This window comes from Eulemur rufifrons, chromosome 6 (assembly GCF_041146395.1).
Source record: "Eulemur rufifrons isolate Redbay chromosome 6, OSU_ERuf_1, whole genome shotgun sequence".
Classification (NCBI taxonomy): domain Eukaryota; kingdom Metazoa; phylum Chordata; class Mammalia; order Primates; family Lemuridae; genus Eulemur; species Eulemur rufifrons.
Window position 1 is genome coordinate 94345702 of NC_090988.1, and position 71929 is coordinate 94417630.

General features: G+C 37.3%; 5 protein-coding genes across 5 annotated transcripts in view; all 5 read left to right on the forward strand.

Moving 5' to 3' along the window:
• The window catches only part of OOSP4A (oocyte secreted protein family member 4A), an 11702-nt gene extending 6174 nt beyond the window's left edge, over positions 1 to 5528 (forward strand). The window contains exon 5 of the mRNA XM_069470641.1: positions 5426 to 5528. Coding sequence (XP_069326742.1) covers positions 5426 to 5528 — 103 coding nt within the window. The remainder of the gene's footprint in view (positions 1 to 5425) is intronic.
• A 156-nt stretch (positions 5529 to 5684) lies between these two features.
• Positions 5685 to 16535, forward strand: OOSP4B (oocyte secreted protein family member 4B). The gene is made up of 5 exons (XM_069470642.1): positions 5685 to 5706; positions 9558 to 9739; positions 10328 to 10425; positions 15480 to 15629; positions 16520 to 16535. Exons 1-5 carry the CDS (start codon positions 5685 to 5687, stop codon positions 16533 to 16535), a joined length of 468 nt encoding a protein of 155 aa, XP_069326743.1.
• Positions 16536 to 24130: 7595 nt separating this feature from the next.
• OOSP2 (oocyte secreted protein 2) lies at positions 24131 to 29915 on the forward strand. The gene is made up of 4 exons (XM_069470643.1): positions 24131 to 24206; positions 26813 to 26991; positions 27981 to 28084; positions 29786 to 29915. Exons 1-4 carry the CDS (start codon positions 24131 to 24133, stop codon positions 29913 to 29915), a joined length of 489 nt encoding a protein of 162 aa, XP_069326744.1.
• Positions 29916 to 40369: 10454 nt separating this feature from the next.
• On the forward strand, positions 40370 to 52850 carry MS4A3 (membrane spanning 4-domains A3). Its single transcript, XM_069470644.1, has 8 exons — positions 40370 to 40525; positions 41673 to 41810; positions 44246 to 44302; positions 46644 to 46802; positions 48091 to 48192; positions 48726 to 48805; positions 49693 to 49840; positions 52590 to 52850. The coding sequence occupies exons 1-8, from the start codon at positions 40370 to 40372 to the stop codon at positions 52848 to 52850; spliced, it is 1101 nt and encodes a 366-aa protein (XP_069326745.1).
• Positions 52851 to 53268: 418 nt separating this feature from the next.
• On the forward strand, positions 53269 to 59128 carry MS4A2 (membrane spanning 4-domains A2). Its single transcript, XM_069470645.1, has 7 exons — positions 53269 to 53330; positions 54195 to 54309; positions 54812 to 54946; positions 56979 to 57035; positions 57568 to 57726; positions 58084 to 58182; positions 59030 to 59128. The coding sequence occupies exons 1-7, from the start codon at positions 53269 to 53271 to the stop codon at positions 59126 to 59128; spliced, it is 726 nt and encodes a 241-aa protein (XP_069326746.1).
• The last annotated feature ends 12801 nt before the right edge of the window (positions 59129 to 71929 follow it).

Consider the following 71929-nt stretch of genomic DNA (forward strand, 5'->3'; position numbering starts at 1 on the left):
TTTAAATTTGAAATAAAGATGCTTTTTAAAAATAACATTTTGCAATTCTCAATAGTTATTTCTATTTTTTTTAAAGAAAATTTAAGTCCTGATTCACAGAGCATTATAAAAATGAGGCAATTGCATTTTGTCAATAGGCTTACCTGTCATGATCTGTTCTGGGTGGTAATTGAGTAGTTAGTATACAGTAATCCCCCCTTATTCAGAATTCACTTTCCATAGTTTGTTACCCGCAGTTAACTATGGTCCAAATATTTTAAAATACCTAGAGATACACATTCACATAAGTTTTATTATACTATATTGTTATTAATTGTTCTATTTTTATTAGTGGTAATTTCTTACTGTGCCTAATTTATAAATTTAACTGTATCATAGATGTGTATATCTAGTGTATACATGTATACTAGTATACATAATATATGTAGGGTTGGTACTAACTATGGTTATAAGAATCCACTCGGGGTCTTGGAACATATTCCCTGTAGATGAAGGAGGGGACTACTATATTGTAATCAATTTTCAAATTTATCCCCATTTTACTTCCTTCTAATGGTATGTGCAAAGTAAGATGAAATAAAAACTTTCTAACTGGTTCAGAAATTTCTGTTCTCTACTTCTATCCTTTCTGTATTTTTTTTCCTTCTATATCACATTCCTTTTCTGTATGGTGGTAATTTCAAGTTGGTTTGAGGATTTAGGCTCATCCATCTTACTCAGATAAAAAGGCTAGGATTTATAGAGAAAACTCCAGTGTGTTTCTATATAATTTGATTCCTTCAAACCAAAAGTGAATCATTCTTGTCCAAATACCTTTACTTTAAAAGCAGTGGTTTAACTGGCATCATTCGAAAAAGAAATGAAAAGGAGTTTTTTAAACTAAAAATAGAATTATCATATGATCCAGCCACCCCCTTTCTGGGTATATATACAAAGGAATTGAAATCAGTGTGGTGAAGAGATAACTGCATGCCCATGTTCATTGCGGCACTATTCACAATAGCCAAGTTATGGAATCAACTTAAGTGTCTGTCAACAGATGAATGGATAAAGAAAATGTATATATATACACAATGGAACATTGTTCAGTTATAACAAAGAAGGACATTTTGTCATTTGTGACAACATAGATAAGCTGGATAATATTATGTTAAGTGAAATAAGCCAGGCACAAAAAGACAAATACTGCGTGAACTCATGTATAAATGGAACCTAAAAAAATTCAAACTCATACAAGTGGAGTAAAATGATGGTTAACAGAAGTGGGAGTAGGGGGCTGGGAGGAGAGATGGAGAGATGTTGAAAAGCTACAAGTTTCAGCTAAATAGGAGGAATAAGTTTTTGAGTTCTTTTATACAGCATAGTGACTATGGTTAATAATTATGTATTTCTTACAAAATAGTCACTATGCTGTATAAAAGAACTCAAAAACTTATTCCTCCTATTTAGCTGAAACTTGTAGCTTTTCAACATCTCTCCATCTCTCCTCCCAGCCCCCTACTCCCACTTCTGTTAACCATCATTTTACTCCACTTGTATGAGTTTGAATTTTTTTAGGTTCCATTTATACATGAGTTCACGCAGTATTTGTCTTTTTGTGCCTGGCTTATTTCACTTAACATAATATTATCCAGCTTATTACTTTTCAACATAGTATTGGAAGTCCTTGCGAGAGCTATCAGGCAAGAGAGCAGAATCAAGGGAGTCCAAATAGGGAAGGAAGAGATCAAACTCTCACTTTTTGCTGATGATATGATGTTATATCTGGAAAACCCCCAGGATTCAACCAAGAGACTCCTGGAATTGATTAACGAATACAGCAAAGTCTCAGGCTACAAAATTAATATACACAAATCAGAGGCATTTATATATGCCAATAACAGTCAATCGGAAAACCAAATTAAAGACTCAATACCCTTCAAAATAGCAACAAAGAAAATAAAATATCTAGGTATATATCTAACTAAAGAGGTAAAGGACCTCTATAAGGAAAACTATGAAACACTGAGAAAAGAAATAGCAGAACTTGCAAATAGATGGAAAAATATACCATGCTCGTGGATCGGAAGAATCAACATTGTTAAAATGTCTATACTACCCAAAGTGATCTACAGATTCAATGCAATCCCTATTAAATTACCAACATCATTCTTTACAGACATAGAGAAAATAATTATACACTTTGTATGGAATCAAAGAAGACCCCGTATAGCAAAAGCAATTTTAAGCAACAAAAACAAAATGGGAGGTATTAATTTGCCAGACTTCAAACAATACTACAAGGCCGTGGTTCTTAAAACAGCCTGGTATTGGCACAAGTGCAGGGACACAGACCAGTGGAACACAACAGAAAATCCAAATATAGAACCATCCTCATATAGTCACCTAATTTTTGACAAAGCGGGAAAGAATATACCCTGGGGACAAGAATCCCTATTCAACAAATGGTGCTGGGAGAATTGGTTAGCCACTTGTAGAAGACTGAAACAGGACCCACAGCTTTCACCTCTCACAAAAATCAAATCACGGTGGATAACAGACTTAAACCTTAGGCGTGATACAATCAGAATTCTAGAAGAAAATGTAGGAAAGACTCTTACAGACATTGGCCTAGGCAAAGAATTTATGAAGAAGACCCCCAAGGCAATCACAGCAGCAACAAAAATAAATGAATGGGACATGATTAAATTAAAAAGCTTCTGCACAGCCAAAGAAACAGTCCAGAGAATAAACAGACCACCTACAGAATGGGAAAACATTTTTGCATACTACACATCAGATAAAGGACTGATAACAAGAATCTATTTAGAACTCAGGAAAATCAGCAAGAAAAAATCAAGCAACCCTATCAAAAAGTGGGCAAAGGACATGAATAGAAATTTTTCAAAAGAAGATATAAAAATGGCTAACAAACATATGAAAAAGTGTTCAACATCTCTAATCATCAGGGAAATGCAAATCAAAACCACAATGAGATATCACTTAACCCCAGTGAGAATGGCCTTTATCAAAAAAACCCAAAACAACACATGTTGGCGTGGGTGTGGAGAGACAGGAACACTAATACACTGCTGGTGGGACTGCAAACTAGTGCAACCTCTGTGGAAAGCATTATGGAGGTATCTTAAACAGATTCAAGTAGACCTGCCATTTGACCCAGCAATCCCATTACTGGGCATATACCCAAAGGAAAAAAGGTCATTCTGTAACAAAGGCACGTGTACCCAAATGTTTATAGCAGCACAATTCACAATAGCAAAGATGTGGAAACAACCCAAATACCCAGCAATACATGATTGGATTAGTAAACTGTGGTATATGTATACCATGGAATACTACTCAGCTATAAGGAATGATGAAGATACGACATCTCTATGGTTCTCCTGGAGAGAGTTGGAACCCATTATATTAAGTGAAGTATCCCAAGAATGGAAAAACAAGCATCACATGTACTCACCAGAAAATTGGTTTCCTTGATCATCACCTAAATACAAATCTGGAAACGACACCAATTGGACATCAGACTGAGGTGGGGGGTGGGGGAGGGGATGGGGGTATGCCTACACAATGAGTGCATTGCGCACCGTTTGGGGAGTGGTAACACTTGAAGGTGCTGACTCGGGAAAGGGGGGGTGGGGAAAAAATATGAAACTATTGTTTTTAACTTGCACTGTTCACTTAATAATTTATCATGAATATTTCCCATATTATTTCATATCATTGTACAAGAAATAATGTATACATTATGAGGACATACTGTATCTAACAAGAAAAAAAAAAAAAAGATAATACCCAATGTTGATGAGTTTTAAAAGTACAAATGTATAACGCATTAATGTGAGGGCACATGGAATGTGAACATGTGGCTAATCAGAAACTTGGATCACCTTCTTCCAGTTTTGTGAGCTACTCCAAGATTATGTATACATACATGCAAAAGAGATAATGTACAACTGTTAATTAAAGACTGGAATACTCATGTCAAAATAATTAGAACAGTTATTTGGAAGACAGACTTTTAAATAAATGGGTTAGATTATTTTAATACTCAGATGGATCTTCATATGATCAAATATATCTTCTTCTAGTCACAACAATTGATGCCAAGTAGATTTAAAACCTAAATGCAATGAGCAAAATTGTAAAACTTTTAGAAGAGAATACTGGAAAATATTTTCATGAATTTCAGATTAGTAAAGATTTACTAAAAGAGACATAAAGTACACCAACTCTAAGGAAAAGATTGATTTATTAGATTTACTAGACTCCATGAATATTTAGTTCTTCTGTTTACCATCATTAAATGAATACACCAACAAGAAATTAACAAGATTACCTACTGTATTTTTTGGTTCTCTAGAGAAACAGAACCAATACATGCATATACACACATGCATACACACATATACACACACATACACATATATACATACACACATATACACACATATATAATAAGGAATTGGCTCATGTGATTATGGGGTCTCAGAAGTCCCAAGATCCACAGCCAGTAAGCTAGAGATCCAAGAGGGCCAGTGGTGTAATTCCAGTCCAAGCCCACAGGCCTAAGAACCAGGAGAGCTGATGGTATAAATTCTAGGCTAAATCCAAGTCAGGGGAAGAAGACGACCAATGTTCCAGCTGAAGAAGTCAGACAGAGAAAGTGAATTCTCCCTGACTCAGCCTTTTCACTCTAGTCAGGTCTTTCAAAAGATTTGATGAGTGTCATCCACATCGGCAAAGGCGGTCTGCTTTGCTCAGTCTACCGAACCAGATGCTAATCTCACTAAGAAACGCCCTCGCGGGCACACGCAGAATAATGTTCAACCAAATATTTGGGCACCTTGTAGCGCAATCAAATTGACATTTAAATCTCTTCTACCACCTACAGAATGGTGGAAGATATTCACAATACATATAAACTAAAAGATTCATATTCAGAATATATAAAAGGATTTTACAGATTGATTTTAAAAACAAAGACAACTAAATAGAAAATTGGAAAAATTATTTCACAAGAAAGGGCATCTGAATGGTAAACACACATATGAAAAGGTGCTCAAACTCATTAGTAGTTCAGGAAATTTAAAACTGAACCACATGAGAGAATGGTGGAGCACCAATTATAAATGCATCACCTATTTTAGCCTCCTGATACTTGTTAAATCCTAAAGCTCTTGTTCCTTATAATTTAATAAGAATTTTGTAGGTATGTAGGACTTCACCTAGAGACATCCATATACCTGGAGAGGTACAACAGTATTAGTAACTTAATTTACACCATTATTTACCCAAATCATTTTAAAAAGTAAGTGGTCAGGTGGCCCGGACTAAGGCTATGCTAAGAGAAATGCCTCTCCAGTTTAATATGCATATGAGGTATTTGGTAATCTTGTTGAAATGCAATTAATGATTGATTCTGTAGATCTGAAGTGAAACCTGATATTTTGCATCTAACTAGCTCCCAGGCTGCCTATGGCGCAGGTGAGGTTATACTACTACTGCTGCTTGATGGACCATACTTTTGAGAAGAAAGATGCTAAGGGATTTCCCTGTGCTACCCCAGCAGAGGGTAATTGCAGGCAGCTGAATGTGGTCAAAGGTTTATAAAGGAAACCCAAGGCTGCCCGGGCTCCTTGCCATTTCCTGTTCCTCGTGGGTCTTGCCTCTTGGGGTCTGGCATGATGAAGACTTCTGTGCTCTTAGGCGGCTCCTTCCTCCTTTCTTTGTTGTTTTGGAATTCTTCTGGATTCTACTCAAGTATGAATAAGAAATATCTTTGGGGCATGGTGATTTAAAGTGATAAGATTATTTTATAAAATATTGCTGTGTAAAGAGCTGTGTTTTTTGGTTGTTTTTTTTTTTTTTTTTTCTCCCTGATTATAAACCAACAGGTAGGGCTGCCTGTTTCCAATTATGCTCAGTTAGGAAAAAAATTAGGATGTCATCCACATAATCTTTTGTGTGGTTTAAGCTGTATTCAAGGTATTTTTATTTATTTTTTTACAAACCAATTTGAGGGTTCTTCAGGTTTAGTCTATCTTATGTCATCATCCCTCTTCTAACAACTAGACTCATGTTCCTTAAATAATTGGGGCTCATATGATCAGAGAAACCCAGGAAAAGGAATGGCTACCATAAAGATCTTCGGGTTTCTGGGAATGGAGGGTGCAGGCTCTCTTGGCCTTTCTGTGGTGCTTGACAGATAGAATGAAAACCATACAGACAGTGAGCAGCTGGATTTGGGTGGGTTCTAATTACTTCCTCTATATGGGGAACAATTGAACCCCAACTCTGGTACTTGTTAGCGTATAACTTGGGCGAGTTACTTTAAGTCTCTGAAAACACTCAAATCTAAGTGTTGGTATCACCATGTGATAGTTGAGACGATCTCTCTGGTTTGGCTCAACCTGAGGTCAGTTGTGTCTAATGCTGGGGTGAGAGGTTTGCCAAAGAAGGCAGCCTACGGACTTTCTCCTGTGTGTGTAACTGCGCGTTGTTTCTCTTCCACCTTTATGTTAAAATACTGGGTCTCCACTGGGAGGGCACTTTTGCCCCCAAGGGGACGTTTGGTGATGTGTAGAGGCATTTTTGGTTGTCACAACTAGGGTTGTTACTGGTTTCTAGAGGATAGTGGTCAAGAAAGCTGCTACACGTTCTACAATATGCAGCCAACAATAGAATCTGGCCCCAGATGCAGATAGGGCAGAGGTGAGAAACCCAGCCTTACAGCGTTTGCCTTCTGATGAGAAGTACTTTAAGGCACATGCTGTGAGACCCCTTTTCTAAGCAAAACTAGTGCCAGACCTGAAACCAGCTGGAACCACTGCTGTTCCACATCATCTTGATTCCTCCTTCCAGTGGGTCTCAGAGTAAAGACTTGTAGGAGAATACTCAATATCAGATATCAAATCTATGATGACATTTTTCAAAATCAGACTTTGCTTCTCTGGGGCAGGTCAATCTGTTATTCCCCAAGCCCTGTCTGTCACACTTGAGTCTGATCATTCCTTTTGAGATTTCAGTGCCCTAATGTGTTTTTTATGTGGGTCTAACTTTCTCTATTACCATCTCATGAGACCAAAATCGGGATTTATGGTTGAGGGTGGGACTAAGAATTGAGTATACTTTAGTCACAGTAGACTGACTAGTCTGGGGAAACTTAGGGAGTGAAACGAGTTAAGCACCTGGTTCCTGCTTTGAGAGCACTGCCAATCTGCTTTCTGTTGACTGCTGCGGTAGCTCTGGTGTATCATAAAGCTTGGTGCACACACGAGGCCTGCAGTCCTTACGCTGGAAAGCATTAGTGGTATGAAAATTGAGTGAATGGCTGTGTGAAAGAAATCTGGCCTCCCGTCTATCTTTTCTCTTGACATGTTTTCACCTGCTTTTGTTATAGTCACAAGTCATTTGCAGCTGTCAATGTTGGTGCCCTTTAGACCAGCTGTTCTCAAACCGTGTATATACAAGTCATTTGGGGGCCTTATTAAAAATCAAACTGATTCGATAGGTTAGAGATGAGATCTGGAATTCAGTAGTTCTAATGAGCACTTAAGTGATGCTGATGTTGCTTATTCATGGACTAGGCTTTGATTAATAAGGCCTTTGACAAATTAATTACATTAAAAGAATGGAGGATTCTCGATGAATAGTGAATAATTTACTGATGAAATCTGAGTCAGGCATTCATTGTTATTCTGACTCTCACCTTTTCACTCCTACATATCTTTCTAAGACATAGATCTTCATGTCATTAAAGAAGATACCGTTTAGACTCCAGCAATGACTGAGTTGACGTAGGTCACTGATATGACTTGGTATTGGCGCCAACTACATTATATACCAGACTTGAGATCCTTCTCAAAGAATTTAATGGTTTGAACATTTCATTTCTTATCTGGGAAATGAACATTACCTGTCCTATCTCACTCAGAATTTCTTTAGACTCAATACCAAGAATATATGCATTGACACTTGACATAGGAATTGGTGCATAAACAGAAATTTTTACTTATTTAATTTAGTGAGAATAAATGTAGGAATCTCAAATAGGGAAAGGTTGTGGTCTGACGTATTCACCCATGATCAACCTGCCTCTGAAAGGTTTGCTTTTTAAGATAAATGTGTCCATCCTTGTGCTGCCTAGGGTACAGTCCCTTTCTTAATCTGAATAAAAGGGAATTGACAGTAATTATAATTCCTGTTTTGACAAGGACCATGGATATTGTACCATAAGCCTGTTATGAGGTAAAAGAATGGCAGATTTGTTTCATTTTCACCCCGAACTTCACTTCTACAGCCATCATTACCATATTTACTATCTGTATCTGTCCAATCTCTTAAATGAGCAACTTGTACTGTTAATCTTTCTAGCAAAAATGTTTTCCCAAAATGTGAGACCCATGTCATACTCATTTTTCTGTTCTCTTTTAGCCATCGCAATAAGCAATAGTGTCAAGTTGTTCACTTCAGGTTTCTAGGTCAAATATTTTACCAAAGACAGAAGTCTACAGATCCTTGGATATTGTAGGTGTCCTGAGATCAAAACCTAGGTTGATGTCTCATGTGGTTGGGCAAGTCACTTATTTAATTAAAATCCATTTGGCAGAACAACATAGCTGGGGACAAACAAATGAAGATGTAATTTTTAGGGAGAGATGGCAAAGTGTGCCTTTTTTTTTTTTTTCACTTGTAAAAATGTTATTGGTGTATAGCCTCAGCTTCTTTGGTTTAATGTGAGAAGATTGAACCCTGTGTACACTGGCTTTTTATATAGTATTAAAATTCTGATCCAGATTTAGCTTAGCTCATTGATACTGAGAATGGATGGAGATATGTCTATAGGAAAGAAATTTGTGGTGGTAGTCTCTTAGATAAAGACCTTTAAGTTGCTTCTACCTTAACAAACATTAATTGAGCATTCAAGTTCTAGGCAGAGATTCAAGATATTTATATGCCTTATCTCATTTAATCATCACAAACCCCTAAAAGGTAGGTAATAATTATTCTAAATATGAGTAGATGGTTGCAAAGAAATTAAATAGCCAATTTATCTCTCGATAAGTTTTTTTTTTCTTATTTATTTATTTAAATTTCAGCATATTATTGGGGTACAAAAGTTTAGGTTATGTATATTGCCCATGCTCCACCCCCCTGAGTCAGAGCTTCAAGTGTGTCTGTGTAAAACACAACAGCACAGTAGTCATGATCCTCAAGCAGCTACTGAGTACTTGAAATGTGGCTAATCTGAATTGTGCTACAAATACAAGGTGCATACTGGTTTCAGAAAATCAGTATGAAAAAGGAATGTAAAATCTCAATTTGTGTCTTATTACATGTTATGATCATATCAATGATCACATTTGGAATATTTCAGACTAAATAAAATACATTTTAAATTACACCTGCTTAGTTTAGAATATGGCTACTCGAAAATGGAAAGCTACCTATGTGGCTCACATATTTCTGCCAGACAGCACGGATGCAGAATGTGTTATGTCTTGAGATAAAGTGTGCTAACACATCTATGGATTTTTTTTTTTTTTTTTTTTTTTTAGCAATAACTACAACGTGTTCTGAAGATTGGCTGTTAGTCAGAATGAAAAGAAGGCCGTATGATAATGAAACGGAAATTAGAATTGGTGACATATCCCTGGGAGATAACTGTCCTGTAACAAGACTGCTGTTAGAGAGCTACGAGTTTTCTTATCCTGTCGTTTATTGTGGGATCAAGAAAATTGTATGTGCCGTGATTTTTTTTCCTAAAAACTTGTACTGCGTTTTTTCAGGGCTACATAGCATTAAGTTTCTTCCTAATTAAAAATTTCAAGCACATTCTTCTCTTTTGCAGCGATCAGTTCTCAGGGGCCAGTTGCTTATCTACTTAATGGGAACATTTCAAATAAGGGGTTTTGAAAAGGTCCAAAGTCATCACCTCTACCTTCTCAATTTCAATACCCGCACCTGCTGTCAGACTTCAGTATTTTAGAACATTGTGTGTGGATATGTGCAAATGGGAGGCTATTTTGGAAAGGGCAAATATAAATTAAAACTGTTCCAGAGACACAAGTTAGCCCCTGTCCCCGCTCTGGTGGTCGAGATGGGGGCAAAGAAGTTAAAGGACCAGAGGGAAAGGGGGAATAAAGTATTTCTCATTCAGATCTACTGTTTCATTTCTGTTAAATTGCAATCTTCAGATTTTTCTAAAACTGACAGAATCAATTAATAATTTTGAACCACCAAAATAATTTTTTTTAACTTTCTTTTTTTTTTTTTCCACCAAAATAATTTTAATCGCTTCTAGTTTTAAAGCTCTTGTTCATTTCAGGTGGTCGAAGGGAATGATATTGTTATATTGTCTGAGATCAATTATACACCAGTGTTGGACGTCATCTATGAATTTCCGGTGATTTGCTTTGTGAAGAGGTATGTGTAGCCAGCTACTCCCCTTACCTGTTCTTAAATTTATTCTTTTGCTGATAGGTGTTTCTGTTAAAAAAAAAAAATGCAGCTATTAAAAAATGCCCTAGAGGATGCCTATGGCACAACTAAAATTTTTAAAATTTAATCTTTAAGAAAATTTTCAAATGTACAGAAGAAAGAATCTTACAGTGAACACCTATATATCTAATACCTACATTCTACCATTTTTTACAAACTTTATCACACATCCACTTCCCCATCCATCAATTTTTGGTTGCCCTTTCAATTGAAGGTGTAAGTACGTTCCTCCTAAGTACTTCAGCGTGCATATCATGCATTAAGGATCAATATTTATTTAAGTTTTCTCTTGAGAAAAATTTACATGCAACTAAATATATAAATGTCACAAAGTATGTGCATTTTCAGCTCAGCTTTGTTTTTAATTATGAGTACATAACAGTTGTATATCTTTATAGGGTACATGTGATGTTTTGATACAGGCATACAATGTGAATTAATCAAATCAGGCTAATTGGGGTGCCCATCACCTCAGGACTTTATCATTTCTTTGTGTTAGGGACATTCTGTTCTACTCTTAGTTATATTAAAGTATACCCTGACCTATTGTTGATTACAGCCACTTTGTTATGCTATCAAGTATTGTTCATTCTGTCTAACTATATTTTTACACCCATTAACCATCCACAATTTATCTCCCCTTCTCCACTACCCTTCCCAGCCTCTGGTAACTATCATTGTGCTCTCTGTCTCCATGAGATAAATTGCTTTTAATATTTAGCTCCCCCATATTAGTGAGAACATACAATATTTGCCTTTCTGTGCTTGACTTATTTCACTTAACACAATGTTCTCCAGTTCCATACATGTTGTTACAAAGGATTTCATTCTTTTTTGTGGCTATATAATACTCCATTGTGTATATATACCACAATTTCTTTATCCATTCATCAATTGATAGACATTTAGGTTGATTCCAAATCTTGGCTACTGTGAATATGCAGCAATAAACATGGCAGTGCAGATACCTTTTCAATATATTGAATTCCCCTCCTTTGGATATATACCCAGCAGTGGGATTGCTGGGTCATGTGGTAGTTCTATTTTTAGTTTTCTGAGGAACTTCCATACTGTTCTCCATAGTGGTTACGCTAATTTACATTCCCACCAATGGTATATGAGGGTTCCCCTTTCTCCACATCTTCACCAGCATTCATCATTGCCTATATTTTTGATAAGAACCATTTTAACTGGAGTGAGATGATACCTCATTGTAAGTTTGATTTGTATTTCTCTAATGACTAATGTTGAGCATTTTCTTCATATAACTATTGGCCATTTGTATGTAGTCTTTTTTTTTTTTTTTTTTTTTTTTTTTTGAGACAGAGTCTCACTCTGTTGCCCAGGCTAGAGTGAGTGCCATAGCGTTAGCCTAGCTCACAGCAACCTCAAACTCCTGAGCTCAAGCGATCCTCCTGTCTCAGCCTCCCGAGTAGCTGGGACTACAGGCATGCACCACCATGCCCGGCTAATTTTTTTCTATATATATTTTTAGCTGTCCATATAATTTCTTTCTATTTTTAGTAGAGATGGGGTCTCGCTCTTGCTCAGGCTGGTCTCGAACTCCTGAGCTCAAACGATCCGCCCACCTCGGCCTCCCAGAGTGCTAGGATTACAGGCGTGAGCCACCGCGCCCGGCCTGTATGTAGTCTTTTGAGAAATGTCCATTTAGATCCTTTGCTCATTTTTAATTGGATTATTTGACTTTTTCCTATTCAGTTGTTGGAGCTCCTTATATGTGCTATAATAGTTATTAATCACTTGTCAGATGGATAGTTTGCAAATATTTTCTCCCATTCTGTGGGTTGTCTCTTCACTTTGTTGATTGTTTCCTTTGCTGTGCAGAAATGTTTTAGCTTTTTGTGATCTCATTTGTCCAGTTTTGCCTAGTTGCCTGTACTTTGGGGGGTATTACTCAAGAAGTTCTTGCCCAGATCAATGTCCTAAAACATTTCCCCAATGTTTTCTTTTAGTAGTTTCATAGTTTCAGGTCTTACATTTAAGTCTTTAATTCACTGTGATTTGATTTTTATATACGGCAAGAGATAAGGGCCTAGTTTTTTTCCTTCTGCACATGGATATCCAATTTTTCCTGCTGAACACTTCGAAAGAAAGAAAATTAAAAGAACCTTAGAAACTGCCTCAGAATCAAGGTCTGCCTGACTTCTCCTTATTTCTTCCCCTAAGTGCAGGGTGGGGTTCTCTTTGAAGTTCCCCTTATCTGACCAAGGGAAGTTTTTTCAAAAGAAATGCAATTGTCTTGGAGCCCTTTGCTGGAATCTACATTAACTAGAGAAGATGAACTCTTCTAGCAGGAGAGGAAACTAAAAGTCTTCTTACCCAGGACACCATGTCTGGACAGACTTTTCACCTATTCTTTCAACTATTCTTTCTAAGGGCTGTTACTAGGAGACTATCTGCATAAGACACCTTTGTTCACAGTACAGTTCTACCCCTCACCTTCCCATAACTTGCCACCTCTCCCAGAGCCCAGAGGAACTTTGTTTCAGGCTATTGTCTGTTCTTTGTGCCCATTCAGCCCCTCTATAAATCATTTACTCTTTCTCTAATCCCTTTCCCCTTTCAAAAGGGTATTTAAACTTCAATCATCTGGCCCTTCCTTGAGTCTCATATTTTGTGTGGCTCCCGTGTATATGTGCACATTAATTTGTATGATTTTCCCCCTGTTAATATGTTTGCTGTCAGTTTATTTCAACAAACTCAATTATCCAGAGGGAAAGTTTAAACTTCCCTTCACCATTAAGGCAAATTATAATAATTATGACTATGGTAAATTGCCTGCCTTCCTTCCCTCCCTCCTCCCCCCCTCCTTCCTTCCTTCCATACAAAAGGGTATACATATTTATTTTATACAACTTATACAAACTTGATGAGTTTGGAGAACCAAACCATAATCAATGCCATAAACATAATCTATCACATCCAAAAGTTTCCTCCTACCCTCTTTATTTTAAAACAATTTTTTTGTGATAAGAACACAACATAAGATCTACCCTCTACCAAAATATTTTTTTTCAGCTTTAACACAAAACTCTATCAATACATGTAAGACTATGATCCCTGCAGAAAGTGTTTCTTCCCAGTTGGCTCCTGCATGCTACACCGTACTATTCTCATCTCTTCTAAAATTTTGTAGAAATGAAATCATAGCATACGCTTTTGCATCTGGCTTCTTTCATTCACCACAATGTTTGAGATTTATTTATGTTGTATATTCCAGTACTTTAATTTTTACAATGCTGAGTGGTATTCCATTGTATGTTTACTATTTTGGTGAAGACTTGTGCTATTTTCACTGTTTGACTATTATGAATAAATCTGCAGGTCTTTGTGTAGGTGTATGTTTTCATTTCCTTTGAGCAAACACCTAAGAGTAGGACTGTTTGATAGTAGGGAAAGTATATGTTGAGTTTTGTAAGAAATCAACAAATATTTTCCCAAATAAGGTGCATTTATACCAGAAATGTATGAGAGTTTAGTGATTTTGTCATATGTTGTCAGTCTTTTTATTCTAGCCATTCTAATAGGTGCATAGTGATATCTCCTCATTTAACATGTATTTTCCTGATGACTAATTATTAGTGCTCATTTGCCATTTGTAAGTCTCTCGTGAGCTGTGTCTTTTGTTCGTTTTTATTCCATCATCTGTCTTACTGAGTTCTAAGTGTTCTTTATGTCTTGAAGACCAGGTCTTTGTCAGATGTATTTTGTCCCAGTCCCCCAATTGCTTATTCATTATCTTAATGGCATCTTTTGATGAGCAGATGTCTTTCATTTTCAAGTTTATAGACTCTTCCTTTTGCAGTTATTGCCTTTGTTCTGTCTTAAAATTCTTTGCTTACTGCCAAGTCTATTATTTTCTTCTAAAAGCTTTATGGTTTTGGATTTGAGTTTATAATACATCTTAGCTTAATATTTTTGTGTGGTGTGAGGCAGGTCAAGGGTCTCCTCTTTCCATAGAAATATTTTGTTGGTACAGCACCATTAATCAAAATGACTTTCTTTTCCCTCTTGGATTGCTTTGACTCTGTTATACTGATGACTAAATAAGTTTGGTTTTTTTCTGTGATATTCTATGTCCTATTGATCTACTTGATCCTTATGCCAGTACTGTGCTGTCTTGACTACTTTAAGTTCATTTGCAACTTAGCAATGTCATTTTCAGCTATTCAGGATGCCTTTAATCAAATTCTCACTACATCTACATACTTCCTTAGGGGTGGAAAAGGTCAGACAAAATCAAGGCCCCTGGCAAGAAATGACTTGAAACCAGAATTAACAAAAAAATCCTGTGTTCTTCCAACTTCACCAGTGGTCTCTAAACCTGTGCTGTCTAATATAGCAGCCAGTAGCCACATGTAACATTTACATATAAATTAACATTAAATATAACTAAAATTTAGTTTTAGTTGTACTAGCTATTTTTTAAGTGCTCAATAGCAGCATGTGGTTAGTGGTAACACACTGCACAGGCAGACTTGGGATATTTCCTTTATAGAAAATTCTACTGGACAGTGCTGCTATATCAGAATAAACACAATTTTTAACTGGACAGTAGCTAACAATCATTAAACATTCACGTTGATGTTAAAAAAGTGGTTCTAAACTTTAAGTAGCATTTCCCCAAGTCCTGTATTTTTTGATGCTAGTTGCCATTAGATTATATGATATTAGAGCTGAAGACAAGAAAAAGATAACCTGAAGGAAGAGTAAGTAGTGAAAGAGAAGGAACATCGAGAATTTCTGATGTCAATTCTAAATGAATAGGTAGCATCCTATACAAGATTATGTTTTAAACTTTATTTAGATTCATTGAGATGATTTGTCTTTTTCTTCCCTAAGTCAGTTACTTTGGATTTTCTAACTTATAACTAACACAAGTCTAATTAATCTTGTATTTTTTTCCTGTAAAGTATCTATACAACTATCAATCCTGTGCTTTTCTTTTTTACTTTTAGGCGTAAAGACCCATCTACGTTGCATTTTGGAATGAATGGGCACGAAGCCAAGGCTATGGGTGATGGCTCTCAAGGGACAAAAGAAGGGGAAGCCTCCTCAGCTCCTTCACAAAGTACAAACTGTGAAGTTTACTGTAGCAGCATTAATAGGTGAGAATATTTAGGTTGTCCATTTCATGGTTAGCTGTAATTTGTTCAATGTAATTTGAGTGGAAGAAATAATGTAAATTCCTATTTTAATACTATATGATCAAATTGCTCTAGTCTTAACACGAACCCTGTAGACAACCCTGTGGGGTGTCATAGGCTGTACTTGGGTATAATTATAGTCTTCTTGTTAGTTGCACATAAACATGAATAGTTTTCATACTGGTGAGTTTCCTTAGCTTTTATCTCAGGTACTAAATTGTTCACTTTCAACATAGCCTGTGACAAAGTGAAATAATTATAGAAGGCCCATACCAGGTCTCAGTTTCATACTCATAACTGCAGAAAACCATATATATGTACATGTGTGTATGTATAAGATAAAAATAAGAATAGTGGGGAGGAAGGTAAATGAGGTTTGAATATCAAAAACAATTTGTTATATCTAATTAGTACTTTTCCTAAGATTAATACCTGTGGAAGAATATCTTTCTTAATAAGAACTGTTCTACTGAACTTATTTTAAAAGGATGCCACAAAACTTATGTATATAGACAATGGCCTTGAAGGTGACATTTCATAAAGAAAATAAGCTTTGTTCTAGAGATCTGAAAATATTTAAAATCAAAGTTGAGATATATGGTATAACTACTTTATGTCATGACGGTCTCAGAAAAGCAGTGATCCAGCCAATACTTAGATGCTAATCACTTCTAAATAGCACATCTGAGGTATGTGTTTGATATAGTTGGGTAATGCTCTAGATTGCATTTGAAGGTAGAGATTTCATTCTTCACACTGCTTCTAATTGAGCATTCACGAGTTCTCTGAACGACTTGTTAGGTAAAAGTTATGTCAGCAGCTCTTAACTGCTTTTTCCCCCTGTCTTTCAGGAGCGCCTGTCCATGAATCACTGCATCAATAATGCCTGCATTATGACTTCCGCTTTTCCCTAAGACTTAGCAAGTGGTTCATATCTGTCTGGGAGCCAGTTTCAATAATGCTGTTATTATATCTGTCCGAAGATGAGTAGTAATATCTGTTACCTGCTTGAATACCTCTCGGAATTTTGGATAGTATTAATATATATCTGTAATGTGATATTTAAACTTCTAATGAGTTAATTTTAAGTAAAATTGCCATTCTAACTTCGTATGTGAGTTCATGCACAATAAAGTTTGCCTATATTCAGTGTGTGTACTTTTATGACAGATTTGAACATTTTCAGGATTTAGTTACCCACTTTAAACTTTTACCCATTACTCCCCATAATTATCTAGTGTCTCATAGTGAAATCTATTCCCCTGACTAAATCTTCTTCCTTTTTTATAATGTACATAAAAGAGAAGAAAATCTGTTCTGTGTAGTTGCTTTGATAACTTGAGGACTTCCCCATCCATCCTTTATCTTTGGCTTTGTATAATGCTTTTGTTCTGTTTCCTGTTGTATGTCTCATAAGGAAATATTTTAAACATATTTTGGCATTGTGTATTTATCTTTACTATTATCTTGATAAGGTAAATCTGGAAGAAAATGAGATTCCAGTTGCTTTTTGTCCTATTTCTGAGAGTGTTGTAACCACAGAAGGTTACAACTACATCATCACATCACCCTTCCCACCTACCCCCAGCCATAGGTCAGTGGGTGCTGGAGATTTTCTTAGTGGACAAGATCACTTGTTCTTCCTTTCAAGGCTCCTGAACTAACTGACAAACGTTGAGCAGGGAAATCAGCTATGAATCCCAAATGAGGATTCCCATGGTGTGGAAATGGAAAAGGTTGTAACAATGCCAAGCACCAGAAGTAGGAGCTCATACACTTCGGCACACTGCATCTTCCTTGGAGTTGCTGGACAGGCAAGGCACTGGTACTTGTGTGTTGGGAAAGGAGAAAAGATGCTGATTTTGTGCCATCTTTTCTCCTTGTTGCGTCTGTAGTGAGCACCAGTCTCCCGTGGCCAGCAGGCCCCTCCTGCTAGCTGAGGCAAGGCAGTGGGACTGCATGGTCCCCTCTTAAGCTGTAGGCAAAGACTCTGTTCCCTTCTCACATGGGGCTGATGTCCTGGTGGGGGTGGCCAGGTGACATAACTCACATGCCTTAAGCAGTGTGAGGAAGTCTGCTGTGTATGCAGAACAGGGAAATGCTTTTTCTTAATAAGAATCTGGGGCCAAGCAACAACTCAGGCCCCAGCTTCCATATGGGGGAATGTTCCAGGCCCAGGATAAGCCCTCAGAAAGGCAGCAGGTTGTGCAATGGCTGCTTCCCCAACACAAAAGTACTCACAACTCAGGTTATGCTTATCACAGTTTGGACCCCAGGCTGAAAGTTTTCTCTGAATCTAAATTACCCAGTACATCTCTGGAAGTGAAAGCCTGTGCCTTTGAGTATACGGTGCAAGAGTGCTGGCCCCAAACTCATTTCAAGGGAGCCCGAACCAAAGGGTACCACATACGTGTGCAGGGATGTGCACACACGATCATCTTCTTTACTCAGCAAGGTCAGTCTTCTTCCATGGGAAAAATTGGTAGTGTGGGGCAGAACGTTGTTTTATGCCTAGATTCCTCGCTCCTGGTGGTGAGGGGAAGACAAAAAACTTATGATGAAATGAGAGAAAACAAGAAAATATGAAGATCTCTTTCTCCATTTCTTTAGACACAGATTTTATTCTTGCTAAACATGAATGAAAGTACCTCTCTTCCCCCCTCTAGTTAGAAATGGCATTTTTATTCCAAGAGCATGCAAAGACATCTAAACAATTTGAGTCATCTAGAACTGCTGCATAACCGAGCTGCTGGGCTTGGGCACGAACAGGTACCTAACTGTGCCAGTTTCCTGACCTTGAGTCCTTCCCAGAACTGAAGCTGGAAGAGTTAGCAGGGATTCATTGCAGGGTTTGAAAATGCCTTTCTTTTGAAATGAAAATGACAGTAAATTTTGTCACCTCATCAATATATTTGTGATTCTTTTACTATATTTTTCTTTATCCTTGAGTAAAATTAAAGATGTGGCATGATTTGGCCTAATCTCTCATTTCAATAAACCCTAATAGATTTTTGACCACTCCTGGAATTACAGATCCCAATTGAAATAATAGTTATTTTTTGTACCTATTGTAATAGGATACATGAATTTATTAATTTAGTAATCACTACAGTAATGAGGCAGGTACTCATTGCCTCAACTTAAAGAAAAGTTCTCACTGGTGAATTGACCAGAATCTCTAAATGTCAGAACGAGATTTTTGAGCCAGATGCTTTTGATTTTAGACCTTAATTTTTGACACTTAATTTTGGATGTTTTGGAAAATATCTTAAGTTCTGAAAATGAAATTTTAATGTAAACATTCCACTAAATTCTAATCATGTTAATGTTGATTTTAGGAGTAGATGGCATACCAAAGGAAAGTAAGATGGATAATATTTTTTTGACTTAATTTTTTTATTTGCTAAAGATTTATGCAACTATGAAAATGAAACAGTATCTCTGCCTTAAAGAATCTTAATTTCCTGGAGGCATAGTAGTAACAGGCTGAGTTTCAGCAGCCTAATTTGGTGAAAATTGTGTTTTCAACTTAAAAGGTTCGAGTTGAGCTGGTGAGAAGTGGTGGAACTGAAAATATATTTTGGAGGCTGTAAGAACATAATACTTGTTTGAGGAACACACTATAATCAAGGATGTCTCCTGGGATTGGGTGTCTATAAGCGGGTGAATTGTGGTGCTACTTAGGTAGGAAAGATTTCTTTGGGAGTCAAGTTAATATTTATAAAGGTTTAGAAATTCAGTATTTTAGGTCTTACCAGTTAGTTTTGCTGGTTTTCTTTCTCTATATCTTGAGGTCTCCATCAGAACTCAGATGGACTTTTTGCTAATCCCTCCAAAAAGGCTAGATCAGGGCTTAATGGGGTTAGGGAAGCAATCAAGTTTTGTCCCCCTTAAAGTAGTCTTCACAAGATATAAAATAACGAAGATAGACTGAAAGCCAGTTCCGTGGCTACCCTGGTCAGAGAATGGATGGAGAGGGAGGGTAGGACCCAGATGGGTGTGATTAGAGAGATTCTACAAGTGTTGGCACCAGAATGATCCTAACAAAGGCATCTACATAATGAATTCTTTCTATTCCTCTGCTTTTAACATATATAGCCTAACCTCGGTAGATACAGAGAAAACTGCTGCAAGATTTGTGGTTTAATTGTGAGAAAGCTAATCAACTATTTCTACATGAGTTCATTATACTAAGATATGCTTTGGGTCATACAAAAAATTGCAGATGTGATTCTTGCCAAGAATACTTTAGACGAAGTACATATGACTACTTGAAAATTTCATTATGTGCTTGCCTTATTCTGCATATGTATGATAGAAAAGTTGCTTTACCTTGGGGTAAGGCCACAGTTGAGTTATATATAATACAATAGTTTGTATATAATACAATAATTTTAATTTTGTTTTTAATTGTAAGGTAAATGTAAACTTTAACATCTTAACCATTTTTAAGTGCGCAGTTCAGTAGTATTAAGTTCATTCATGTTGCTGTGCCACCAATCTCCAAGAATTCTTTTCATCTTATGAAACTACAACTGTATACTCATTAAACAACTTTCCAGCCACCATGTGATAATTGGTGCTGCTCAGACTTTTAGGTGCCACAACTCCTTTACACTATTAAAAATATTGAATTCCAAAGAGCTTTTGTTTATGTAGTTTTTATCTATCCAAATTAACATGTGAAGAAACTAAAACTGAATTTAAAAATATTAAATAATTTAAAATAACTAATAAGCCCATCATGTATAAATAAAATACATTTTAACAAAAAATAACTTCAAAAATAGAAGAGTAATACTGTTTTACATTCACACTTTTGCAAGGCTCTTGTCTGGGTTAATAGAAGATATTTGGGTTCTCATATCTGCTTCTGCATTCAGTCTTTGTGACATATCACCTGGTTAAAGTATATAAAGAAAACTCTGTCTCACACAGATGTATAGTTGGAAAAGGGAAGAGAATTTTAATACTCTTTTCAGATAACTGTGGCTATTCTTCAATACTCCACCAAAACTCAACAAGGGGTAGTTTCTTCAAGGTTTGTTGCAATATGGAATCTGAAAATATTCCAAACTTTTCATATTTAGTTACATTAAAAATCTACTGTTTCCTCTTGCATCTTGCTCATGCTTGCTTATATAACACCAGGGACTGATCTTTTATAAAATATTAGTTCACTGAGTTCTGCAGATCTTCTAAAAAGTGACATATTTCATTCTGTAATATAAAAATCATAGTTAAAATATCACCACTGAGCTGTCAAACTCATGGTAGGGAATACAAATTTCCTAAAATTCTAATCTTTGCTTGTAAACTTGAATTTTATCACTGGCTATAAGTACTGTTAGTTGTTTTCTTTGAAGCGATAAGTTTACTACATTTAAAAAACAAAAAAAGTCTCTGAAATACCCAAGGCTGAATAAGCATTGCTTGACAGTTGTTTTACAAGTAGAGATGGTGTTCTATGTAAAAAGTGGCTAGTTCATCCCACAACTCAAACAACTGCACAGTATTTTCTTGAGACAATCTTCATACTTTAATATGCAGCAGGAGTGTGTTATGCATACTTTTTATCGCCCAGAATACTAAAAAGACATGCACTCAAAGATTGACATTTACTAAGACAAATACATCTTACTGCTTCAAGTCTTAAGTGAAACTGGCTTTTTCTTTACTGTGAGCCTATGAGGGTGAAGAATACAATGACAGCTAACACAGTCTGGTGCCACTGCCTTGATGAGTGCTCAGGAAGCAGCAGTGTTTCCTACCATAGTTTTGCATACCTGTGCAAACGTCAAAAGACAAATATCTTACTATTATTGTGAAAGTAGCTTTGATCCTATGGACCTCTCAGTCACCCAAGGACCACGTATTGGGAACCACTGCAGTAGAAGAATGTTCTTACTTGTTGGATATACACTCTAAAATATTTAGGGACAAAGGGGGCATCATATCAGCAACTTTCAAAAGGCCAGGAAAAGTAAAAGTTTCTTATACTATATTTGCAACATTTTTCTAAGTTGTAAATTGTTTTTAAAAATAAGACTTATTGGCCGGGCTCGGTGGCTCACGCCTGTAATCCTAGCACTCTGGGAGGCCGAGGCGGGTGGATCGCTCGAGGTCAGGAGTTCAAGACCAGCCTGAGCAAGAGTGAGACCCCGTCTCTACTAAAAATAGAAAGAAATTATATGGACAACTAAAATATATATACAAAAAAAAAATTAGCCGGGCATGGTGGCGCATGCCTGTAGTCCCAGCTACTCGGGAGGCTGAGGCAGTAGGATCGCTTAAGCCCAGGAGTTTGAGGTTGTTGTGAGCTAGACTGACGCCACGGCACTCACTCTAGCCTGGGCAACAGAGTGAGACTCTGTCTCAAAAAAAAAAAAAAATAAGACTTATTTTCTTTCTATCCATTTTACATTAGAGTTATATTTAAATTCCATTACTCTTTCACATCAAAGTTCTGTGTTAAAATTGGGATTTTAGGAAAATGGGCTTTGTTTATTCTGTGGCTTTTAGTAATTTTTGGAACACTGCAGAAAACCCTGGAACTAAGTGTGTTCAAGTTTGAGGAAAATATACTTCATATACTTTTTATACACTATTAACTTTGGTTAGGCTGCTTGTATTTGTTACATCTTTTAATATTCACAATAAACTCATAAAGTGGATAGTAATATCTCCTTTTTACAGAATATGAACCTGAGCCATAGCTTGCTTAATTAACTTTTCTATATTTACATAAACAGAGTGGAGAAACTGGCCAGTGATTCCAGAGGCTCTTAAACCAATGGACTCTGATGCCTTTTGGAACAATATTAGATGTTTATATTGGTATGATTTAAAATATAAATGTAAATAAATTTTAGATTACAGAAATGTTAATAACAGCAGGAAAAAGTGTTAAGAAAGGCAAGAAAAAATAACGTGGATTTACCCTTATCTTTCTCCAATATTCTTTCTCCCTTCGCAGTTGGTCACTGAGTTCTCCGGGCTTTCTTGACACAGAGCCTTGTGTGAGTCACAGCTTTGGGGATCTCACTGTCCACTGGAGAATGTGATGTTGGAAATAGAAGTCCTTTTTAAACACACAGGGAAGCCCTGTGCATGTATTCATTTGAGAGCGAATTATAACATTGAAAATATTTTGAAGCTCTGATTCGGGGGGGTGGGGGCAATCAATGACAATATACATAACCTAAACTTTTGTACTCCCATAATATGCTGAAATACAAAAAAAGAAAATATAGGCCGGGCGCGGTGGCTCACGCCTGTAATCCTAGCACTCTGGGAGGCTGAGGCGGGTGGATCACTCAAGGTCAGGAGTTCGAGACCAGCCTGAGCAAGAGCGAGACCCTGTCTCTACTAAAAATAGAAAGAAATTATCTGGCCAACTAAAATATATATAGAAAAAAAAATTAGCCGGGCATGGTGGCGCATGCCTGTAGTCCCAGCTACTCGGGAGGCTGAGGCAGGAGGATCGCTTAAGCCCAGGAGTTTGAGGTTGCTGTGAGCTAGGCTGACGCCACGGCACTCACTCTAGCCAGGGCAACAAAGCAACACTTTGTCTCAAAAAAAAAAAAAAAGAAAAAGAAAATATAATTCAGATACGACTAAAAACAATAATAGGCATTTAATTCAGACTTTGAATTTTATTTACTCTTAGTGTTTGATTTCTAAGTTCCCTTTAAAACTACACAGTCACATTTAGGTCCTAACTGATATTTTCAGAAAATACAATAAAAATCTTTAGTTGGAACTTTTATTCAAATTGAGTATTGAAATGAATATGTATTCATTATACAAAGTTATGTGCATGTATATACGTATGTATATAAAATGCCCTCTTGTTTTATAAGGCTTAAAATGACTGAAGTAACTATATATAATTTAGAAAAAAATCAACAGAGATGGATGGTACTGGATTTGTGGATTTTCCTGATACCAAGAAAGTTGGTTTTCCTGTGGGACCCCATCTTCTCCTAGGGATTTACGTTCCTGGTCAAGTTCATCATTTCTGCTTTGATTCTTCCAGCCAAACCTATAGAAATGAAGATATAATAGTCTTTTGATTTCAAATACATATGATTTAGGGCAGCTGTTTATGTATTAGATGGAAACTTACGACACCTGAACATTATCTAGTAAAAACAGTTCCTAAAATTTAGGATTTTTTGGAAATGTGTGTCACGCCAGCCTCCCAGATGTTTTTAATAGGCCTTGTTTAGACAATTATCAAATAAGACTTTTTTTCCTGATTTGTCTCTCTGAGTCTTAGTGTTTGGATAATCAGGAGAGCTCCAGCCTTCAGGTGGTTGAGACTGTGATAAGCGTACTCCGTGGGCTCCCAAAATAAATAGATAAATGAAGGCAGCTGAGCATGTGTTGTCATGTAAAATCACTTAAGCCAGCGAGCGCTTCCTGTTTCCTGTGCAGTCCTGAGCCAGAGGTCAGCCCAGATGAAGGTCTCTGTGGTTTTCGAAGTCTTGCTTTTCCTTGCTGCCTTGATCTGGCCTTGTGCTGAGAACATCCATGGTAAATGACCAGTTTTAGAGAATGCTTTCTTGAAGGGATTATTCATAGTGATCGCTTTCCATGCAGGTGTTCTCCTCACTGCAGAGATCGGATCTTATTTTAATTTGCTAGAAAAGAAATACTTTCAGGCCAAGCAGACTTGTATCATTATACCGAGGATACATTTTCTCTTTCTGCCTAAATGCCTGAGTGCTTGGGATTTTATTTATTTTTCTCTCTCTTTCTCTGTCTTGTCTTCTCTCTATCTTGATCTTCATTTGCAGAGGTTTTTCAGAAATAGTCCTTGCCTCTATATTTCAGTCTAACTTTTCAAACCCACTACCAATTACAGGTACTTGATTGTATCGTATTGCAAGAGAATTCGTTTAACTGACCTTCCTGCTCTCAGACTCTTCATATTTCTGCTTGATGGTGGTATTGCTCTCTTAGTCTTTAAAAAATATTGCTCTGACCTTCACTCATGTCAGACTCATCAATGGTCCTGCAAAGCCAGCAGGATAAAGCTAAATCGAAGTCTGTGTTTTCTACAAGTTGATTCCAACATATCTTTTCCATTTTACCTGGAATCCAGATGCTTCCCAGCTTAAAGCCTGACTCAATGTCATCTACACCAGGCAGCATTTCAATACTACTTTTGTGTGTCTGTGTGTGTGTTTTTTTAAGCAGTCTTATCTATTTCCTTCTGTTTGAAGTGGGGTATTTTTTTGGAATGGATATGTGAATTTCTTATTTATTCATCTGGCCTATAAACAATTTAGGAGCAAGGAAAACATATAACTTCTGATATCTTTCCATTTAACCTAACATAGATCTTTCAGAATGTCTAGATTAGTGTAGCTCACCAGGAAGCAGTTAATTATCGAAACGAACAGCACATGTCGAGAAAGAGGAAGGAACAGTGAATTCTGGCTGTTTGGGATGAGGAGAGTAGGGTGTTCAGGCCCTAGCTATAGTTCATGACACTTGGGTGCCAGGCAGATTCTGCTCCAGTTAATATACCCAGCAGCTATGGGTGTGCCTCCGGCTTTATCTCAAATCATTTCTCTGCTATTTGAGAGGCCACCACAGAACATCAAACTGAAACTTGACTTTCTAATGTTTGTATGGAAAAAACAGAGAAGTTGTTCATAGCTGTTGAACCCCTCGGTTCTTGGTTTCTTGTGGTAGAAGAAGGAAAGCAAGAGACAGTTCTGAAGCAGCAAGCGGCAGAGTTTATTAAAGAGGAAGTTCACTCTTAAAGGGGTTAAGAGCAGGCACATGTCAGTGCGGGCTGTGGCACCGGGGTTTCTGGGCATTCAGCAAGTGATAGTACACTCCAAAAGGGGTAGCAGCAGGCTCACGTCCTAGCGGACAGTGTCACTGGGGTCTCTTGGGTTTCTCCTTTTCTTTCCTATCTGGCTTCTCCTCCTTCGTGACATTGTTTGTCTCTTCTCCTTTTTTTTCTTGGCCAATGGGGATGTTATCTTCTTCCTGCCATCGGGGATGGAGGAAGTTTTTCACCTTCTGTGGTCACGTCCAGATGTGTTGTGCTGTCCAAAGCCCACTGGGGGCGTGGGCGAGCTGTAATGTGTAATGTGCCCTGTGTTGTTTCTGTTATGTTTTCCTGTGACAGTTGTGGTCACCCTTATCTCGTTATTGTTACAGTAGGTTCTCTTATTCAGCATCTGTTTGTTTACACCTCCCGTTCCGTACTTCCTGGGCTCACGTCTGTCTTTCCTGCCGACACTGACACAGTCGGCAGCACAGACTTGCTGTGCCCATGCTTGCTTATCCTTTAAATCCATTTTTAATCTCAGCTGCTGGAGCTTGTTTTTCCTTTAGGAAGGATCTTCCTAATCATCTTCTCTAGGTGATGTTAGAATAATACTTCAAACACATGGAAAGATGTGATTTGGAGGTTGCGATCACTGATGTAGAAGCACCTGCCTTCTCCAACCACCTTCCGGCACAGCCCGCCCCCCCTCTCTTTTCCCAAACAGGCACTGTCTTACCCTCTTGATGACGATTTCTCTCTAAAGTCCAAAGACTTCCAGGATCCAATGGTGTTGGAGTTCTCTGTGGCCACTTGCTCATTCATCATATAAATATTGCTCAAAAGACTCAGCTCCCCCAAATGAATCCATTACAGATAATGATTAGTATTGACTTACCCAAGATTTCAATATAGAGGCTATTGTACCACAAAACTTTCATACAACTTCCATCCCAGATAGTGGATTTTCTCTCTTTGGACTATTTCCTCTTCAGCCTGAGATTGTTTCCGGTTCTGGCTGCTCTAGGTGTGGCTTCCACTGTATAAGTACCACTCTCATTTCTTTAGGAGGAAGCAAGCGGCTATGTGATTGTGTTTTTTCTTATCCTTACATGTTGATTTTTTTCCCTATGAAATAAATGAAATCTAGTTTTGGGGGGTATTATTAGGCAGATATTTTGGAAATAGTGGTAATGTGAAAACCTTTTGTACGCTATTGTTTAAGCCATGGTTATCCTTGCCAGAGAAAGAAAGGCCTTTTATTTATCACAAAGGGCAGGGCTGAATAGTCTGTGAGCTCTTCCTTAAGATAGATGCACATCTGACATTTTCTCATTATGGTTCTTTCCCACAGTGAAAATAAGTTGTTCTATGGACTGGGTGATGGTCTCAGTTAGCCCATATGCACTCAGCAGGAATCTGTATATATTTGCTGATGAATTACATCTGGGAATGGGCTGCCCTGTGACTCGGATACAAACATATGTATATGATTTTATATATCCTGTTCGTGAGTGTGGCATCAGGACAAAGGTGAGAATAGTGAGAATTTTTATTTATAAAAATACTAAATGTTTTGTTGGGCTTTTATGCCTGGTATTAAAATTACTGCCTCTTTTTAAGAAACCCTATATTTGCTCTTAGTTATGGGTAGATGCCAACAGCATTCCTCACTGACTACTGGATCATTTTGTGTACACAGGACCTTAGCACACAGATTTATAGGGTGGTTAGTGAGCTGATTTTAAGTTGTCTTAAGGCTTCTATTATATTTCACAAAAGCTCAGCAGACAGTTTTAAATTTCATTTAACACCTTTAATGTGGAAAGTCACCCATTCAGGAAGGCATATCATATTCAGTGTTAGGTCCTTTGAAATCTATCCATGCTCCGTGAGGATGTGTATCAATATGGAAAGTGGATTTTCACTGGAATGAAATCTCTGTTGCCTATTTGGTTAGGCACAAATCTTAAACTGCATCATTATCCTGGGATATTATCTCATAAATTCCCAAATTTAAACAATACAAATATTTTGGGCCGATGATTAATTATTGCAGTCACTTTTGAATAAAGTGTTGTCTTTATTTTAGGAATCAGAAAATTGGAGCTTCAGAAGGTACTTTAGCAATTCTTCTAGGGATGCACAGCTAGTGGCTGGTAGTTTAGAGGCCCAATCAAAGTGATTACCCTCCAAAGCTTGTGCTTTAAATCACTTTGTTATTTGACTTCCAATTCATCTTTCTCAAAAGAATGGTTGAAAACCTCTTCATTAATGAGTCATAAAATGGCTCTAAGTGGCAGTTTGTCTGAATGAATTGGATTCTTTTGCCCCCAGGAATTTTAAATCCACTCTTAGAGATAACAGTCCTCTTCTGTCCCCATGAATTGTCAGACCTTTGTATGTACCAAAGAGTGACAGCCATTTTTGAGATCTTGAATGTTTTCTCCATCCTATTTAAATGTGCATATGCCTCCTCTGTTCCTAGAAATGCCTTCTACCCAGACTTTGTGCTCTCCTAGGTTATTTCTGAGGATACACTCCTTTTTCAAACTGAGATATACTTTACCCCAAGGTATATACGTGATGACCATCAGAAAATCCCTCTGGAGTGTTCTGCCTCTAGGTGAGTCCAGCAGACTTGGCTTCTTTGCAATGTTTTAGCTTTAGCTTTACTTACCAGAAGCTTCTGCAGAAGCATAGACTTCAGAGACTATAACATGATTCACCCATGAGTATAATTCCAAACAAATCCCAAATTAGCATTTATAAAAATATTTTAATGAACATTTTTTGTTTTTTAATTTTTTAAATGTAATATTTATTTTACAGTCAAAACATATAGAGTTGGAATGGTCCTAACAGACAATCTAGTGTAACTAGGTTATTTTATTAATATACTAACTCAACTACAAAGCAGAGTCATTAAATACTTAAAGTCACTTTTAGTAAGTGAAAGAATTGATATTTTTTGATGTTCTCTCCTTCATAATACTCTTCTTTGGATATATTTTATTGTTCAATACCCTGTTTGGAGAGTAAGTGGCTAAAAAAGTTAAGAAAAGCCAATCTTTCATTTTAATACTAACTCATGAATGCATGAAAGGAAGGGCTTATCAGCTTAATCATTAAATGCACTTTGCTTGTAATTTTGTGGAGGTGAAATATTGAATCCCAAAAGGGTCCCACGTGAACTTTAAGACTAAGGGGAATGGTCTTCTGAGACACTTTTTACTGTGTTACCAAAATATTTACATTGGATGTTCTAAATCTGAGTGATAACTCTTGGAAACCACCTGAAAAACCACAGGAAAAATTCTATCCTTGTTTAATACATGGAAATAGTTGACAACAAAAAAAGAATTTAGAGTTCACAGCAAATGTGCAATATATTTTAATATAATCAGAGCACTTTTGGGGGAGGAAGGAGAAATTTTTTTTATTTTGGTAAAATATATATAAGGTAAAATACCATTTTAACAATTTTAAGTGTACAGTTCAGTGGCATTCAGTACATTCACATTGTTAGTACGCTGGATCTTCCTGTTAAGTTTTTTCCATTAAGGTTGAGGGATTTAGTGATATTCTGGAAAGTAGCTGAATCTTAAATAGAAATCAACGCTTGATATTCTCATTCTCTCTCTCTCTCTCTCTCTCTCTCACACACACACACACACGTATGTTTTCATTCCTATGTACTACCCAATGGTTAGAGTAATGTACAGTTCTGACCTAAAAAATGCCCTAGAACTACTATCTCTTCATAGGCTACTAGATTAATAGTAATGAATAAGTATTCTTATTTTGATAGTAATTACTATGTTTGCAGCTTACATTCCTTAAAAAAATGAAGACTAGGCCAACAAGGATATATGATTAGGTTTTTAGTGCATGAATTTTACTATTGTATACACACACACACACACACACACACACTAGGTCACTCACTGATTGACATCCAGATACATCTTTGCCACCCCCATACTGGGTCAGGTTAAGCTTTTTTTTGGTGGCTTTTACTTACTGTTCTTAGAATCCATTTGGCTAAGTGTCTTTTAATGGGTACTCTGGTACTCTACTAAAGCAAGCATTACAAATCATCTACGTCCATTTATGGGGAGGCTATCTGGAAATGAGCTGTTTTATAAGCATATTGGCCCAAGTCCTCTACCAAGAGTCCACGATTACCTAGAAGGTGTAGCATGCTGGCACTATGCCATACTCCTAAATTGCCGTGTTGAACATGATCGTGTTGTTAAACAGTGGTAAAAATGATTTAGTCCCAAGTATGCTAATCCTGTCTGCTTTCTGTTTCTCTTTTCTTTAGAAAATCGGTGTGGCTTACACCAGTATCTTCTGATGACATAAAATTGGATCCCAGCCACTTTATTTCTGACTTTCAGACAACACCAGAAGAGTTAGGATTATTAAATTCTGGTCAAACTTGCTGTCGCTAGAGGAGAAACAGAATTTAAAGTTGGTATCATTAAATTTGTTGAAAATAATGGTTTTCGAAATAAAAAATAGTTGATATAAATTTCTTCTTACGTATCTGATTTGTAAAAAGTCTAATTCAACAAAGATCCTGATTAGTGAAGGTATATTTTTAGAAAATTTTATTCAATAGGGGCTTATTAATCTAATGTTAACTATTAGGTAATTTATATTATCCATTTAAATTTTGTTTTCAGTATAGTAGATTCAGCAATGTGTGTTCAAGGACAATGATTTGATCTAATTGATATGAATTGCCAAGAAACATGTCCTAAATATTTTTTAAGTAAGAATAAAAACTAGAAATATATATTTGAATGTGCCAGAATGGAAACTTTGAACATAGTCTAAAATTTAACATACTAACTCCCAGGAAAGATAAAATCCTTTTATATGCAGACACTTGAATTTGTGTGGGTTTTCCTAATTAATCAGTGAAGTTCAGTCTTAAAAATAATTCCATGTGACAACCTATTTAGATAATTATTTCAGAAAGAAGTTTATTTTGTAGAGTGCGAATAACCACTCCCGTAACTGAAATTTGACATTAGGTTTTCCTGTTTCCCCAATATGGTTCTTCCACACTTGGAATAATTAATTGATTTAAGTGGTCAATCATAGACTCATCTTGCCACCTAAGAGAAATTCATTAAGTGGTTATTTATTACCAGCTATATTATGTCATCTTTTCCCTAATCAGGGAGTTTACACATGCAATACTCCAAAAAGCACTTCTGATTTTGGGAGATTTCTTATATCATGTATGAGAATTCAACTGTGCCATTGGCTAGTCAATTGCTTATTGAATCTTCATTTTAGATGATACATCCTTCTAGAAATAGATTTTGCCAAGATAACTTCTATTAATTTTTAAAAAATTAAAGTGCTACTATCTTATCATTTTCAATAAAATGCCTATGGCTTTTTACTTGTCAAATAAAAAATTTGACATTGTAATAGCAGGTGTTTACCTTTGGCAATTAATATAGAGCTGAGAGGTAACACTTCTGCAGGGCTTAATGAGCGTCAGGCAATGGTATACGCACATTGTAACTTAATCCTCTTAACCTAACGAGCTTTGTATCACTATTATCCCAATTTTACAGATAAGAAAATAACCTAGGTTAAATCATTGGCCTAAGTCACACAGCTGGTTTGTGTTGGTGCCAAGCTTCAAAGTTGGGCTATCTGCCTCTAGATCTGTCTGTATACACTCTATGCATTCCCCACCACCCTCAGCTGCCTCTTGTCATCTTAAGTTACTGAACTTTAGTAGAAAACAATTACTATTCAAGCACCTACAATAAAACTCAATAAAACTTAAAGTTTAGCAATGGATAGAGAGTGTTTTTACAGAATCTAGAACTAAAATGATTCTATATCGACAGATTTGGGAGGATATTGAGTAGATGAATGATTGCTAAGAACAAGGGAAATTATTGGGTGTTTCTTCAATATTCCTGTGGTATGAGATAAAGAGTGATGGTGTGGCTAGATTTTAGAAGGGTGGCCCTAAAACCCCTTACCCTGCTACTTCATTTTTCTTTTTAAAAAAATTTATGATTGACACATAATAATTGTACAGTTTATGGGGTATAATATGTTTCAATACATATGTAAATTGTGTAATGATAAAATCAGGGTAATTACCATATCCATCATCTTAAAAATTTGTTACTTCTTTGTGATGAGAACATTCAAAAAATGTTTTTTTTAAAGATATGAGATCTTGCAATGTTGCTGTTGTAGGCTGGACTCCAACTCCTGGGTTCAAGCAATCCTCCTAAATTTCTAGGCTCGAGTCATCTTCCTGCCTTAGCCTCTTGTGTAGTTGGGATGATAGACACAGAGAAAGAAAGGAAAGAGAAATCCCCAGGAGACTTAATAATCAAGGAAGAGACGAGGGGATGAAAAGAGGCAGTCTTGGTGCTTTCTGTTTCCTTCTATGTATGTGACTGATGGATGAATTCATCAAGAACATTTATAAAATCCAACATATTTCACACAAATAACAGATATTTTGTTTTCAGTTTTGCTGGAGGTAAAGCTAGACTTGGTATGATTAAAATTCATCAAAGAGTTAGTGTTGATTAGATCATATATTTAAATGCTGATTTTATTTTCTTGAAAATATGTCCCTGTTTTTCTTGGGAAGTGGAGAGGGAAGCAAGTAAGAATAGGAATTTTTCTTTTCAGAATTATGTTTTAGTGATGTAAAATAAAGTTAGAGATCAGCTGTTAAAGATAAAAAACTTCAATAATTTCACATTTTACTTTGTCAACAGTAACTTCCACTAGTGGAAACAAGACAAATTGAAAATGAGCATTTTCAATTATTTTGAATCTTGTTTTCTCTCAGAATTTAATAAGTTTTCAAGAGCAAGCAACCTACACTATCACACTTTTCCTCCCTGTTGAGTTCTCATTTTTGATTCCCTAAAGGTGAGATAGAGGAAGAATTACACTTCAGTTGAAAATACAGATATCAGAAAAAAACATACATGTCCTTCTTAAGAGTCTTTATTCTCTTAGTACTTAGGAATGTTTTCATTTATTTTGAGCTTTTCAAGCCAAATAACCTTTTAATTTCATTAAATGTAATGATGATTTCCATTTTATATGAATTAATTTGAAATTAGCATATCAGAATAAGCTGGCAGAGTAAACAACATTGGTCACATACATTAAAATTGCTTTTTTATTAAAGCGACACTTAATTGTAGTAAGTTTGTGAAGTGAAACAACAGAAAACCTGAGTTTTCCCAATTAAGTTTAAAGCTTAACAATTTATTAACTGTTTCATATTTTGGCATTTCAGGTAAACACACACACTACTTAATTACACAAAGCAATTTTTTATTTATTCAACAAAAACACTGAACAAAAAAAATCTGAGAGACTAATAAGTGCTATGAATAAAAATTTAAAGCAGCGTGATGTAGTATGAAGTGGGGTGACCTTTCAGATTAGGTACTAAGAGAAGGGCCCTCTGAGGTACTAGTATTGAGCCAAAACTCAGTGGAATTAGAAGCAAGCCAAGTAGGTTCTGGGCAAAAAGCATCATTATAGTAGAGTGCATAGTATGCACAAAGCCCTGAAACTAGGGAGTTCACAGTGTGCTTGACAGTTAGAAAGAAAGCTATGGTGTCTGGTACATACTGAGGATAGTAATAAATGTGTTTGAAGAGATAACCAGGGGTAAATATTGTTGGATTGTATGGGCATTGGGAAGGAATTTAGATTCTATCTTAAATGTGAAGGCAAGTGCTGTATGAATCCCAGAGTATGGTTGCAGACAGGTTAGGAAAACAACCAAGTTTAATTCTTTAGCCCTTACTTAAGAAAAGGTATACTGGGCTGTTAGGTAAAAAATCTGAAGATGAGAAATGACAATTTTGTTTATACCTGAGAACTATATACTATCTCCTAGGACATACATTTTGTATCTCTTAAGATTAAAATTGTGACTCTGGCCCAGATGAATGAATACAGATAAGTACCCTACAAGATCATATGATAGACTGCTCCAACTTCATGTAGATATGGTCTAATAGGAGGTGAACTTCCAGGAGGTATGATATGACGCTAAATCTCACTAATGTTTTTAATTTCAACTTGGTAAAGACGTCTATAACTCTAAAGCTCACAAGTAGAGCTCTTGTACTATTGTTCCGATCTCTGTACTCTGAATTCTGATCCTATTGACTTTTCAATGTGTGGTTTAAATAAGAAAATCTTATTTCAATTGGCTAAAAAAAAAAAAAAAAAAAAGATAAAAAACGTCAACATGCCAGGAATTAGTAGATGAGTAATAGGATTAGCTGGATTATGGTAATGCTTTCATTTCTATATACATTAGTAAAAATTAATGATACTGTGTACCTAAAAAAGAAATTTATAGTGTCTAAGTTATACTTCAATAAGCCTAACATTAAAAAAATGCCAGCCTGGCTATAGGCACAATTATTTCCATCCCATATGAATCTAAATGTGTGAGGATATATTTAATAGTATATAAGATATCTAGACTGGAACATTGCTTTATTAGAAAATTAGAATTCTTCTATGAAATACATGCTTTTAAAAAGAAAAATGTTGAGAAGCCAATAGGGATTATGATGGAAAGATGGAAAGAAGATGGAAAAGTCAAGGGAGAAAAGGCAGAAAGAATCTAAGGACGCTTGTATTAGGGTATCTAGGCAACTTCCATTGGAGAGACTCAACCACATTCCAGCAGAGGATGGACCCAGGGTAGGATCTTGAGCATGGCTTATGGAACGGTCCCCAGAGGAGCCTACCAAAGGGCTCAGAAACTACCCAGTGAAATCTGCAGGCTGACACTGAGAAGGAGGCAAAAAGTGACTTGGTGAGTTACTCAGAGAATGATTTATGAAGGGGTTGGAGGGAGAACTTAAACCAGAAGCAACTGAAAGATGCTCAGGAGGTTCACTTGGTCAATAAGTTGGGGATCAACAAGGTTGATCAGAGTAGTATCCCTGTAAATGGGTATCACCTGTTGCTTTATGCGAACTATAGGTTGCTCTTTCCTGGGAAGACCCATAGCCATTTATAAACCAGAAATTTACTATGATGGTGGACTGGGAACTCCAATTGAATCCCTATTTGGATATTTTCTTTATGGATTCAGGTACTCAAGAGGTAGCAGAAGCCCACATTATACAGTTTTTGGGTGTGTATTAGGAGGAACTCAAGTTCCTTTAATATACAAAACTTTATGCTGAGAGGACCAACTCTTGTCCCTTTCCTATTCTTCCTTCCCATCATCATCTACCCACGTAGATGATTCTGAGCTGAGATTGTTGAGATCCTTAAAGAAAAGTCACAGGTGGATGGGGAAACAAATTATTCACAAAAGTCTCAGCCACCACTGTGGGTAACTCATTACCTGATCCTCTTTTCCACCTGTGGAAGAGAAATAATAGCCTCTTGAGAAGTTTGCCCTCTGATATTGCTTGTGGACTGATTGAGGCCCCTCAGACCAAGAATGAGAGCAGTAAACCCAGCATCATAGACAAACTCTGGAAACATGGGACCTTACTGGGGGCCAGAGGATAGCATAGAGCTGGCTACATGACCAGTAATGGTTGGGAATGGTCTAAGGAAAAAGAGTGGAAGTTGATCCCTAAGTAGGTTTGCCATATTTAGCAAACCAAAATTGAGGATTCCCAGGTAAATTTGATTTTTAGATAAATAAACTTTTTTTAGTATAATTATATCTTATGCAATATTTAGGACTTACCTACCTTAAATACCCAAATATCACATGAGATGTACTAAAACAATCTTCTTTTTCTGAAATTCAAATTTAACTGGGAATCCTGTATTTTGTCTGCAGCCCTAGTTCCCAGAGACCCCAGCCCGAGAAAAGCAATGCCTCGGCAGCGGAGGACAGAGAGGAAAGATGGTCTGGATGGATGATGCTCATTGAAGAAGGTCTGTATCTAGTCTAGGTTGTTTCTACTATAGAAAAAGAATAAAGGTGATATTCAAATCTGGGGACCCCTCAGCTTCTAAGCCACAGTCGAGGGACATTCTGAGAGCCAGTGAGTAGGGACACTCCCCAGATAACTGGGGTTCTGACTAGTGCAGGGGTTTTGGTGACTGAGGAATGGCCCCTCTTCACCAAGAATGTCGTTTGGACAGCCTTAGAGAACAGCATGTTGATGAGTTAAGGATCAGAGTGGGCCCACTGAAATATCTCTGGCATATGCTCGGTTGGAGCATGGCAGCCTTACGCACGCCGTGTGTCCTTGTGGAAGCTCGAGGGAGTGGCCCGAGCCAGAAGGAACCCAGATCTTTGTATTTCAAGCCCCCTTTCTCTTGAAAGCAGTTTCTCACAAACAGTCTCTCTCTAAGGAACTGAAGAGCCATCTCTTTTTTATTGTTTATTTTTAACTCATGTAAAGATCTTAGTTACTAAGATCCTTACACGCATTCTGTCCTTTAAACTTTGTCCTGTTCCCACAGGTGGGTACTGTGATCTTAAACTTACAAATGGGGCAACTGAAGTCTTAGAGTTTGAGTAACTTCCTTTCATGGCTCTTTCTTTCTGTAGCTCCAAATGCAAAACAAGCATGTTGAAAGGATCCACTTTTTTCCCCTTTCACTTCCTCATATTTCTTCCTCTCCTTCCCTTGAGGCACTTTCTGGTCACCTTTTCTTTCTCATTCCATTTTCTTTCTCATTCTATTCCATTTGTAGTGGCTCTGGCTAAAACCTCGAGGGAAGGATCATATCTTTTACCACCAACGACCCTTTCAGCTATTTCCTAGTGACCTCAGTCTCTGTCTTCTATGCCGTCCGTCCATCCCCTCCCTTTGTTCCTAAACTGGACCCTCTGGAGCCTCTGCTCTAAGCTCAGGTGCCAACCCTGGTTGCAGAGCCCGGGTGTGGTGTTTGCAGGGCTCCTGGGCTCCTGCTCATTTCATGTCCACAATCTGTCCTCCCCAAACTGTCCTTTGGTCTTGGTGACTGGCTCTCTTTTTCTTTCCTATGGCTAAGTCCCCACTTAAGCTCCCTTTGTGTTTGTAGGACTAGGACCTACTTTCCTTGAATGTCCTTCTCTCTCTCACAGCCTCCCCCTCCCACAGATCAGGGACAGTGCCCTAGTTCTGGGCCATCCTCTCAGGCCCTGCCCTGTGTCCCTCCTAAGGACTGTGATTTGAATCTTCTCATGTTGCCTACTTCCTTATACCTTGCTACTTGGCTCTGATCTTTCCATCACCTATTTCAGGGCACTTATTTAGTTAGGATGATTATACAATTTGTTGTCTAGATGGACCATGTTTGAAACTAAAAGGAGAGATTCTAACAATCACACTGGGGTAACAGACATGACCCTGGCTTCACCCTACATAGAACCCGGGTAGTGCACAAGGCTTTGCTGATTAAATGCTGGGAAAGCTGGTTAACATTTCTATACCATAGTTTTCTCTTTCAAAAAATCGGGTTAATAGTAGTATCTAGGTCCTGGGTTATTATGAGGATGAAATGAGTTAATATCTGTAGAGAATTTGAAGCAGTGACTTATACATAGTAATTACTTAATGCGTTTAAACTACAATTCACATTATTATTATACCTATGATATTGGGCAAAGTAATTAAGCTCTCTAAGCCTGTGAGAAGTGCGTGGGATGGTGTGTGTAAGGCACATAGCAGCATTGCTGGCACATTATGGGAAATAAGTGCCTGAGTGAGCATGCTCCCTTCTCCAGACACTTCTTTCACTGTCTGAGTCTATCTCTGCTTCTTATGCAACTAACTCTGTTCTACCTCATCCCACAAGCCCTTCCCACTGATCTACCCATATTTGCTGCTTGTATTTCTTTTTCCAACAGTGTGTTAAGCAACGCCTGAGAGCCAGGAGACAGTTAGCCCTGACACCAGTTTCCTAATCATCTCTAAGCCTTGGGGAAGCAGATGGATCAGAGAGGCCTCAAATGCAGATGTGATTAGCACACCCTCAGTCAGCCCGCAACACGTTTTCACTGACTCCGTGAAAGTATTGCATAAGGCAAAGATATGTTAAGCCTGAAGAGGCTGCCGTTTTCCGGAAAAGAAACTATAGTGATCGTTACTGAGTGTCTCCTACTTGGCAACAAGATGGGCTTGGGAGGAAAGAAGTCTGCCAAAGCCTGAAGCCTCCAAGGTAAACCCTATAGATTCCCTCCCCATAGAAACTCCCTTTTCTGCATGTTAAAGATGCCGCCCAGTGGGGCAGCTGGGATGTCTGTAAACTTTTCTGTTTGGTTGCTGTGTAGCGATCTGGAACATTTAGCTATAAGGATGGCCTCCCCTTAGAATGTGATTGTTACTCTGGAGCCATGATAAAAAGTGTTAGACATACTAATACAACTATTTCTTTGGAAAAATGTGGGCACCCCCTCCCCCCCACCATGAGATATATAAAATCCCAGTAGCTGCACCTGAGTTTCCTGCCAGCTCTGATAATGAGAACTGGTCTGGACATAACTGAGGTATGGGGTTTGGTGAGTGAGTTTCAGCATAAGCTCAGGGGATAGTACAGTGTCATGATAACTATTAATAGAACTGGGTTGCCGGATTTTGACCCCTACCTACTCAAATTGCTGACTGTGTGGCCTTGAGCAAGTTACTTAACCTCTCCGTTCCTCAGCTTCCTCATCTGTTAAATGGAAAGGATCATAACAGTAACACCCATTCATAGGGACGTTGTGAGAACTAAATTAGTAAACATGAATAAAGCACTTAGAACAATGCCTGTCCCATACTAAGAGCTGGAGAGATGAACTTAATTGGTGGGTTCCTAGGAAATCTACATCTCTCTGATTTTTTTTTTAAATGAGATGACCAAATGTTATAGATCATAGTTTGCTTTACCTGAAGGCTGAAAATTCTCTCTGATTATTTAAAACAAGTCAAATTAAATAATATAGTTAGAAATATATTTCCTCCCTCCTGAATAGCTCTGGAGTATTTTGGTATAAGAGACTCTAGTGCTTGCAGATGTATTTTCCATTATCATCCATAAAGCAGAGCTACATTGGGCTGGACAGACAGTTTATGTATGTATTAAACATGTGGTAGCTGAGTGCCCAGCATAGGGATGACACTGATCTAGGTACTGGAGTTATACTGCGGACACAACTAGGTAACAGAAAAGTATCCAGGCAGTTGAAGCTTAGGCTGATTAAGCGGTATGAGAAGGAATTCTGAGAGTAACCAAAAGGAGTGTATCATTCTGCCTTGGCCGGGACTAAAAAAGATGATTTAAATAAGGTTATTCTACTTTTGGCTATACTTATACTTCTTATACATAATTACATTAGGCATTCATTAACATAGAGTTCATTTTAAGCTTTGTTGATCCTCTCTCACTCTCGGATTCTGTGCACAGTGTTGAACACAGGAGTAAGGGTTCCTTGTCATTTCACATTTATCAGTGTTTAAATAGAGAATGTAATTTAATGCTAGTATGAAAATCGGTATTGGCAGAAAACTTCTATGAAGCTTATGATAAACTTTTTATTGGTATTGGTAGGAAACTTTTATGGAAATTTCATGAACTTTTATAGCAATTCCCAATGTGATAAGATTAGAACATGTGCTGACCCTTACTTTCTTTTAAATTAATACCTTAGCAGTTTGTTACTACACTTGAATAAGTGTGACTCATGCCTCTATAGTAGAGAATTAGAAAGGTAAGCATATTGAAAGGAAGTGACATGTATTTATTTTGACACAAAATTAATTTATTAGAAAAATGGATCTTTATAATTTCTAATGAAAAGTAGAAATTAAAATCTTATTGTAAACTTAATAGATTTGACAAAATCCAGCACTTAGGGGGTTTATGTTTAATCTTATACCATTCCCCTCATCAGTTATAAAAGCATATAAGCATTTTGCTATTGTTTTGTCTTGGAGAACACTATGTATCAGAAAGTTATATTGCTCAGCATTCAGAAGGACAGTATGAGCATTCTGTGTGTACTTTAGTGATATATATTTTTTAGCTGTAATTGTTGAGGTGGTGGTTTGGTGACTGTTACATCCAAAACTTTAAGTACTTTTTGGCACAATGCAGAGTATAGGAGTTGATACCAGCTGTTTATGGGTTAAAGATTTAATGCATTATCAAAGTTGACCCTTGCAATGGTAATATGAAATTCAAATTACTCCTATTTTATAGATGTGAAAATCACACAACTAGTAAATGACCAAATCTGAATTTGAATTTGGCTCTTCTACAGTGCTTAAACTCCACTGTGTTATATTGCTACTCAGAAAGATACCATCTACATAGCACTATATAATGTAATGATTTAGAAAAATATTGCACCTTAGAGTGGAATGTCTTGAGAATCTGAAATATGAGCTGAATGAGTTTGAGTTTCTCAATCTCTTCGTGCCTCGGTTTTCTCATTGGAAAAATGGGAATGATAATATTACAACATAGAGTTTTGGGGAAGATTAAATATATTAATACATTGACAACAACTAGACAGTGCCTGGCACATAGTTGTTAAGTACTAAATAAACAATACCTGTTATTATTACTGGAATGTGACTAGAACCATCACTCCCACATAAGGGACCACTGCTCAGAGAAACCATATGTCTGGCTGCTCACGATTGATTTGAAGAGGCAGGGACTATGTATCAGTGCATGTAAAAATGAGACAGGAATTGCTCTTTACCATTCTAAAGTGAAGTGAAGTACCCAGGCCTACCACAATGACCTGATGGTGTCTACTACTCCAAGACAAAATGAAATTCAACATTGTACAAACTCTATTATTCTGCCCTCATGCTCCATTTATGGAGAGTCATTTTGATGTATGGAAAGAATTGAACTCTTTTATTACATTCAAGCCTGTGAATTTCTTTTCCGTAATAGCCATAAGCAACCCGAAATGGCCTCCCAAGAACTTGATAATGCAGAGCTGGGCACAGCCTCATCCGGTGGTGCTCCAGGCGGCCAGGCAGAACCAGAGGGTGTGAATAATTCTGTTTATCAGCCCATTGATGGATCACAAGATTATCAAAAGACAGGACTACAAACCCTTGGGGTAAGTCAGCCTTAATTTAAAAATAGGTTTAATAGGTAAGAAAATAAATACAGTTGACCCTTGAACAACATGTGTTTCAAACTGTGAGGTCCACTGACATGTGGATCTTCCTCCCACTCCATCTGCCACCCTAGGACAGCAAGACTGACCCCCTCCCTCCTCCTCCTCCTCTTCAGCATACCCAACGTGAAGACGTTGAGGATGAAGACCTTTATGATGATCCACTTCCACTTACTGAATATATTTTGTCATCCTTATGATTTTCTTAATAACATTTCCTTTTCTCTAGCTTACTTTATTGTAAGAATACAATATATAATATATCTAACATACAAAATATGTGTTAATCTACTGTTAATGTTATCAGTGAGGCTTCTGGTCAACAGCAGGTTATTAGCAGTTAAGTTTTGGAGGAGTCAAAATTATATGCAGATTTTTGACTGCATAGGGAGTGGGCACCCCCAACTACCATGTTGTTCAAGGGTCAACTGTCTCACATGGAAAACCTTGTTCACACCCTTAAGGGAGAATTTCTGAGTTGTTCATCACTGAGTCAATGACAAATTGAAGAAAAGTCAAATGGGACTTACTACAGACCTGGAGAGTAGAAATGCAAAAATTCTTTCACAGTAGAAAACATCTTATCACACCTTGGAAAACAGCTTCCAAGACCTTTCATTTTCCCTTTGTGCCTTTTGACCACCCATATCAGGAGGCCGAGCCCTCTGAAGCTCATATTCTATATTTTAAACTAAAAAATTGGATTGAGGGAAAGGCTGAGTAGAATACTTCCTACCATCTGTCTGCTTTTGCCATATTAGGGCCCCAAAGCATGCTGGGAAGGCATTGGATCCATCTCTCTCACCAGCCATATCTCCTTCACTCTTTGCCACTTTTGAGAGCAGTTCATGAGAATGAATGGAAATATGGGGGAGAGGTGAAGATGAAGTGTTGCCACTGGAATTGGTGGAGTAGTGTGGGACAAAAAAATGCCCTAGTATAAGCTCTTGCACAGTTAACTTAGGCTTGACATTTTAACCATCTCAAGCACTGACATTTCCTTTCTGAGGAAAATTAAAATGGTCCCTTTTCAATGTACACTTTAGAATATGATTATTATGCCTTTTTTTTTTTCTTCTTCTTTCAGGCCATCCAGATCCTGAATGGAGCCATGATTCTGGCTTTGGGTGTTTTTCTGGGTTCCTTACAATACTTGACCCGCCTTTTCCGGCACTTCTTTTTCTTCACCTTCTACACAGGCTACCCGATGTGGGGTGATGTGTTTGTGAGTACTCATACTCCCTGGCCATATATCATCCTTTAGATACCGCTGCTAGAAACGTGTTTGATTATGAACGTGTTGTTTGTAGGTTATTTGAAGGTTACATGCTGTGGTTTTGATTTGTAATCCTTGACACAAGCAAGTAATAAAAAAGCCCCTTTCTTTTCTGAGTATAAATTTTCTGAGTATAAATTAAGTCACAAAATTAACTTTATATAGCATTAAGTTTATGGATACTAAGAAAATTGAATGGAAAATGCATATTCGTGAATTGCCTTATGGTGCAGCCAAGAGTCCTGGCTTGGGAGATAAATTTGTCTGCTGATCACTGTTGGAAAATCAAGCCCTTTCCCCTATATGGGTCAAAATGTAATCAGAATAAATAAGCTTTGGGGCTAGGTAAGCTTTAAAATTTTTAAATTCAGCTTTGTCATATGATTATCATTCATCTGATGGTTCATTTTTAAAGTGGTTAATGGGAACTAATTGTTAGTCAGCTATTATTATTATTATTATTATTATATTATTTATTCTGGTGCTAGACCTTTGAGAATTTATACATGTTAAGTCCTGAACTGAATATTGAAAACAAAGATGCCATCATGGAAAAATGGGAAAGTTAGTTGAAAATAATGAATAGAACATGTTATTGGCAAGTGAAGAAAAAAAAATTGTAACAAGTCTTGGGCTCTAATTTATTCATATTTTTATTTTTTCAAAATCATTATCCTTCATATCTCCTTTGAAAGAAAATTGCTCTTAATTTGGTTAAATTTTCTTGACAAAAATAAGATCTCATACTCTGATAAAAGATTATACAGTATACTGTTTCTGGGTATAGTCTAAAACATTTGGATGTAATACTTCTACACATTTTGGTCAATATTATTTTGATGAAATAGTTAAAATCCGATTTTTTTCTAAAAAACCTAGGATACACATTTGCTTTGCATATGAATCCTGACTATCTATATTGAAAATTTCCATATTGTAGAAGAAAGAATAATGACAGATTTCAACTGTTCGATCAGGAAAGAGTTTTCTCAGAAAATGGGATTAATTTGTCAAAAATATAGAGTTTCACTCTTTAGCATCTTCAACACTAAGGTTCAAATCTGACCATTGAATTCCCAGTGCTGGGAGCTTCTCTCTGGCTCTGTATGACCTACAGAGCAAGGTCTGAGGTCTATCCCATTGTCCTCCAGATCTGCCCTTACCTGCGGCTCTAATCTGATTCCCCTCCCTCCCACTGCATACATGCCCTGTTGTAGATTGACTCCATGATCCCTTCTGTTTACTTATCTTTCTCCTACTAATTCTTATTAACTGCATGACTTTGGAAAAGATATTTGAGCTCTTATCCTTTGATTTCCTCACCAGAGTACTAGAAACTACATGAGAACCTTCTCTTTGGGTCTCTGAAATTAAATGGGAAAATGTATATAAAACCCTAGTTATTGTTAATAATTTGAATGTTTTCTGTATGCCGGACAAATGGCTAAGCCCTTTATATGTATTGTTTCATTTTATCCCCACAAAGATATAAAGTTGGTAATAGTAACATGGAGATATGCCCATCTCTATTATACAGAAAAAGAAACTGAGGCAAAGAGGGGCTTAGTGATTTGTCTAACTTTATAGAATGGATATGAGATGAAGCTGGGATTAGAACACAGAGTGTAGTGACTCAGAGGTTCCTATGAGAACCTCTTTGTTATTTGAAACAGAATTCAAAGCCTGTTTCTTCACATTCAACCAGAATTCAATATTTGAATTTTGTGCAACATGCCTTTGCTCTCCATGATTTTGGAAACTTTTCCCCCAATCCACAGGAGTAGTTTGGTATAAAATGTTGAAAGATTTATAACGTAAAAAAAAAAACAGGATGAAAATTTTGAGAAATTCACAAATTTATAAATAATTTAATCTATCAAAATCATAGTCATGGAAATAGTAGTATATCAAAGTAATAATTTAAAAATTAGAGGGTAAATAGATTTGTAAAAGATCTTTTAGAATATCTAGTCCGATAAATAAATCCCTTATCTGAAGTTTGGGTAAGAACATGAAAATGATATTATATCTATATATGTGCATATAAATAAATATTATTTACATTTAATATAAACATGAGCATAAATACAATCATATTAGAATTAACTATATGTATAGATGTTTTTAAAGTAGCCACACTCTCATGAACCCATAAGAAGCCAAACATAAAACAAAATGAAAAGATTATAAATTCACTCATGATTTAATTTAAAATTTTAGTCATATAAAATAATGAGTGACATCATTTTGTGTTCTAAGCTGTGAATTTTTAAAAAAAGGTTCGTATGACTTTTGATAGGTATCTGCTGATCAAGGAAGGGCCAAAAAGAAAATGGTTGAGACTTAATATTCCTTTATCTGCTTTACTTCCTGTTTTCAAACAGTTTGTTAGTTCAGGAACCTTGTCTGTTGTAGCAGGGAGAAAACCCACAAGAGCACTGGTAAGTGGCAATTCTTCTTTTTCTATGAACATAGAAGTAGAAATAAATTAGTCATGGACAATAGGCAATAGGGGTTGGTGACCCCAGCTGAAACACTGAGTGTCACTTAATGCTCAAGAAAATTAGTTTTCTTGTCTTAAAGTATTCAGATGATAGCTTATCAAAAAATCATATAGATTGTGAATTTGCATACCTGGGATGGTTGCTTTAAATATGTGATCAATCTGAAGCTTAGAAAAAAGGCTTCGTAATTTTTGTGTTGTCAAGCTTGACTGATTCTAATTATTTTGAGCACAGGATCTCTCACCACTAACTAGTTGCTCAAGGGAAAGTGCGAAAATCCATTCCTTTAGTCATTCATTAAACAACTACTAAGCCTTTAGTATGCAATCTCACTGAGACATCTACCACTGATGCTCCACTTTCTACTCCATCCATTCACTTCCCCCCTACCCCCAGATGGCTATTTCATCGTTTTATTCTATCCTCAAACACGAATTCCTTTTCTTTCATCCTCGCTCTCTTTGATGGCCTTATTATTTCCTATTCTGAGAAAACGGAAGCCATCACAAGGAGCATTTTTGGATGCCCACTATAACATCTACATGGGCTAGATCTGTATCAATATATATTTTTCCTTCTAGCCTCTTACCATAGGTGAACCCTGTGATTTTTCTGTAAAGTTGATCCCCCTACTTATTGGATTCCATTCCTTTCCCCCCCATACAAATACACAACTTCAATTTATCTTTCTCTACTAGATCTTTTTAATTAGCATGTAAGCATCCAGTGACTGTTCTCAACTTAAAAGAAAAGGAAATCTTGACATTATTTCTCCCTGCTAACTACAGGCATAATTTGTTTTTCCTTCTGTAGCTAAACTCTTTCAAGGGAGTTATCCATACTCTGTCTCCAATTCCTATTAAACCCACTTCAATAAGATTTTATTTTCGTCTCCTCCATCTCTCTGTAACTGCTCTCTTTAAGATCACTAAAAACTTCCACTTTGCTAAAACAATGGTGGGTTCTTGATTCTCATCTAACTTGACCTAAGAGCAGCATTTAGCACCATTGGTTGCTCTCTCCTCCTTCTGATAATTCCTTCACTTGGCTTCCAGTGTACCTTAATTGGCTGGTTTTCCTTTCATCTTTTTATTTCTCCTTCTCAGTGTCCCTTTCTGGTTCCTTTTCTTCTCTCTGACCTTTTGATGTTGTGGTACCCCAGAACTCAATTCTTTGCAATTTGCTCTTCTCAATCTTCTTTGGTGATATCATTCATTCTCATGGCTTTGAATAACATTTATATGCCCAGAATCCTGAAATAAATATTTCCAGTCTAATTTCTCTCCTGAGCTTTAGATTGGCATGTATAATTACTTCCACTTAGATGTTTAAAAGTTGCAAAACTCCTAGTCTTCCTCCCCAAACCACCTCTATGTACAGTCTTCCTCATGGCAGCTGATGGGAACTCCATCCTTCCAGATTCCCAGATCAAATACTTCAGAATATTCCTGACTCTTCTGTCTTTCACAGTTCTGAATTCAGTTTGTCAGCAAATTCTGTTGGCTCTACCTTCAAGCTACATCAGAGTTTAACCTTGTCTCATCTTTCTGCTGATGACACTTCATCTGATTTACCCCGTCTCTCTTAACTGGGCTCCCTGCTTTCATCCTTGAATCTCTCCTTCCCAGTCTCCTTGGAGACAGAGTGATCCCTCTAAACCATAAATCTGAGTATGTAACCTGTTTGCTCAAAATCCTTATTGGCTTTGTACGTTTCTCAACGTTAGAACAAAAGTCCTTTTCGTGACTTGCAGGGCCCTATGCAATGTGGCTCCTTGTTAACTGTCTTCATTTCCTAATATTGTCTTCTTGCCTTCAACCACCTTGGCCCTCTTGCTTTCCTGGAACATTCTGGCCTCAGGGCTTTGCACTGAGGGTTTCCCTGACTGCAAGGACATTCCTCCAGATACCTACCCTCTTGGCTGGCACCCTCAGCTCTTTCATGCTGTCCCAAGTGTCATTCCTATTTCATATCCCTCCTGTCTCTGAATTTCCGAATTCTCCTTGTCTCATTCTATTAGCCCATAGTACTTAATCACTTTCAAAAATACCATGTCATTTACCTATTATAGTGTGTTTATTGTTTTCTTTGTCTTTATTGCTAGAATGTAAGCTCCACAGGGAGGGGAATCTTTGTTTGTTTATTGATGTTTGCCCTGCCTCTGAGATATTGCTGGGTGTGTAAACAGTATCCCATCAATATTTTTTTCAATGAAATGTTACCAATGGAAGGAAGTATGTGTTTTGTATATTAAAAGTAAATTCTTATTCTTTTTTAGATGCAAAACAGTTTTGGAATGAACATTGCCAGTGCTACAATTGCGCTAGTTGGGATTGTTTTTCTCTCGATAAATTTAGCAGTTAACATCCAGTCAATCAAGAGTTGTCAGTCTTCAAAGTCTCCGGACTTATGCATTTACATGGGCTCCTCATCAATCGTATGTTTTTGAAAAACATATTTAATCATAAAGTATTTCAAACAATCCAAAATCTACAGAAAAATAACATATTAAGTACTATGCTACCTTGATTTGAATCTTGGGCCTGCCACCTATTAGCTCTGTAATAAAGGGCAAGTTAGATCACTTCTCAGTGTTTTAATTTTCTCATTTTTGAAATGAGGCTAATAATAGTACTCATTTTATGGAATTGATCTGAGAATTAAATAAGCTAATAAGGGATAAGCAATTAAAACAGGGCTTAACATATCATGTTATACTATTATGAATATTAGTACTACTACTACTATTACTATTTCACTCCCCAGAGAGGTTATATTTTTTAAAAATTTTATTTCACATCTCCTTGCTTAATAAAACAAACTTGAGAGATTTATAGCTTTCTCTGTGGTCTGGAATATTCAAATAATGCCTTGAAGTTTTGAATGACTTTACTTTTGAATTTATTTGCATATGGTATTTTAAAGGGTAAGTCTTTAATAACCCTACCAGATTATTTTTTGTTTGTATTTAGGTATTCTACCTCTTCTCAGGTCAACTTAGAAATTAATATTTTCCTTTGAAAATGTCCATTTCACCTGATGGTCTATGATCTATAAACCATTATTTACTGATTCACTCCTAAACCTCCTGTTTTCTGATACTATTCATGGAAGTTTGTGTCTTCATTTTCTTTATTATAGTTTTAATTACCTAAATTTATATTTTTACCTAGCTCTGATTTTTGTCCTGTGGATTTAGTGGTATTTTCCCTGCAGACAATTTTGTGTTTGTTTTTTCTAGGTGTCTCAGTAATAATAGAAGGATCATTAGTCCAGCAATAATTTTATTTTGCATTTATATCAGCTTAGTGTTAATATTAGGTTACAAGTTTCCAGGGATAATACATAAGCCCCTATGAAGTATTATTAATGAAATGGTGGAGGGGTCATTTTTGTCCATTTTCCTAAACTGCCTACTCATGTCCTTAGTTTACTACTTTTCAGATTGGTAGATGTTAGTGATAATGTCAGAATTTTGTTTCTACAGCTTCTTCTCCCCATGGCTACTTCATGTGGGTTGACACAGAAATATAACACATCTCCCTCTTCAGGGAAAATGTTTTCATGCTTTTTGATTGAGATGGGTATCCCTTCTACAGTGTTATGTACATCTGTGTCTTAAATCTAACTTACGTTTCACTTTGTTCCATTTTATGGGAGGGAGATGTAGTCTGGTTTCCTGCTGTCATTTTTTTCTTCTGAATGTTTCTACTGGGTTTGCATAGGGCCTGGTGTCTCTAATGCTGATCCTCACCTTGCTGGAGTTGTGCATAACCATCTCTGTCTCAACCATGTGGTGCAAGGCAAACTGCTGCAATCGGAGAGAGGTGGGTTTGTTAAAATGGCTAATGATTCACATGGTCTGCAAATCTCTTTCCAGGGTTTGAAGCTGTTTCTGACTCTTGAATAGAAACTTTTATGTAGTAATGATTTATGGAGTTCTCTAGAGTTAGAGATTATATGAATATTAGAAATGGAATGAAGGCTGAAAAAGAATTCAAATGTGAAAATGCAAGAGAAAACCATGTGTTTAATATATGAGAGCATATATGTTTTTTATACAGCTGGAATGAAGTTTACTTATTCCCTCGCAACTTGTCACTTTCTAGCCGTATGACCCAGGAAATATTCATAATTTTTTTCTAGACTTTAGGTATCTTACTGAAAAATGAAAACAATTTTTTCATCCTCTTCTGATGTTTTTATTAGGACTACATATGTAATCTTTATACAGTATTTAGCACAGTAATAATCGGTGAATGAATGTTATTGGTGATGATCATGGTGATAATAGGAAGAGATGGGAGACGAGAAAGATGATGGTCCAGTTCTTGAAAATCAATGTTGTTTTATTTTCAAGGCAATTTCTTCAACTCCCAGTTCTGTGGAATCAGAAATGCCTCCTGATGAAAGGAATTCTGAGAGCATGAAAATTCAACCGTAAATCTCCAAGGAGTCAGATATTCACCCAAGAATTCAGGAGAATGTGAGCTCATGAGACTCAATCCTTCTTTTATGGCACCAGTTATAAGAGACTTGGACATTTGACTCAATCCTTTCTGTCCTAAGTATAAATCCCATTAGTGTGTTCCGGGTATGGAAGGACAAATACATTTCTTTAGGCATTCTTGGACTTGTAACTCCTATGATCACTACGCCAAAGTTGTTTCCAGAAAGTGGTTCCCTTTCTTCTTAGCCGCCTACTCCATTGTATTATGAGGTTTGAGGAAGGAAGGTGATAGTATAATCCCTATTTCATATATTTTCCCTAAATTCCAAATTCTAACCACCCAGTGGGAAGGAAAGTGAGCCAGATTTTTTTCATTGAAGAAAAATGTTTCTTGACTTTAGCTGACATCAGCATTACAAAAACCATCAAATAAAGAAATTATTATGACTAAATATCATCATCATTGAGATAGATTTTCACTATCTTTGAGCTGGGAGGGTTTAGTCTCAGAGACTTTATTTTGGTTAGCTTCTGGGGCTCACACAAGCCCTGATACTTAAATGACGGTTTAGATCGGGGACTTTGAGAGCAAGGTCAACATTTCTTCTTTAAAAGGACCATGAGAAACATAAAGCAGAGAGGTAAAGAACAAAGGGCTTTAGAACCTGACAGATCTGGGTTCAAATTCTGACACTGTCACTTATTGCCTGTCTGAACTTGGGCAAGTTACTTAATCTCTCTGACCTTGTTTTCCTCATCTGTAAAATAGATGTTATAATATCAGTTACCTTATCAGTTATTATGCAGTTTAAATGAAAATAAAGAAAATGTGAAATAGCACCACAACTGCTTGATAATGATGCCGCTGCTGTTGTAGGTCTTGCTGCTGCTGGCGGAAACCTTCACACTTCCGTCTCGGCTCTTCCTATGGCCTCCAGCAACTTCAGTGGCCGTCTTTTCAAGGTGGAAGTTTGATGCTGAAACTCCTTCTGATTTCTCAGTTCCTGATTTATAGATCTGATGAAGTACTTGTATTTCTGATTAATAAATTTTCTTTCCCTTGATACTGAATTGGCGCTGTCCATGAATTTATACTCATAAGTTACTCTTAGTTCCTTGCTTATCCTATGTGCATAGATTCTTTTACAGTCTTCCCTACTAATGCTTAATATAGCCTACTTCTATAATATATGTTTGCTCATTCTTTCATTTATTTAATTTTTTAGTGCATTCAACAAGTGCCCACTATGTGCCATGTGCTGTGCTAAGAATTTGGCATATAATAGAGAATGACACATAGTCTCTACTCTCAAGTTGCTCACAGTAGGAGATATAGATCCGAGAAACATATAAGGGCTATAATAGGAAGAGTGTAGAAATCTTGGGAAGCACATAGGATGAGTTTCTAATCCAGGTTAGGGGAGATGTAGGTGATAATTTTTTAGAAGAATTTTCTTAACTGATATCTTAAAGATGACCAGGAATTAGCATGATGAAGGTGAAATTAAAGAAGATGCAAAAGCCTCTAAACTAGAAAGAATTTTGAATATTCAAGGAACGAACTAGAGAGTTTAGTAGGTCTAACTTAAGTACATAAGCGGTAGATGGAAAGATATAAATTTGGAGAGAGAAATGTATATATCACAGGAGATTATAAAATGGGACAACTCTGTGAGTCTTATGTTGGACTGGCCTAGGTTGGATTATGAGAGTCAATTTTAAATTTTCAGGGAGCACAAGTGAACATAATTTGGGTAGCTTGAAATTGACTATGGTCAGAGTATTTGCACCACAGAAATTGGCAAAAGCTACAAATTTTAGCATCCATGTGTAGATTTTGCCTGTAGCAATTACTACTGTGATGTTCAAAGGTTATTTTCTACTTCCCTCATTTCTCTTTCATTTATTATTTAAATTTTTCTACAAGAAAGATTTATCCCTTCTCTCTTATTTATTTATCTATTAAATTATTTATATCAGTAGGCACTCATGGATATTTATGTTATTCTTTTGCTTATGACCATGTTTATTTTGTTTCTCAAATTTTTCCAGCTTTGGTCATAGGGAGCTGAGCTGGCTCCTGTATAGCTTTCTCATACCCCTCCCTTCCCTCCTCTTTTTAGCACATATTTTCTGGAACTACAAGATTCTCCAGGCATTTCCCCTACTGCAGACCTAGAATTTCCATTTTTTTCAAGGATTCCTGTTTTCTTTTTTTTTATTTGGAGAACTATATTTAGAAAACAATTATTCGTGTGGGATCTGAAAGTGAATTTCTTTAGGGTTTAGGAAAATAAACCTAGTATGTAACTAAAAGAAGAAGCTTTGCTTGTCAAAGCAGAAGCCAGAGATGGCGAATGGGTGAAAGGCATGTGCAAAGGCCGTGCCAGAAGCAGGAATGATATGTGGTGGGGGAGGAATGTTAGCTCTGTTATCTCTTCCTTTTCAGTAGAGGTATGATTAAAACTCATCTTGATAATTTTGTCCTACCAAGAAAAAGTCATTTTGTCATATGTTTCGATGTTCGTTATTGTCAAAAATGAAAGAGCATGGCTGTAGGGAACCAAAGTGTGGGCACAGAAGATGATAAGCATCTCACAAAGGGGCAAGAAGGTGCGAAGGCGAAAACTGGGATATGAAACAATTGGGAGGTCATGACGTATGACAGTTTCTGATTTGCATTTTGCAAGGTTCTGTTGAAAATTCTCACAAAACAGCACTGTGTCCAAACACTAAAGACCATCTTCAATCTGTTCCCTGTCTAAATCTCAAGTCTGATTCCTGATTATTTAATATACACATGAATTATTATAAATGCCTAGGAAACACCATACAGATAAACACCATTACTTCAGGACTATCCCCAGAAGATACGTGGTGATTTCACTGAGAAAGAGACAAGCAAGTGAAAATTCCTGAGGCTGTCATTTTAAGTCTGGTCTCAAATGCTACCTTCTCTGAAAATTCCTTCCCTGACCTCTACATACCCCTTATCAGGTAGAATTGTTGGGTCCTCCTATGTGTCTCAACATCCTCTAGCCTCTGACATATTGAGCAATAATATATCATTTACTTTTGTTCTACTCTGCTTGATTGTGGCCCAATAGGGTCTAGGACCATGGAGTTCATTTGTGCTTGCTCAGTGATAAGAACAGTGCCTCGCATAGAACATAAAGTCATTTTTAGATGAAAGTATAAGTGAATAAGGTTTATTTTTTAATTCCGATAGCACTTTGGTTAGGTCCACCAATTCCTGAAGACACAGTGGGAAGATGGCACCTGGGCTATTACATTTTCACTATGAAAGATATGCCAATATATCTTTTAATATCCCCTGTTCATGCAAATATCTTAGTTTCCCATGAGGAAGAATTTTATCACATCCCAGAAAAACAACACAGGTGACTAGAGGAACAATCTTCAGTATCTTGAAGTTTATTGAAGAAGCATTCAAGGTTGTGTCTATAATTAAACTGGAATAAAAGAGATTCAAACCTTCTGTGAATCTTACCTATATTCATTTTGCTATGGTCTAGCTAGTTATGCTATTAGAATGAACATATTGGTTTGGCTCTGACCCTAATTGAGGCATACTGCTCAGTGCAATGCTGTTTAGATTTGCTCATAGGATTTGCTATCACATTCATGCTGTTCAGTGTTTCCATCATCCTGTTCCTGCCATTATGAAGATCTAAGCAGCAGAGGGTCAGTCTAATATTTTAGCAGACAATTGAGTCTTTAGTGTGAAAACTTCTTCACTTTTTTCTCTATCAGGTATGGTTTACAGCAATCAGACCTCTGCCTGTCCTGTTTCTGAGACCATTTGCCACAAAGAGTCATGTAATTAGTGCCCAAAAGGCAGGAAGAGAGAGAAAGGCAATAAAGTCAGAGATGGATCCAGAGACTGAGAGACTGAGAAGCACTCATGCGCACAAACAGTGCTTTCGCCTCAGGTCTACACGTGAAGCCAACTATGCCTTAAACAGGGAAGAGAGGCTTTTCAAAGGTGCAATTGGAGAACTTCTCATGCAGTAATGGTTGAATTGGGACACAAGTAGGGAAGGATCTGGAAAGGAGGCACAGAAAGCTCTACCTGTTCTGTAGTTCTCTCTCACCTTCTCAACTCCCACTAAAAAGTCTTATTCGTAGGTTCTGTGAATCCTGCTTGTTGCAGGCAGAATTATGCTCCACAACTCCCAAATTGCCTCATTTCATACTGGTCCCTATTCAGGAAGCTTCTCAATTTTGCTATTTATCATAATAAGAAAAACTCTGTTGATCTTAATCAGCCTGGAAACCTATCTGTCTGACAAATGGCATATGTGTGAAGATAAGCATTGGTGTCATGAGTCAACTTATTTCAACTACTGTCCGGAGCACACTGTGAGAAAAAGTCCACTAAACCTCAATGTAACACTCTTCTTCGCTCCTGGATAGCCCAGTTAATGAAAAAATGGACACGGAAAATAGCAGCAGAGCACAGCTCGCTCTCCCAAATCCACAATGGTCCCCCAGGTAAGTAAAGGCTATTATTATTATTTTTTCAATTCTCAGTCACCTAGTGGGCCAGAGAAAGCCACAGTTACAGTTCGTGGGAGATGACAATTCATGGACTTAGGCATGGACCCATCTAGTTTAATTAATATATTGGGTATCAAGAAGCTATTTGCTATACTTTCCAAGTGATGCTTTCTCATTGGTGGAGATGAACTGGGAATATGAGCTTCCTGGAAGCTCATATTCTGGGTATGAGACAGGAGAGTTCATATTATGCATGTAGATAGATCTCTTCCCTCTGTGACTAATATGTGCTGAAAGACACATATTCCTCACACATGCTTTTAAAAATGCCTTATAAAATGACCTCCTGCTTGGTTGGTCTTTATGAACCACAAGCTGTGGGATGCTGCTCTGAAGATGAAAATAGTAACAGAGATTCAACTAGCAATTCAAAGCCATTCCTTTACTGTACTCTGTTTATATGAAGTCAAGTTTGTAATTGACAAAATATATTCAGATACATTTCTATGTTAAAGGGACTGTGAGATGCATAGGTAAATGTGTTTGATTGTATTCAGCTTTACTTATTGATATAGATTAACAAGAAAGAACTTGGAAATAACCCTGGGTTAAGAGAAGGAAGAGTTCACTTTTTTTTTTTTTCATTTTGTCCCATCTAATCACTTGGATAGTGTTTAGGTGTTCTTGGTCAGTTACTCAGAGTCTCTGAGCCTTAGTTTTTTTTAGTGATTACAGTGAAGATTTCAATTGCAGGATTGCTTTGAAAAAATAAACAAAAATTCCCTTTCTGTTAGTCAAGGACTTTGTATAGGGAGTTGGAGAATTTTCTCATGACTGAATTTGTGTGAAATTTCACAGTGTACCTGAACCTGGACTCTCAGAAATCTCTCTCCGTGATAGCACTCTACGAAAGAAGTCCCCACCACAACGTACATGGCTGACATTTCTGAAAAAAGAGCTGGAATTCCTGGGGGTGAGTGAGCATCCTCCAACCTTGGCCAGAGTAAGGGTTTCTCTAGAAAAGAATATTTGATCGCATCAACTGTTTTTCCATTTGAGTTCATGAGGAGAAACAAGCCCTCTAAAAAATCTGGTAGATAAAGAGTTAAGCCTTTTTGGGAAGAGAGAAGCATTTCCTCATAAAGACCATAAGTTACCAGGACAAGGATGGCAAGTAGAGTGGAGAATTCATGGTCTCTATCTTTACTTAGATGGAAAGAACAATTATTAATATCCAGTATGACTGAGCAAATAAAGGCACGTGAGAAATGTATTGGCTATCCATGCATTAGATAGTGCTTGTAACAAGTTTTATAGGATCCAGGGGATACTGGAATATATTACATTTGGATCGCTTCTCAAGACACTCTAATACACTAAAGAAATTTCTCATATTTGGCCTCAATTATAAAGAAATTGATACAATCTTGGGAAAATATATTCTAATTTCACAAAACCCATGTGTTTTTCTATAGGTAACACAAATTCTGACTGGTTTGATATGTCTTTGCTTTGGAACAATTGTCTGCTCTGTATTCAATGTTTCAGACTTTGAAGAAGATATTTTTTCATCATTTAAAGTGGGCTATCCATTTTGGGGAGCAGTATTTGTGAGTATATATCTACAGTTGTCTCTGAAATCACACTGAACATAGATTTTCTCTTACTCATATCTAACCAGTTGTTTATCTCCAGTATTAAGATAATATTTATAATTCTTTACATATATGTGCTCATTAACAACAGCAACAAAGGATTCTTGCTATAATTAACTGTAGGTTAAGCATTTAGCCCACAGTTTTATTAGATGAGAAATCTGAGACTAATAAAATTTAAATGACTTGGCCAAGGGACATTTACCTAATAGAAATTGAACCTACACTTTCAGAATGCAATTCCAGGAAAATACCCCTAATACTATTCATTAATAAAGTTACATGTTAAGTACATATAATTTTATCTATCAATTAAAAATAATAATTAAAAAAGTTATCTTCATGAAGGGAGGGTAAAGAGATTGCCAAGGTGAGAAAAACAAGGTCAACAGATATTTGGTGAATTTCTATGTCCTAGAAACTCTTTTTAGGTGCTTCCTTAGTGTATCTCTTTTAATCATTGTACTGTCTGGAAAATAGATGGCTGATTGAGATCACGAGGATATATAGCTTTTTAAAGTATAATTGACATAAAATAAATTGCAAATATTTACAGTGTACAATTTGATAATTTTTGCCACATATATACACCCATAAAAACATTACCACATCAATTTATTTATTTATTTATTTATTTATTTATTTTTGAGACAGAATCTCACTCTGGTGCCTGGACTAGAGTGCTGTGGCATCAGCCTAGCTCACAGCAACCTCCAACTCCCAGGCTGAAGCAATCCTTCTGCCTCAGCCTCCCGAGTAGCTAGGACTACAGGCATGCGCCACCATACCCAGCTAATTTTTCTATATATATTTTAGCTGTCCATATAATTTCTTTCTATTTTTAGTAGAGACGGGGGGGGGGGGTCTCACTCTTGCTCAGGCTGGTCTCGAACTCCTGAGCTCAAACAATCCGCCCGCCTCGGCCTCCCAGAGTGCTAGGATTACAGGCATGAGCCACCTCGACTGGCATACCACATCAATTTAAATGAACATATCCATCATCCTCAAACACTTCCATGTGCTACTTTCTAACCCCTGCCTGCTTCCCTCCCTCCACTCCTTGTCCTCCCATCCTCAAGAAACCACTGATATGCTTTCTACAAATATAAATTAACTTGCATTTTCTAGAGCTTTACATAAATAGAATTGCACAGCATGTATTCTTTACTGACCATTTTCCTTCACTCTGCATAATTATTTTGTGATTACCCATGTTGTTTTTTTTGTGTCAATACTGCATTCAAAGAATACATTTTAACTTTAAAATATATCACATTGACTTGGCACTCTGCTAAACACTTAGTGCTCAGATCACTTATTTAGGACTCTCCTTATGCCTCTACTGTATTGTATTTGAAACTTTACTCACTGTTCATTCCAATCACTTAGCTTATTAGGTGTCTCTCAACACATCATACAATCTGAGTTTTTAAGAGATTGCTTTGAATTCGTGCTATTGGACCTATATTTTTACCAAATCTTTCACCATGTACATTTCCATGATCACTACATGTCTATCTATTAATAATAGATTCTTAGACTCTGAACATATATATGCCACAACAAAATTCTTGCTTATAGGAATGGACAGTCTAACACAGAGGATGCACATACAAACAAAATGATTATAATAGAATGAGAGTAGTGTGATGAAAGAGTCATGTACCAGTTGCTGCTGGACTGTGCTACTCTAGGAATGACCCACAGGCTTGAGGGGCAGCATCACCTGGGGGCCTGGTATAAATGAAGAATCTCAGGTTTCATCCAGGACCTAATGATTACAAATCTGCATTTTAACAAGGTCTTCACATAATTCGTATATACATTTAATTTTAAGAAGCACTCTACAGGAAATAAGAATAAGGAATACTGGGCTCACAGGAGACATTAATGGACAGCTTTGTAGATACCCAAAATATTTGGGGAATGGGGGTGAAATGTTGGAGAATAGAAACTCACTGTATTTCCCCCCTTCCTTTTTGAACAGTTTGCTATTTCTGGATTTTTGTCAATTATATCTGAAAGGAAAAATGCAGACTATCTGGTGAGTTGCAATTCTGTCTTTGTCCGTCCTTGAGAAGCTATAATAGAAATTTAGGAGTTTTAAGACAGACATGTCTTCATCTCCTATATTATTAGTGAATGTGGATATGAAATTTTTTTAGATCTATTTTGAGTTGGAAGACTTTTCACAAAAGAAGTTGGATATAATCCTTAGAAACAAAACTTTTATCATTTGACATGCAATGAAGTTTAATTACCTAGACACTTGTTTAAAAAAAAAAATTGTCCCCACATAGCATTGTCCTTGTAGGTATATGCACATGATCAAAAAAGGATTTGTTTACAATTAAGGAGACTGTTTGAGCAGAGACCATGAGTGTTCATGTGGTTCCTGAATGCAGTCCCAGCAAGAAAGTAATATACTCTTATTAAACAATGAATACATTTTCAAGATTTCCCTTTTTAACCTAAATTTTGAACAAATGCGGAGTTTACTAGATGCACTCAGCCCCAAAACCCAGGTAGGTTTACTGAACGTGCTCCCAGGTATGAGTGTTCTTCTTTATCATCAGGTGAGAGGACGCCTGGGGGCAAACACTGGCAGCAGCATAGCTGGGGGAACAGGAATTGTCTTCCTGATCATCAACCTAAAGAACAGCATGTCTTATGTTGACTACAGTTGCAAAGACGTTTTTGACTCTGACAACTGCTTTGTGGCTTCTTTTTCCACTGTATGTATTTCTTGTGGGATGGCTAAGATTTGGGGTCCTAATCTAAGTAAAAAGTCCTGTTTTCCTTTGCCATGAACCCTATCCTTTTGTGAACCCTATCACAAAAGTATAGTGTCCTGTAGGTTCATGCAGTTCAGGAAGATGCCGGATGCCTGCTCCTTCTATGTCAGCCAAATTCCTCAAGGTTGGAGTTATCTGCAGTGAAAACCGTCTGGTTTTCCCATGTATGTTCACTTTATAAGGACTGATCATGCAGGGAGAGATAAAAGCAGGGGCTGCTATAAGGAATAAACTTTTGTGGCACCTGTCATGTGACTCTAATTACCTTTTTGGTTGTTGTTGGTTGGTGTTCAACAGGAAATTGTGATCCTGATACTGTTTCTCACTGTTCTGGGGTTCTGCAGTGCAGTGTCACTCACGGTATATGGGGTTGGAGAAGAACTCAGAAGAAGTAAGGTAGGTGGGGGTGTGATACTGAACCCTAAATAGCAGACTAAAGAATTTGAGCTTTATTCCTTAAAAATATGGCCTGTATTTTCTGAAATATTTCTTACAGAAAATTGTTTCTCCAAGTTTCATTATTTTGGTTTCCAAATCTCATGTTTTAAATCACATTTTACACTCATAAGTAGCACAAATGTCATAATATATCCCCCTGACTGAGAGTTAGGAAAAGAGGATCTTTGTAATTTTAGAAAATGCAGATGTCCTGAAATGAGTTGAGCATGAGAGATGAATGTACAAGGCAACGTGTGGTGGAAGCACACAGGTATCTGGCCTTATTTTCTGTCCCAGAAAAGATTTGTATACTTGTTCCTGTTCTCTCTGTCTTTTTTTTCCCTTGACTTTTCCCTTTCTGCTTGCTCTAAAGCTTCAACTTTCTTTCCTTTCTAATTTATGATGACCAACTGCATTTCCACTGGCCTTACACCCTTGATGAGAATCACCAGCACCTGATACACACACACTTACTCACACCTGACGAGTGAAACACACTCTCTCCATCTGTCCACGTTCCTAAGCATTCAAGTCTGGACACCTTTTTAAATCACCCTCCTCCAAAGACAAAGACAGCAAATATACTAAAGAATAATCTCACCAACTTCTTATCAACTGATATAATTTCTTTTGGGCCCTCTTGGCCAGCCAATCCAGTTTTCTGGAGATGGAGGGAATGATTAGAGTGTAATGGGAGAAAACGTGAGATTTAGAAAGACACAAGGAGCTAAGATAAGCCTCTTGAACAAGACTTCTAGTGATGGAAAATTCTTGGTGGTTGATGTTATGATTTTTGCCTTATCAGGTTCCAGAAGATCGACTTTATGAAGAATTAAACATATATTCACCTATTTACAGTGTGTTGGAAGAGACAGTGGAAGAGTCTCCTGCCACTGATTCATAAGAATCACGTGTTCAGAACATTCAGTTTCACAGCCAAGGGTCCTGAAAGCCAAGTATTCTTTGTTTAAGGGATTACTGGAAGCATTTCTATTCTCTCCACAATTTCCTGCCAATCTTACATTAGGTTTATTCCCCAGATGACAATGTTTTGTTTTTGTTGCTTCTGTTCACTAAATATGCTCCCCCCATTTGTAGATATGATTGATTCCTATTTTTTTTTATTTCAGATTCCTATTTTTCTTGTTTTATATTATGATCTCACACCTATCCTTTCTGGAAAGTCAACATGTAATAAGTAAGATTTTACTGTGTTTACAACTGTGCATTTAGGGAAAACAAGAAGAAGCCTGCCTGAGAGTTGAGTTAAACTTTGATAGTTTAATAATATTTGGTTCTTAGTTCTTTTTAGAGTTTACAATATAGCTACAGTTGGGCATGATATGCACCTGTCCACCCATACCCACCCGCATGCACACATATATGTCTTACACCATATATAACTTTCTATATGTAAATATTTTAAAACCCCTCAATGATAATATATTTTTGCAAAGACACAAAGTTTTATAAAAATCTGTATATTGCCTGAATCACTTATAAATTTACTGTCATGGCATTATTCAATAATGTTTGCAGATTGATGCATAGATAGTGGGGAGTTTTTTTAAGTTACCCATTATCTGGTGATATGGGTAGGTAAAAACAGGGAAACTATAAATGGAGAGATCATTTAATAAAATATTTGTGATGAAAGAAGAATAAATTAATAAAGACCTCAGCTGAAATGAAGTCAATAAGAATGGAGAAGAACGGTCATATCTAAAACATGTAGAAAAAGAGCAATTGGTAGATTCTGTTAGTAAATTAAAGGATAAAGTTAGACAAGCAATTGGTTGACTAATACATTAAGTGTTTGAGTCTAAGATCAAAGGAGGACACCTGGTAATGTTGAAAAAATAATAGAATGTCAGAAATATGAATGGTGGAATAAGACTACAGAGAGACCTAAATGAAGCTCAGTTTTAGACTTTCATTCTGAGGAGACAAAGGAAAATGTAATAGGAGAGGGCCCAGTGACAACCAGTACAGAGTTCTGGCAAAGATAAAATTTGGTGACAGAGGTTTAGTGTCATTGCAAGAGAGATCATTATTAAACGAAGCAAGTTAGCACTCTAAGAGAATTACTTTGAGATAGAAGTTGGACCTCACATGTCTGTAATCAGAGGGGAAAAGTAAGGATGAAATCTAGAATAGCAGACACAAGCATTAGTCAGAAAAGGGGATCGTGAAACAGTAAACAGCAAGTAGCCTAAAGTAGAGAAAGATTAGATAAAGAGAAAATAATTAACCATAGAGAAAGTATCTGTTGGCTTGGGCAAGAGAAGAGTCCACAGTGATAAATCAACTCCAGGTAAGACGTGGAGATGAGGCAAGGAAAATAGCAAGAGTGAACAGATGCTGAGGTGCAGAGGGATTCCATACAGGGGTATGGTGATGAGTAAATGAATCAAACATTCGCAAAGGCATTTAGAGAGAGAGAATCGGGGTATATGTGAGAAATAAGATAGTAGATTGTGCATAGAAGGTAGTGAAGAAAAATCAAGCTAAGCAAAATGATTTTGTTGCTGTTCGCTGTTTTTAAGAGAAGGAAAAAAAATATTTCATGCCTAAGTAGAAGAGTCCAGTGGAGAGGCTGAAAAATCAACTTGGTGGTATTAGTCACAATTAGTTAATAAAATAATTAGTTACATTTCATGTATTTAGGATGCCAAAATTAAAACATGGTGTTAATTTCTCTAGACTATGAAAGTGAAAACACCAATCACACAAGAAGTGATTTAGAGATGTATTATGCTTTAACTTCAGGATCTCAGGTTTTCTATCTTCAGTTTTCTAAAATAAAATTTTGTCCCTCCAAATTTGACAGCAGAATAAAAAACATAACCTTTTACTGTGTAGTTTGCTAAGCTGCTTCTCCATTCTTGGTCATACCTAGTTAATCATATCACTTCTTTAGCACATATATTCATATCCAGATTCCTAAAGTTGGCCTACTAGGACCTCTGGAAGTAGATCCAGTCTGTCTTTACAATTGCATAGTATATTACACCTCTTTTTATCCAACTCAATTCCTATTTTAACCACAGCATTGACTAGATATTTCCTATGTGCATCACATAACTTTTGAATTTTTCCTTAAGGACGTTCTGTGAAACATTGTCTCACCTCTGCCTGCCTTTTATCACAAGCCCACCTCAGGCACACAGCACACAGCTGACGTACTCTTCACATTATCATTGCTCCACATTATCTTTCCAAATTTCAACCTAAAGATCATCTTCATGAAGACCACCAAATGCACACCTACGCATTCAGCCTTAATTTCTTGCACCATAGCTAATCTATCCAATGATGCAGCATAGTATCATGAATTATTAATGTGCTTGTGATTACCTTATGTATTTTCAATTATCAGTATTTGTGTAATAAATTGGAATCATCTAACTTGGTTTCTTGCCTGTGTTTGTATTTATATATGAGGTTGAGGGACTGTTCAAGGATGATAGGGAAACAAAGCATCAATTAAATGATGCCAAGGACCAAGAGCAGTTTCTGGAGTCCTCCTTTTCATCTAAACCCTTTGTCAAATAGGATGCTCTACAAAGCAACTCCATAGACAGAAAACAGACTGTAAGAACGATCACCAGCCACCTCTCATCAATAAATGATGGAGTAGAGTGGAAAGGAAGCTAGAGCCTGAGTCACATTTCATAAATTAGTCCTGACTTTATTTGCTATGCTGTGTGAACTTGAGAAAGTCATTTCTCCCATGGACCTCAGGTTTTTCCATCTGAAAATTAGCAATTTGGAACAAAAGTTTCCCAACTGATCTTTCTGCTTCCATAATCTGTGATTTTTGATATTAGGATTTTGGGTAATCATAATTACTAAGTTTGTGGTTGGGATAGCAACATCCACAGAGCTATTTGATACACATATTTTCAAAGAAACAACTCTCCACTTTGGGTAAACAGCTGCCTGGTCTAGCAGGACACCTGGAACAATAATATTTTTTCTGGATCTCCCTGACAAAAGCTAATCAAAAGCATTTTTCTAAAGATTGTCTTAGAAATAAAATTTCCCAAATAATTCCCAATGTATGAGGTATGGATCTGCCTATGAAAACAACTGATAAAACTGGGTACATATTCATAATTGTAGTTTGATTTAGAGTGTTAGGGTAGGTTTATATATTCAAGAGTGTGATAGTCCATTCACAGTAGCCATCTGTGTTACAGGAAATGTTTCCCTCCACTGGAAAACATCTGCTCACTCTACAAACAGTAAAGTGGGCCAACATTTGTCGCTAAGCTTCAATCTGGGACTTTCTGTATAGGGCTTTGTTGAACAAAATTGGGGAGCATGGATTGTTTAGAATGTAGACTTTGGAATATAATATACCCAGAAGCAAAGTGTAGTAGCAACGTTAGATATTATCTCTATGATCTTAGGCAACCATTTTATTTTATCTTAGTTTTCTTTTTCTTTTTTTTCTTAAATGGAGATATTGAATGTAACTACTTTAAATACATCATGTATGCTCAATGGTCATGTAGCCAACCAAGTTCCTAAAATGGTGAATGGAACATATTTTTTTATTCATAGATATTGATGCCTAATCCTGAATTTGAAATTGGGAAAAGAGACACTGTCCCAACTTCTCAGGAGCCTTTGACGATATTCACCTGTCCCTTAATTCTGGTTGGAGACAGTGGGTTTAATACCCTGAGAGAGATCACAAAAGGTGATTATTAGTAGCTTTCACATAGAATATTTCCAGGTAAATTGAACTGCAAGAGATATATATTACAAGATGATGTTGTCTTGGTCTTAAAATGGCAGAGAAGCAGGTGGTGATAGGCTATGGGGAAAAGGCTATCAGGTGAGTTTTGGGAAACCTTTAAAAACATATCACCTTTCTTCATCAATGAGAGCTATCTTAACCCATCATGTCTGCCTGTAAGGAATAAATTGGTGGAAAAACACAGAACAAAAACCTCAATCCACAGCAAATGCAAGGAATAGAGAAAGCCAAAGTCAATTTTTGGTGCCAGGCAGAAGAGCTCATTTCCTGTTCTTGTGCTTTGAGGGTCCCATAAAACATTTTTGGATTGGAATCTGGCCTGTACTGGGGACAGATGTTAGCTGGGTAGAAGGAGGGCTGACAATTAGTCCATGTGACAGTGTTAGGAATGGTTTCTTATAATACATGGTATGGCATTTTGCTCACATGGTATGGTATTTTTCAATGACTTTTTTTTTTTTAAAGAGACAATTGTCCCTTCATAAACAATTGTGCCTCCATGTTTTGCCATTGTAAATAAATTGATATCTCATCTAACAAGATGCTATAAATATAGCAATAGATCTAAATAAGGGATGATGCCCTGATTTCAGACATTTTGCTACAACATAGAATAGAAGATGTGAATATGCTATGAATCTGCCCTTCAGGAGCTCATCATCTTCAAATAGGGAGAGAGAAAGATCCCCTTATGCAAATAGAGGATGCTGTTAGAACTTAGAGGAAGAGTACCTCTAGCATGGGAAAGTGCCACAGGAAATCAACATAACCAGTTTTTAAAAAAAACCTAGACACAAGAACTACATCTCTACTACCACCCCACTCCAGCCCCTGGAATCATCTGTTTCCAGGTCTTTAGTATTGGCTAGTATCTTAGATCCTTCTACTAGAGTTTATAACAGATGGAAGGTGTCTACTTCTTTTAGAATTCCTCTCCAAAGGGAGGCTGCAGTTCTCTACATATGGTGAGTACACACTGATTGTCTTAGGGTTTTGTTACAGAATGAAGACCTTTGCTTTCAGTGAAATTATAGACTGAATTGTGGGGAACCAAAATTCATGTGTTGAATCCTAACCCCTAGTACCTCAGAATGTAACATATTCAAAGATAGTGTCTCTAAAGAGGTAATTAAATTAAAATGAAATTATTAGAGTGGACCTTAATTCAATACGAGTGACGTTCTTATAGTAAGAGGAGATTAGGACACAGGCACATAGTACAGACATATCATGTGAAGACACAGAGAGAAAATGGCCCTTTATGAGTCAAGAAGAGAGGCCTGGAACAGATCCTTCCTTCACAGCCCTCAGAAGAAACCAACCCTGCCGACACCTTGGTCTCAGGTTTCTAACCTCCAGAATTGTGAGAATATAAATTAAGCCACTCAGTCCGTGGTATTTTGTTGTGCAGCCCTAGCAAAACAACATAAATGGGATGGTCTCCAGGCCTCAAGCATATTTTTCTTTGTCTAGTTCTTTAAATCTATAGCACTATCCATTGCTGCTGAAAGAAAATTGATCATTGGTCTAGTAAGTATTCCCCCTGGATATCAGAACTGTAGTGTGTGGCTAATTAGTAAAGTTCAGTGGGAGACACAGCAGAGATTTTGTAATATGTCTCTCTGGTCATTTGAATAACCCTAGCTTGAAGTGGCATAGTGAGACACGTCCCCATCAGAGCACTGTGGCTCAGTCAAATTTCACTGTCCTTTGACACCCTGACCTTGGGCTTCATGCCTCTTGCATATGTTACTAAAAAGCCCAATAGTATAGCTGAAAGTATGACCTCTACCTTCAGCACGAGTGATGGAGGATCTCCCAGTGGAAAGTCCAAACACCTCAAATGTGTGGCTTTCCCATTTGTTACTCTCACACACTGGGAAGAAATTAGCTGAGAACAGAATTTGATGTTTTTTGTTCTCGTTCAGTTTTGAGGAAGCCCGACAATCAGTGCCACAGCTTCAGAAGGTTGGGGGGCAGTGCTTTATTAACTATGGCTGAGAAATACAGCAATTGGAAAATGAGTTTTTAGTGCTGAAGTCAACGATAGGCTTTAGTAAGTGATTCTTGTTTTAGTGAGAGCATATACTGAACCTGTAGTATTGTCGGAAGCATCCTTGGGATTTTTTGCAGAGTAGTCCTATGTAGAGCTGCCCTTTCACCTGACAGAAAGAGAACTGAGCATTTTCCACCAGATAAGGAAATTCCCCAAATACAGTGCTGCTTTTTCCTTTTGCAAGTTTGCCATGTGGAAAAAGCAGTTAAAAAATCTGAGATGTCTTTTAAAGTCATTAATAAGATATAAGAATAAAAGTCAGATATGAAGGATTTTCAAGGGTGGGAACCTGAACAATTACTATCTACTTTGTGCTGGAACTAAGACACATAACCCCAAAGTAAAATTTAATCAGAAGTCAACTTATCCTGGAACAGGTTTTGCACACATCTGGCTTATTAAATGCTTAAAATTGACCTATATATCCATTCACTTCCACCTATCAATATGTTAACTGATATCTGCTTTTTACAGGAAGAGGGAAATTTAAGAATCAGCAGGATCTCAGGGAGGAGCAGCTTTCTGTCACTAGAGGTGACTCTTTGTTACTGTCATTGAGGGGTGTAGTAGGTGTGGAAGGAAAAACTATAGGCTATAAGTTCAAGATCGTCTTTCTTCCGTGTCTTTGTGAAAATGTTCAACTATATTTGTGGATCCATAGTCCCATAAATAATGTCTGGCCCAATCTTTGCATCTTGGAGAGTAGACAGGCTCACTCTTTTATATGTATAAAATCTTTACTCCCAGTTATTGTTAAATGTTGGTTCTGTACATTCAGTGTGATGGTGTTGAAGATAATTCCATTTCCTGCATGGGAAAATGTGGCCCTGTAGATTTTTCCGAAAAGAGGAACCACTCTGAAAAACAACATTATCTGTCTTGCCTCTCTTCCTTTCTTAGTCACAGTGTGATAAGACATGGAAACTCCTGTTTCTTGTACAATCTTGTGCTTTATTTTTTTCCTCTCTTTATTCATAGCTTGGGACATAAATATTTTTCCTCACATTCAGAAAACATTTGAAGTTTAATCACTAACCTTTCAAGATGAAATAAGTGACTTTTCTGCTGGGATTCATCCAACCGGGGAGAAGCTCTCTTGGTGGGGTCCGTTTAAAGTGCCTCGTCATGTTACTGTCTGTAGCAGTCTGAGTCAAATCAAAAGCATGCAGTAAGTTGAATAGGGTACATTTAATATAATAAATTATTAACAAGAATGAAAAGGTGATTATACTATTTAAGAGAACTCTGTGTGGTACCCCAGGGCTGAGAGACATAACTCAAGGAAGGACAAACTTGGAAGGGGTTCAGACTTCACTGGAGAAAGCATAGTTCAGCTAGCTGACAGAAGAGACATTGTTGGCTTAACCAGGCTGGATCCAGTCTGCAGTTGCTGGACAAATAATACACAATCTGCCAGAGTGTGGGCAGGGAGCAGGTGAGCATAGGTGCCATAGGTGCGCAGTGGGAGTGTGGGTGCAAGTTGGGCCTTCAGAGTGTCCAGGGCCTGCAGAAAGAACGACTGCTCCACGTGTGACCCTCCAGGCACACGAGGCTATGCCAGGGTATATGAGGGTTGCCAAGGGAATTAGCAGACAGCCAGTCATGCAGGCCTCTGGCTTCCATGTCAAGAAGGTGGCCAGACTGAGACTGTGAAGTTGCAAAGGATCACATTCTGAGCCTGTGGCCCCTGGCAGTAATTGTAGGATGCCTTTGCTCCTGCAGTGTCTCTCTTCCACCTGCTGCTAGAAAGCTTACCATCTTGTCCACTTTAATGGAGAAACGCTTGAAGGAATTCTGTTGTTTTTCACAGAAGTGCTTTCAGAGTTGAGAAGCAATGAAGTGATTAACTGACACACTTCTTTAGTGGCCACTTGGCCCATGGAAATGAAGAGATTTATATCTAGCAAGATGTAGGTACCAGGTGCCCCGATACCTGCCCTTTCCTGTAGTGCTGTATGGAACACCCCGACCAGACTCCAACTTTCTGGCTTAACCAGTACAGAGTTGGGAGGAAAGATTCTCAGTCCTAATAAATAACTTCAAGCACTTGGGGACATGACTTAAGCTCCTAAGACTTCTTTTATACTCTGTTTTAATAAAATGTAATTGTCCTAAAATTTTCTAACTAAACCAGTGTCAGTTCTTTCCCAAATTAAATGGAATAAAAGATAGAGAGCTTAAATTTGAAAAAAGAAAAAAACCTGAAATTGTAATTCTAGCAAACTTACTTTCTATTTCTGTGACCTATGTCTCAGTATTCCTACATATAAAAGAATAATAGCTGCCTCTTAGGCCTCTTGGAGGACTGGCTGAGATAATGTTTAAAAAGCATCCTAAAACTAACCAAAGGGCAAGTAGGTCCTCCAAAGTTCTTGGTTACTTCATTCCCACTATGGAATTTACATGATATTTATTAAATCATCTTATTCTAAAATCATTTTGGAAAAGTTTGAAGCAGAAAACTGTAAAATATAAGTTTTTAAAAGTAATATAGGAGGGATATAAACTTTATTTTAACATTACATCAAATATATGTATAGGGAGAGAGAGAGAGAGAGAGAGGTTCGGATCACTATTCATAAGAAATAGTGGTGTGTAGTTTTCTTTTCCTTTTTTTTTTTTTTTTTTTTTTTGGTAGTATCTGTCTGGCTTTGGTATCAGGGTAATTCTGACCTCTTACAAAGAATTGGGAAGTTTTCCCTCCTCCTTAATCTTTTAAAAAAGAGTTTGAGAAAGAGCAGTGCTAATTATTCTTTAAAAGTTTGTTGGAGGCCGGGCGCAGTGGCTCACGCCTGTAATCCTAGCACTCTGGGAGGCCGAGGTGGGTGGATTGCTCAAGGTCAGGAGTTCGAGACCAGCCTGAGCAAGAGCGAGACCCCCGTCTCTACTAAAAATAGAAAGAAATTATCTGGCCAACTAAAAATATATATAGAAAAAATTATCTGGGCATGGTGGCACATGCCTGTAGTCCCAGCTACTTGGGAGGCTGAGGCAGAAGGATCGCTTAAGCCCAGGAGTTTGAGGTTGCTGTGAGCTAGGCTGATGCCACGGCACTCACTCTAGCCCAGGCAACAAAGCGAGACTCTGTCTCAAAAAAAATTTGTTAGAGTTCACCAGTGAAGCTATTTTGTCTTTGGGTTTTCTTCGGATGATTCAGAAGGCTTTTGGGGACGATGCCATGGGTGCAGCACAAGTAAAAGTGTGGCGTAAACGCTTCAAAGGTGGTTGAGAATCTGTTGGAAGTGATCCACATTCTGGAAGGCCTGCAACAGGGAGAACACCTGAGAATGTTGGATGTGTACAGGTTAGGTTAAGAGATGCTGGGAGAACTGTACGAGGTCCCAAGGTGCCTCCTTTGAAGGGGACTGAGGCATCGTTGTCCTATGTACAATGTTTCTTGTATCATCTTCAATAAATGTCTCTATTTTTCATACTACATGGCTGGATAGTTTCTGAAGAGACCTTGTATACTAGGACTTTTGAGCAATGCATACACCTAGAATATTTATCCATAGGTACAGCACAATTATCACACTCAATACTTGGAGGGTGCCCAGACTATATGCTAGAAAGAGTCTGGATAGGAAGGTTCTTTGGTATGAAGGTAGAGTCTCCATCCCCTGCCCAGGGGAATTTTTTTTCTCCATCTCCATACCTGTGTAACAGGTACTCTTAGCCTTGCTGATGGCCTGGAAAGTTAGGGCTCAGACTGTGGAACAAGCCTGACAGATAACTTCTAACCTTAGAAACCCAGTACGCTTGTGCCTAGGGAAGAAGTTTTAGAAGCAGATGACCAGATTACGCATTGGATATTCTACTCCGTGTGAAATGTAAGAAGGATATAAGCATAGCCCAAAACCTGATGAAAGTGCCTGCCCTGTTTTCACAATAACAGGCCTGGGGATAAAATCAAACATCAGGTTTTACCACAGGAAACCAACTCAACAATTAGATAAACATTTTACATGTGGGTGTGCATACAGTTGGATCAGAACGACACTTCCTTATTCACTAAATTCATGAAAATCATAAGAATGCTGCCATTCCCTAGGTGGGCAAGGGCGGTGTCTCAGATAATGTCAGAGGAGGATGCCATGCCTCTCTCTGTCTCAGACACACATTGCCCTTTCACCCTGCTGCAGTCCCCACACCTATGGGGTGCGCAGTTGATCAGGACAGGCTGACTCCAGGGGAAAGAGAAAGACCAATTTCACCGGAGTTTCGGGTTGACTCTTCTTCTCCAGGAGAAAGGAACGTGGTGCTCATGTTGCAGCCACCCCAAAGGGAGTGTGCTTGGAGACCCCCGCCAATCTCCTACCACTTCTACTGTGGCTACATCCTTGTGGATATGAGCTGTCTAAAGCATACCAGTGATTAATCTTGAAATGAGTCCTAATTCTGCCCTGTCCTTTCATGAGACTCTGTTTTCCTCACTTCAGACAGATATCAGTGCTAGAAGAAAGGGGAGAATCACCCTCTGAAACAAGGTTAGGATTCATGCGTCTTCACCAAAGCCCTTTTAGGTTCTTAAAGCTAAAAGTTGCCACTTTTACAGAATCACCACAAAATTTCTTCCATCTATGTTTATTAAGGAGGTTTAAGTGAACAGTAGCATCAGTTGTCATTGGTGATCACAGAATTCTTGGGATCTCAGTTTAGAAAAAGGGCATCAGAAATCAGCATGCACCACACCTGATACAGCTGTTCCACCTGGTAACACCCATGTGACCTCAGGAAAATGTTTTGATAGAGGCCAGAACCCAGGGTAGTTTCAAAGGGCTGAGATACATGATCTCCAGTAGAAGGTAGGGTTAATTCTGTCTGGACCTTTCTCCATCACGTGTTTCCTAGGATTGCCTTTGCCACATTGCTTCTACCTCTTTACATTTGACAAGGCTGTAGAAGTGAAAGTGCTTTTCCACAGCAATGAAAAAAAAATAATAGCATGGTGGGGTGGGGTGGGGGTCAGCAGTCAACCCCTGCCATAGAGTTTCCTGAGGCAGTCCAACCCCAAGGGTCTACTCTGAAGTGAGGACTGGGAGCCCTTAGTGGGCTAAGGAGGAACATGCCAGGTCAAAGGAAGAAGAGTAATGGTGCACATGGTCTATCAGTACAGGGAGATGCTCAAGCCAAGGGGATTTGGATAATAATATTTTCATTATTATATTATACTATAATTATGTTCTATCATATATTATTATAAATAAAATTATTTATTATTATTATTCTGAAAATAATTAGGCCCAAACAATGTTTAATTTACATTGGAAATTTTCTCATTTTTCTTTCTTTTTTGGGGGGGTATTTTCTTCAAGTAATCTAGCTATAGCAGTCTTTTCCTCTAAACCACTAGATCATTATTTTTATTAGAATAAATGTAGGTATTTGTAATGATACTTATATCCATCATCTCACACCTCATTTGCATAGAGTACATAAAAGGAAGCATTTCTTCCCATGAAAAAGTTGTGTTATTCTGTAAAAAATAGCAGTCCAATAGATTTCCCCAATAGATAGGCTTGAGTTTAAATTATAATCAAACTACTTATTAGTGGTATGACCTATAGTAGTAGATCTGATCTTTGCAAAATTTGAATTTCCCTGTCTACAAAACAGGGATAACTATCAGGGGGTGTGCTGTGGTGGAGAGTTGTTTTTCCCCGCTAAGTTTGTTTCTGTCCAAAGAATGAATTTAACCTTTAGCTCTCCTGTAGTGGGGCTATGTAGGTTTTCCACTTTGATGGTCACTTGGCTCATAATGGCATGGTCCCTAAGTGAATAGTTATTTCTTTAAAGACAGGGTTGTACACATTAGGCTGAATGGAAGAATTCTCCGCAGAAACAGAACTGATAGGATGCTCCCATAGTAGTCTTTTACATACTGTCTTAGCCTGAACATCGCAAAGAAGGAATGGCCCAGCTCAAGAAGCTGCTAAATTACTAAAAATAGGGTTGGGTCTTAGTAAAAAAAAGGAGAAGAACTTAGATTTGAACACACTACAGCACTTACCATTGTAGAAAGAAATATAGGAAGGAAATGCTATCCCAAGCTGGGGCATTTTAAGAGTTAAGGCAGACAATGTCTTGAAGAAGTCATAGCAGAAGAACCAGGAACTCACTGGGCCCTTGAGCCAAGCACTAAACAAGTGTTTTCATTTAGGAGTTCACGAAGGGTGATTCTCCAGCTGAAACAAATGATGCAATCAGGATGACGTCATCCAGGTGAGCAGGTTTCATGAGCCTCAGATAGTCCCTAGTTAGGCAAATGGAAGCATCTGTTGTGGCACAGAATTGAAAATGCCTGTTGAAAAGAGGCAGGAAAGGCTTCTTTATAAGGCAGAAGCCACAGATCATATAGCATGATAGCAATAGAGGTTTATATTAATAAACCTTAAAGCACATGTAGTAAAAGAATTAGGAACTACTACATGAACCTTAAAATTACCCAGGGCTTAAAATTTCATTCAGTTCCTCTGCTCAACAACAACAACAACGACAACAACAAAAACCCCAAAATTCTACTATTTCAAAAAGAACTAGAGCAAATTTCCTGTAGCCTGAGCTAATGACTTAGGTCCTTAGATGGTATAAACAGGACCATATCAGAAGCTAAGACTTGGTCAGGGAGAAGGATGTTACTATGGACTAAATTGTGCCCACTCCCACCCCAAATTCGTATGTTGAAGCCCTAACCCCAATGTGACTATTTGGCAACAGAGCCTATAAAAAGGTAATTAAGTTTAAAGACATCATCAAGGTGGTATCTTGATCTGATAGGATTAGCTCCCTTATGTCTGTTTAAGAAGAGACAGCAGAGAGCCGGCTCCTACTCTCTATTGTGTTTAAGCCATCATCCCTCCATAGGTCTATTTTATCATCTA

Excerpts from the sequence above, each read along its gene's own strand:
- OOSP4B (XM_069470642.1), top strand. The coding sequence starts at position 5,685 with ATGAAGACTTCTGTGCTCTTAG. Across the intron at positions 9,740-10,327 it reads ATTGTGGGATCAAGAAAATT|GTGGTCGAAGGGAATGATAT; the intron begins GTATGTGCCGTG and ends TGTTCATTTCAG. Across the intron at positions 10,426-15,479 it reads GTGATTTGCTTTGTGAAGAG|GCGTAAAGACCCATCTACGT; the intron begins GTATGTGTAGCC and ends TTTTACTTTTAG.
- OOSP2 (XM_069470643.1), top strand. The coding sequence starts at position 24,131 with ATGAAGGTCTCTGTGGTTTTCGAAGTCTTGCTTTTCCTTGCTGCCTTG. Across the intron at positions 24,207-26,812 it reads TTGTGCTGAGAACATCCATG|TGAAAATAAGTTGTTCTATG; the intron begins GTAAATGACCAG and ends TCTTTCCCACAG. Across the intron at positions 28,085-29,785 it reads CTGGAGTGTTCTGCCTCTAG|AAAATCGGTGTGGCTTACAC; the intron begins GTGAGTCCAGCA and ends TCTTTTCTTTAG.
- MS4A3 (XM_069470644.1), top strand. The coding sequence starts at position 40,370 with ATGGCCTCCCAAGAACTTGATAATGCAGAGCTGGGCACAGCCTCATCC. Across the intron at positions 40,526-41,672 it reads CAGGACTACAAACCCTTGGG|GCCATCCAGATCCTGAATGG; the intron begins GTAAGTCAGCCT and ends TTCTTCTTTCAG. Across the intron at positions 48,806-49,692 it reads GAGAGCATGAAAATTCAACC|GTCTTGCTGCTGCTGGCGGA; the intron begins GTAAATCTCCAA and ends CTGCTGTTGTAG.
- MS4A2 (XM_069470645.1), top strand. The coding sequence starts at position 53,269 with ATGGACACGGAAAATAGCAGCAGAGCACAGCTCGCTCTCCCAAATCCA. Across the intron at positions 53,331-54,194 it reads AATCCACAATGGTCCCCCAG|TGTACCTGAACCTGGACTCT; the intron begins GTAAGTAAAGGC and ends GAAATTTCACAG. Across the intron at positions 57,036-57,567 it reads GGAAAAATGCAGACTATCTG|GTGAGAGGACGCCTGGGGGC; the intron begins GTGAGTTGCAAT and ends CTTTATCATCAG.